Source organism: Triturus cristatus, chromosome 1_1 (genome assembly GCF_964204655.1).
Source record: "Triturus cristatus chromosome 1_1, aTriCri1.1, whole genome shotgun sequence".
Taxonomy (NCBI): domain Eukaryota; kingdom Metazoa; phylum Chordata; class Amphibia; order Caudata; family Salamandridae; genus Triturus; species Triturus cristatus.
Window position 1 is genome coordinate 1,154,451,661 of NC_140579.1, and position 72,089 is coordinate 1,154,523,749.

General features: G+C 47.2%; 1 long non-coding RNA gene across 1 annotated transcript; it reads left to right on the forward strand.

Moving 5' to 3' along the window:
* Positions 1 to 5,731: 5,731 nt before the first annotated feature.
* LOC146871771 (uncharacterized) lies at positions 5,732 to 50,934 on the forward strand. Its single transcript, XR_014959602.1, has 2 exons — positions 5,732 to 6,337; positions 49,428 to 50,934. It is a non-coding gene; the product is annotated as an uncharacterized LOC146871771 (long non-coding RNA).
* Positions 50,935 to 72,089: the final 21,155 nt, after the last annotated feature.

Sequence of the window (72,089 nt, forward strand, 5' to 3'; positions counted from 1 at the left end):
AGAAGATAGCTCATTTATCTGTAGGGCCAAAGAAAGGATGGATTTGAAGAAAAGGATTTCTGACCACCAAAGCAGGCATGGAAGAGGGCCAAGATGGGCAGGCAAAATACCGTCCGGTAGATTTTGGGGTCTATTTTTCCTTGAGAAGATAATAGTCAATGTTTTGTCAGTATTCTGTTTCAAAGGTCCTCCTCGTCCTGTCAACTACAGCAAGAATATAACCATGAAAGGCAGTATTGTCATCCTGCACCTGGTCATCAAAAGAGACAGAAATTTGTGTGTCATCAGAAGAGATCATCAATCTGGGACCAGCCGAACAGATCAGTTTAATGAGAGGATGAATAAATAGATTAAAAAGAGTTGGACTAAGGAGGGCACTTTGGGTAACACCATGAGTATGCTGACACTTTTCACCATAAAAGGGCCAATAGGATGGATCGGGCTGTGTGCCCGGGCAAGGGTCTTAATCATTTAATTTCAGGAAAAACCAAACAAGAATATCCACACTAGACAAGATTCAAGTACAAACCATGAAGGTTAATTTAGAAAGAAAATCATTACAGAAATCAATATAGTTTGTTAGTAAGTTCAAATCAAATCAAATAATTCTCAAAATGTAAATAATTGGGAATTAGCATAGGCCTAAAAGACAGGCATGCAGTCTGCACTGTATTTAAGCAAAGATATGTCCTGAAAAATCAAAATCTCTAAGTGTAGACTCAATAGGAAGACTGACATGGAGTCTGCCTTCAAGGAAAAAAGGGAAAGTCCTGGTTCATGTCTCAAAAACAGTGTGTAAAATACATTTTGACACAGAGAAATCATACTGTCAACCTGGTGTGAAACAAATTATTCATTAAACTTCCCATGCTAAAATAGAAAACACATCACATGGAAAATAAGAACACTATCATGCATGATTAACAAGCAGTGCCATTTACGACTAGAGAATAGCAAACAATGTATATTTGAAACTACATATGCAACCACTATTAGTTAGAGGAAATCGCCTTGAAGAGATACAGTCAAGCAGAGCAGAGCTCCTTCCATCAGGAACATAAAGAACACTAAAAAGAATACATTATAAAGATGCGTTCATAACAGTAGCATAAAACTGCTTGAATTCGGAAGGATATTCACAATTTGTTGAAGGAAACATTTTAACACGATCTGCACAGACAGAAACGAGAAACCATATTTTAATTGTATAGTTTATGACACATGAGAATAGTTTTGAGACATGACTAGGTCTATAAATTTTAAAAGCATTATTAAATACAATACATTTACATTATTTCTGACTTAGTCATATTATTTAACTACACTTAGTTATTTCTTGGAAATTCAGTTTTACGGTAAATAGCCTTGAAAGTAAATTGATAAGGATATAGATGACCTGCTTGAGAATGGTAGACAGGAAGGACTTAATCCATTCCGAAGCAGTACTGTCAATGTCAGCTTCTAAAAGACAGTTAATTAGAATCTCTTGGACCACCGTATCAAAAGTGACAGACAAGTCTAATAAAACAAGAGCAGAAGACTTTACCTGGTCTCCCAGCATGCACAAATCATCAAATATTGAGACCAGTGTGGATTCAGAGCTATGAGAAGGTCTGAAACCAGATTGGGCAGGTTCCAGATGGAATTACAATCTAAAAAAGAGGAAATCTGTTTGCTTATTGCTCTCTCACAATCTTGATAAGGAAAGGTAACAGCGAGATCGGATTCAAATTGCTCAAAACCATAATGTAAACATTACTGCTGCTACAGTCTTATTCCAAGCTTGAGGAACTAAACAAGTGGATTTGGATTTGTTGCAGATGGCCTGAAGCATGCTGACTGCATGAGATGTGCCTAATATTAGAATCCTAGGTAGAACAGGATAGAGGGGAGATCCCGATAAAGTAATGGCCAGAAAATCCCAACAAAGTCAACCACGCAGGCTCAAAAGCAGTCAGGGGTGGCATACTGCATGCTACAGCATGTAGGCTCCCCGAGGGAACCGGTTCGAGAGATAAAGCAGATGGCTCTAATCAATTTCAAAGAGAAGAATTTTGGGTCTGGTTTACAGTTCATACTTTGAATGTAGGTTTTGACCTACTGCCTTCTACATAGCACTTACTAATGTCAGCCATTGAACAAGTTTCTTTTTCCGACATTTGGAAATTTTTACGTGAATGGTACATAGCATACGATAGCCTTCAATAGAACCTTTGCTCTCCTTCAAGGTGTGACATCTAGGGTCGGTTCCTCCTCACACCTGGGTTTTCTCACATTGCTTCACAGGTCGCAGCTGAGCGTTTGCGCTACTCATGGGCTTTAGTAGCCACAAAAAATCCGCTCAGAAGTTTCCCCAGGATGTGGGCAGCAGGTTGGTTGCTGCTCTCTTCTCTACAAGATTTTTGTTAAGTAGGTGTTTGTCACACGGAATATTGCTTAGAGCGAGCAGCTGTTGCTGTACAAATAGTAGGATGCACATTCAGGAGTCATTCCTTTCTCTATTCAGGAGCAGACTGCACTCTTAGCACTAGGGAAAAATGCATGCAAGAACCATTGCAAATTTGAAGTCACTAAATTCATCCTATTTCAAGTACAAGGACAGCAGAAGAGCATAACAAATTACTCCATTATTCAATAACTTCACAAAACAATATCCATGGACACTTGACAATATGTGCATGAGAACAAAGTAAGTAAAATGCATTTCAGTTAATAAAAACCATCTACAGTTAAAATCCACACACATGCAAAACCCACCCCAGAGTCGACCTGCAGCTCAAAAAAGCATTCTGTTCTCATTGAGTGCATGCTCACCTGAAGTGGCGGGACTGTTTTTCCCCTGGTTCCTACAGAGTGATAAAATATATAATATACAATTCCTCAAGTTAAATTGTACCTAAAACAGAATATCAGCATAAAGTTCCCAGAGTTAGGTGTACACCGTGGAGACTGGCTAAAACTATGCCCACAAATCAGTGTTGGCTAGCTTAAATGAACAAGCATTTAAAATGCAATAGGTCTCGCCTTTTATTAAGTTAAAGCCATTTGCTTTGCTATATAATACCATTAGCAAAGCAAATGGCTTTAACTTAATCAAAGGCAAGACCTATTGCATTTTCAATGCTTGTTTTTTTTTACTTTTCAGTATGCACTCTTGGAGAGAGCATGCCTCTGCAGTCACTCTCCTTCACTTCTACCCTCTGTGGTGTTAGCCTTACCCCTCCTGCTGCCCTCCCGCTCTCCGTTGGGTCATTCTTCCCCTCTGCCCTCTGTGCTGTCAATCCTCCGCCCTCCCGATTTCAAGCTGAAGGAACCAATTGATGACGGAGTAGTTTGTTCTAGCTGCACGAAGAAATCTGGTTAGGGTGAAGGCTCTAATTAATGTTCACAGAAGCACTTCATGATTTGCTGTTTTAGTGAAATGCCTCTGCAGTGCCTCTCCTTCACCTCCACCCTCAGTGGTGTTAACCTTAAACACCCCCCCTTCCTCTTGCTTTCCATTGTGTCACTCTCCTACCCCATCCTCCGCCCACCAGCTGATCTTTTTCCTCCTCCCGCCATCCTTTTTAGGTCTCGGCTCGAAGGCTGCGCTTGCGCAGTCTCGATCCGAGATTTAATGACTTGGAGAAGAGGGGCTTGAACCCGCCCCTCTTCTCCCCTGTTCTCCATTGGCGGGCCTCTTCAATGCTGGCCAGCCATTGGAGAAGAGGTCCCGTCACTCCGATCAGGCCCCGTCCTTTTCGGATCGGGGGGCGTGTTTTTTGCAGAAAGTCTAATTATCTCCTCCAGCCAATGGCAAGAGAAGATAACAGCAAAACACGCCCCCGAATCCGAACAGGACGCTGCCTTTCTCCGAGGCATTTCTGCTTCGCCTCGGAGAAAGGCAGTGGTGTCTTGGGGGAAGCAGATTGGGAGAGAGGCAAGCAGATCGAGAAAGAAAGATGTATGAATAAAATAAATAAATTTTAAAAATGTGCATGGCTTACTGGGGTTTGGACAATGAAAAAAACGCAGCAATACACAAAGAGGGGACAAAACATGGGGGAAGAGCACCATCTCCAGAGCAATGTTGGGCAATTTTCCGACCAACAAGTATCCACACATTTTCAAAGCCCGAGTATTCTAAGTAAACTTTTACAATAATACCAGTGGGACACATTGCTTCTTTAGTTCATGCAGTTTGCTTTACTAGTGATCCGGGTTTGCCTGTCTATTAATATGTGCATTGGATGGTTTCTAAAACAGTGAGAAGTGCAATATTGCAAAATAAGAAGAACCTGCCCGTGAAAGTGCGTCCTCAGAATACAATGATTACTAAAACATCAAGGCTAGTAGCGGACACCTCCCCAGTAAACTAATCTCGGCATTGAAGCCAAACATAGCCGCGTCCCACGCTATCGAGACAGATCCCAGCATGCCCCCAATCTGCTCTGAAGTCTGCTGCGTCACACCCCCAGCTCTCAGATGAGCTGCGTGTGCTTTCTATGACTAACCCAGCGCTTCCCAGCTGAGCCAGGAAAACAGGCAGCAGTTTCGCATAACCAGCCATAGGCTTTTCAGAAGAAACATGACTAACTGCCCGCTGACAAGTACGGCATCTTAAGTAACTACATGGAGGTTCAACCGAAACCAGCAAGGAGTACAGTATTTGAGTAAGGGGGGGTGGGGGGAAGTATGCCTCCAGGAAACGGAGACCATAGGAACTTGCGCCGAGAAATCGGCTGCTGCTGTGATAACTAGATCAATGTTACGCATATTAGCTTTTCTAAGACCAGAAAAACTCCGGAATGCCCATGCTTTTTCTGTTTTCTTGCTAGTTTTCCCTCGTTTTTAAAATTTATCAACATGGGATGCGGGCTTTTTAAAGTGCTGTGTATGTCATCACTACTCACCATCCCCTCCTTTATTGGTATTTTAAAATGGCATCCTCAGTACGCTTTACAGCACCAAGATGTAAACAAAGAGGCCCGTCTGTCTCCCGGGCAACCGCCTTCCGCCTGTCACTCAGGTCCGGGGCCGTGAGCCAGCACAGTCCTCACCGGCACAGCCGAGGAAAGCACGGGGTGATTACTCATTGTCAAGTGACAACAAGGCTCTGAAAGAAAACTTTCTGGTTTTCTCTCAAATGCTTGTGGCCTGTGCGGGACCATTACATACACTGGTTACCCCATCCTGTAGCGAGATTTCTGATCCTGCCCATTGACATTAAAACACCTGTGGGCCAATGAATTGGTTTTTTTTATAATCACGCAAATGTTACTTCCGTTGCTCCGCATATCACTGAGGACACGTTGAAAACCCACTTTTGGACGATAGGCTTCCACCTGCGTTTTTTTTTTTAACAGCTGAAGCAATTGAAAACGTGCATTTGGAAGCAAACAGTGTTTATTGGCAACTGAAAATACACGTTTTTAGCTACATGTTTTAAAAACAAAAACATAAACAAAAATAATGTCATGAGCAATGCCAATAGCTCTAACTTTACCAATGCCGAGACCATTGCATTGTAAATGCTTGTTTAGGTCTCGCATAGGCAGTATTAAGCATGAAACTTCAGGGTGAAACTCCACCCGTTGCGCTTTTTTTGTTTTGTCCCTTGCCATTGGTTTAAATGTGGCATTGCTCTTTTAAACTCGTTCATTATTGGCTGATGGGCCGATGCGTCACTTCCGTTTTCGTCCGATTTCGGAGGAAGCAGCATCGACCAACTACAGTTACCTTACCCTGCAAGGCAGTATCTTTCAATGTAGGGACTACTTTGTTGTTGCCTGGTGCCTCCTCATGGACCCTTTCTCAGCATTCTGTCCACTCGTGGAGTCTGGAGGGTTTTTTGCTCCACCGGGCCGGTTTCCGTGGGAGGGGCGAGCTGGCCTCAGTCAGAGTGTCTCACTCCTCCTACAAGCAGTGCGCCGGCCCGCCTCTGCTCTTTCCTGGGTGTGTGAGCGCTTCCAGCTCAGAATCGCTCCCTTTATAAATAGTTTGATTTGTTTTCAGCTTCAGTCTTTCCGTGTGCTTGAGCCAGAAACGGCCGAGGGAGGCAGGCGGGATGGACACTGTGGGTGAGTGCCCCTGCCTCGGAGGCTGAGTCCAAGTTTAACCAGTTTTGGTGGCTCAGTGCACCCCCATCGGCGAAGGTGCAGGGCTTGGGGTACTTTCAGAGTGCACAGACGGCGAGCCTGGCTGGTAGACTCCCGCGCAGCGCCTGTTCACAGAGTAAACTGTTTTGAACCTACCCAGAGTCATCACATTGTTGACTTCGGTGGCGAGAGCGTTTTCATGTACTTCAGGGCGAACTGCACTTTACGGTCCCTGGGACACGCAGCGGAGTACTGTGGAGGTAGGAAGGACAATAGTTTACTAAAATTGAGTGTAAATTGCTTTCCGGGATGACAGTTGTTTCTCAACGCTGACACACGAGTGTCACTTTGCAGCAGTGCGCGGGAGAGGGAGTGTTAAAGGTGAAATGGGGTTTAGAATGTCTACACCCCATCGTCTCGTTAACTTTCCAGGGGGTCCGGAGCTAGCTATCAATAGTTCAGCAGGTGCAGTGGTACCGATCTAGTGACATGGAGTGCACACTCATGCCAGTTATTGCTAAATTTTTACCACCTAACCTAGTGTGACCAGATTTTCAGAACGAAAAACCGGGAGGGGCACGGACATAGAAATTGAACTAAATTGATGTCCTTTTAGGTCTCGGCATCTTGTATACAAAGATATGTAGATAGATATTTTTAAACATTCCCTTCCCCTTCTGTGAAGAGCTCCATGGTCCGGCTGTCGCAGCCCTCATTCACGCCTCATTAAGGGGCATATTAACAAGCCAGGCGATAAAATTATCGCCGCTCTAGCGGCAGAAAACTGCCGCTATAGCGGCGATAATGGGCTTGATAATATGCTCTATGGAATTCCAATTGAAGCCCATGTTAGACGTCCTTCACATTTAACATGGGCTTCAATTGGAATTCCATAGAGCATATTATCGCCGCTTTAGCGGCAGGTTTCTGCCGCTAAAGCAGCGATAATTTTATCGCCTGGCTTGTTAATATGCCCCTAAATTCTGCTGTGTCGCTTGTTTCCTTTAAAGCCAATCTCGACGCTGCATGAATGAGCTGTATGCACACCCACCTCTGAAAGTCATGACTTTTCACTGCGCTCCTCGTGTTTTTGAGAATTAACTTATAGCTGAGAAGCAGTTATTATCACCGTTTCTCGTTGCTGGAAGGAGCTTACTGACATACATACATAATCAGCGGGGCGCCTGTTTCACGAGCGCCGCGCTGGTATTGCTTTCATAGTTTTTTCCCCAGCTCCTCCACCCCACTCTCTGTTTTCCCTCCCCTCCTTTGCAATCACTCACCAAGCTCGGCTTGTTTTCTTTAAACTGTTCACTGTGAGAGAATACTTTTCAAACATTAAGGATCGTTCTTCTGTGTGAGTGGTGACAAAGGATCGACACTTATGGTACACTTCAGCTATAGATATCCGCATGGCCAGTGCAAGGGGTTTGAAAGTTACAAATGAATGATATTCATGAATAATATTTATTGATATTCATGTAATTGATTGTTATTTTGGAGCACCCTTTCACCTTGCAGAAATGCAGTGATTATGGCTATTGATGCGATCTGGCACCCTCTTTGTAAGAAAGCCATATGGCAGCTGCTGCAGCCTTAATGTAGTGAAAAACGGGTGAATATTATTTATTTATTAACTGGCTCATATACCACAGACAAGATCCAATAGACAACAGAGTACTTCACACCGGAAGTTTAGTACTAGTTGTAAAAGACAGCTAACTATAAAATATAAAGCAGTAATAATATACTAACCAGCATTTGTAATGCAATAAATCTAGTATTAGCGAGAGTTTGAGCTATTGGCACTGTAAATGACAATGTCTTTTATTTGTGTGTTTGAAAACCTGCAAGTGGTGCGTAAACACGCACTTTGTACTTCTGGTCTTTGCTTATGAGAAGCGTGGCTGGCAGTAAAAGTGGCGCAGTTACTGCCAGCTTTGCTTCTCATAAGCAACAACTATAAATACAAAGTGCGTGTTTACGCATCGCTTGTGGGTTTTCAAATCATAAATAAAAGGCATTGTAATTTACAATGCCAATAGCTCAAACTCCCGCAAATGCGAGACCTATTGCATTGCAAATGCTTGTTTGTTAAAACCTCTGCGGCAGTTCACTTTAACCCACGCCACTGCCTCCCGCTGCACATTCTTTGTTTCCTACCCTCTAGTTGCTTTCTCACCCCCCAACTCCACCATACTGTTTTAAGGCATATTGCACAGTAATGCAGGCTGCTGCGCATCACGGCTTAAAGTAAACAAAATCAAAGCACCATGGTGCGTTCAGTGCTATCTGCTCCATAGTGCTATTTTTACATTTACCTTAAGCCATGTTGCACAGCAGCCCATGTTGCTGTGCAATATCTTTAAAAAACATTTACAAAGCCAAATAACTTTCGCAGAGCTATTTGCCGTTGGCAATGTTTTTTAAAGATGTTGCACAGCAGTTCGGTCTGCTGCGCAACATGGCTAAAAGTAGATTTAAAAAGCGCTATGACACGCTCAGCGTTGGCCGCACCATAGCGCTTTGGTTTTATTTGCTATGAGCTATGTTGCACAGCAGCCTGCTCTGCTTTGCGACATCTTTAAAAAAAACATTGACAATGCCAATAGGTCTCGCATAGGTTAAACCTTTTGGCGTTGCCAGTGCTTGTTTTGCTGTGTACCTAAAGCACGTTCCTTTATGTGCTGGAGGGCTTCCATGTGTCATGAGTATAAAGCCACCATCATCTTCCGGTATTACCTTTTTAACCCTTGCCAGCTAAAATGTGCTCACTTGCCCAAATCTAACTCTTGCATATCTCTAATTCTGCATGTCTCCTTCCGGTCCTCCACACTCTGCACTGTTCCTGCACAGTACACCCCCATGTTCTTCAGCATGTGCACGTGCCCCACTACATCCCTCTGCTACCTCTTTGTTTCTTTATGGACCCTTCTATAGCCCTCCATGTCCTGCAATGCTCCCACGCAGCCCAGTAGCCCCTCTCGTGCTGCAGCGTCCCTATAAACCTGCTCAGTACACTCCATCGCGTGCTGCAGTATGCTGGGGAGTCTTCATTTTACACCCGGAGCCCCATTATATATAATTGCCTCTGCATTCATACCCATTAAGATGCTTTGCAGTGTATATGCATGCTGCGGTATAGCAATCTTCAAACCCCATTACCACTGCATGCCGTGCCGTACCCTTACATACTGCAGTGTGGTCATGACCCCAGTATAGCCTTCTTCATAAGCTATTGATTCCATATTCTCTAATGTAAACCCTAATGTGCAGCATGTGCACATGCCTCTAGTATAGCCATACTCATGCACTGTTGTCCCTCCGTACTCCAGTATAAACCCTAGTGCACAGCAGTGCATGGGCATGCCTTCAGCACAGCCATCCTCGTGCACAATGACTATCTCCCCTCCGTGCTCCAGTATACACAAACCCTAGTGTGTAGCCGTGAGCCGTGCGTGTGCATGCGTCCAGCGCACCCATCCTCGCGCACTATTGCCCCTCCGTATTCCAGTATAAACCCTTATGCACCCGTGACTGCGCATGACTCCAACACACCCATCCTCGCGCACTATCGCCCCCTCCATACTCCAGTATAAACCCTTATGCATCCGTGCCAGCCCATGACTCCAACACACCCAACCTCGCACACTATCGCCCCTCCGTACTCCAGTATAAACCCTTATGCATCCGTGCCAGCGCATGACTCCAACACATCCAACCTCGCACACTATCGCCCCTCCGTACTCCAGTATAAACCCTTATGCATCCGTGCCAGCGCATGACTCCAACACACCCATCCTCGCGCACTATCGCCCCTCTGTACTCCAGTATAAACCTTAGTGCCCAGCTGTGCGCGTGCATGCCCCCCTCCCACACAATCATCCTCGCACACTATCGTCCCTCCATACTCCAGCACTAACCCTAAAGTGCAGCAGTGCACACATGCCTCCAGCACAGCCATCCTCGCACACTGTAGTCCTTCCGTACTCCAGTTTCAACCCTAATTTGCAGTGGTGTGTGCATGGCCCTAGTATGGCCGTTTTCATGCACTATTGTCCCTGTATACATTCTGCAAAACCTCCGATAGTCCTGCGCATAATTTTTTGTCCCTCTTGCTTTACTGCGCTGTTAGACCTGGCACCGTTGGCGTGAGTCTCCCTTCCATTTTTTCGCTGTGTCTCCTCTGTTTTTGCTGGTTATAGATGCTCTGGGCGCTGTGCCACTGCCATTCAGTGCCACAGTGTGAATGCTCCCTTTGTAAAGATGACATATGAATTGGTACATCCATGATTGGCTTATTTGGTTTACCTGTTAGTCCCTAGTAGCGTGGCCTGTGTGTGCCCAGGGCTGGTAAACCGAATGCTGCTGGTGGGCCTGCAGCACTGGTTTGTGCCACCCACAGAAGCAGCTTGTAAAGTATGTCTCAGACCTGCCACTGCAGTGTCTGCGTGCAGTCCAGAACTGCCATCTTGGCTGTGAAGTGCACCCACTTCCCAGCCCCTAAACCTTCCCTTGGCATCCTGTAAGTCCCCCTTATGATAGGGCGCATTGTATGTGTAAGGTAGGACATGCCCTGATGTATGTAGCATGTCCTAGTAGTGAATTACACCCCATTTCGTTTTTCACTACTGTAAGGCTACCTGTTCTCCATAGGCCAGCAGGGGAGGTCTGGGCTATTACATTCTATAGTCCTAACTGACCCACAGAACATGGTAGAAAAACGAATCTAGTATGCCTGAGCTCAGAATATTAAAATACATCTTTTAGTAAAGGTTATTTTTATATTCTGTGTTTGAAACTACCACTTTTAGAGTATAGGTACTTTCTTGCCTAAGCCTTCCAGTTTGCTCTGCTATGATGTGTATTGGCTGTCTGGTTTTGGAGGGACAGGGCAGGCTGAGTCAGACCTGGGTTGAATAGAGCGACCTGCCTTGGTGTGAGGGGAGGGGTAGCTCCTGCACTTGAATAGGACTGTGCCTGGCAAGGTGAATGCTGGCTCCACCTCCCACTGTGCGTCTGAGGCAGACCCCCTCTTTCTGAAAGGAAGGATGCAGCCTGATCAACAAAGTGCTCCAGGGCTGGGCAGAACTGGTTCTGGCTGGGTTCAGAGACTTGGGACCCCTAAGAACAAAGACTTTGGGGGTATAAATATTTGTGCACAAACCCCTACAATTTGTATTGCTCCTGGATAACAAGAAGAACCTCTGTCCGTGTGGCTACAAGAATCTGCAGGAGAAGGACTGTCCTTGTGCTTGTGTGCTGTTTCTAGGACTGGCCTGCAGCTGTTACTACTGGACTTCAAGAAGAGGAAAAGAACTTTGATTTATCTTTGTATTTTTGTGCTACAGCAATCACCCAAGGGCTAGGAGAGAGCTAGCCTCCTGCTGGAGTCTCAGGCACATCAGACTCCACCATCAGCCTCCTGTTTCCTCCCAGCGAGGATTACTATCTGCAGGTGAGGCTCCTGTGTGTTCCAGGGCCTCTAGTTCTACTGCTGAGAAGAGAGCGCTGAAAATCGTAGCTAACCTCCGTTAGCGAGCCGCTGCAGCTGGTGAGCGTGAGAAAAATTGCCGCTCCGCTGTCGCCGAGTGCTCGCTAACCCCGAAGATCGTCGCAGCACCTGTCTGCGGGCCTGAAAACGCCCGCTATCTGGAAATCATCGCAACAGGATCATCGCAGCACGGACACCGAGCGATCGCCATTTTTCCCGCATCGAATCTGGATCGTCGCTTCCTCGCGGAGCGCCATCTTTGTCAACGCAGCAAGATCGCACACGCAACAGGCTCGGTGCATCATCCTCCCTTCGCGGCAAGGATTTCATCGCATCACCGGCTTAGCGTGAGGAAGTTTGTCGCTTTGTCCTGCCCGCAACCCAGAGCATCATCCTCCCTTGCAGTAAGGATTCAACGCATCGCTGGTTAGCGTGAGGAAATTTATCGCTACAACGCCTTAGCGACATTTTTGTTGCTTTGCTCCAGGAACCAGATACTTTGTGAGTAAAAGGGTCGCAGAGACCCCTGCCTTGAACTAAACATCATTTTGTGCATCCTGAACTATGTTTCCTTGCAGCATTTCTAAAGTAATTATATTTTTTATAGTATTGTGGATTTTTACTGTTATTGGTCTTGTGATTAAGTCTATATAAAAATACCTATTTTTCATAACTACTTGAGTGGTGTCCATTTGTAGTGTTCCTCATTATATTACTGTGTATGGTCATAAATGCTTCACACACTGCCTCTGAGATAAGCCTAGCTGCTCGTGCTACGTTACCACAGGGTTGAGCAGGGGTTGTCAAAGGGTGTAGGCTGCTTACTCTGACTTAGGAAGAAGGGTCCCTACTTGGACAGTGGCCAGCCATTGCCAACTAGAGACCCCCATTTCTAACATTGGTGGGCAGCGGTGAGGATCTGGACTTGCATTTATGATTGCATACAGTAATTATAGTGTACACTACTAGTGAGTGCAGACCATGACATAACCACGTACGTTTTTGGAGATTTTCTGATTCTATTTTTGATCGTTATTGCTACAATGGGCAAGCCCAGATCCAATGCCTCTGAGGATCTCTCCTGGGAAGAAGAGAAATTAGACACCTACAATGCCAAGCAGCTCAAATATTTTTGCAAACGCTTCACAGTCCCTATCACAGGTCTCACTAAAAGGGAAGAGTATTACAATGCATTGAAGGCCTGGCTAGAAGCCAGGGATGCCCCTAGGAAGGAGGAAGGGCCTGTGGAGGGGGGAGAGAATGCAGGAGAGCAGCAAGAAGAAATTGTAGATTTGGTAGGGGAAAAAGCAGTTTCCAGCCCGGGCACTAGTGTGTCCTCAAGGGGTCTGTCTCCAGAAGAGATGGAGGACAGGGAGAGAGATAGGCGGCATAATATGGAGATGGCTGAGCTCAAATTGGATGGTCAGAGAGACCTAGAGAATAAGAAGTTAGAAGTTGAGATAATGAAGATGAAATTTGAACATGAGAGAATTTTGAGGGAGTTGGAGATTAAGGCCAAGAGTATTGAGATCTCCCCCTCTGGTGGCAGCATACCAGTAGTGCATACTGAGAGTAGAGTGTATATACCTAAAGAGGTTATTAAGGATTTTCATAAAAGTGAGGATATTGGGCAATGGTTTGCCGCTAATGAATTAGCTATGGTGTCCCACCGGGTCCCTGAGAAGGATTGGGGAGCGGGGTTTTGGGGACGCTTTGTGAGTGAGGGGAGGGATACCTTGTTGGACCTACCCCCCCGAAAGTAGGATGATTTATGCCCACATGAAGGAAGCTTTGATTACCCGCTATGGTTTGACCCCTGAAATGCACAGGCAGAGATTTAGAACCTGCAAGAAGATAGAGGGTACCACGTGGGTTGAATATGTGTCTTTTTTTGGCAGAGCAGTGGAACGCTGGGTAAAAGGCAGCAAAGTAGAAACTTTTGAGCAACTGTATGACTTGATTGCATGGGAGCATTTTTCTAGTAACTGTTTTCCTGAGCTACGCCAGCATCTGATAGATTGCAAGCTGACTAACCCTAGGAAGCTTGCTGAGGAGGCGGACCGCTGGGTGAGCACCCGGGTTCGCAAGGGTCCAGTGGGAGACTTCGCCAAAGGTGGGCAGGGTCCCCAGCAGAGAGGTGGGGGGGACAGGGGTAAACCAAGGGAGTTCCACCGAGGGTCCCAAGATAATTCCCAAGGGAACCAGGCAGTGGTATCCCAGCCACCCCCAGATAAGAAGCCAGTGCCTCCAACAGGTAATCCTGTTCCAAGGAGGCCCCCTACTTGTTTTAAGTGTGGCCAGGTGGGCCACAGATACTTTGACCCCCAGTGTCCCCAAAAGGACACTCCTGCACCACCCCGTGCACCGCCCCACCAGCTTGCTAGTGTAGCCCTGGGGGAGGAGGAGATGGGTGCCCCAGGTGGGTGGGACCCCGTAGAGTTGACCCTTGTCTCACTAGGAGACTTTGAAATGGTTCCTAAGCCTGCACTGCCTGATAACACTAAAAAATACAGGCAGTGGGTAACCATCAATGGCCATAGAGTGCAGGCTCTGAGGGACACAGGAGCCAGTGTAACTGCTGTCAGCTCCCGGTTGGTGTCCAAAGAGCAGGTTGTGCCCCATGCATTCTACCCAGTAGTGTCTGCAGACAACACAGAGAGCCAATGTGAGGTGGCTCAGGTTCCCTTTGAGTGGGGGGGGGGGGTCTCAGGAACTCTTCAGGTGGCTGTGAGGCCCGCCATGCCTGTGGACTGTCTGTTGGGCAATGATTTAGAGAACTCACCGTGGGCTACAGTGGAGAGGAGAGCTCACTTGCAAATGTTGGGACTGCCTGAGTGGGCATGTGCTACCACTCGGTCCATGGCAGCCAGAGAGAGTGTTGAGAAAGACCTGGAGCCTGAGAATATGGCCCAGGTCCCTGCCTTAGAGGGAGGAGGCAGGGGGCGCGGGAAACCGGCCCCCTTGGTTCCCACGGCCCAGGAGGGAGCAGACCCTGAGGGGGATGCCCTGGAGCCTACCGGGGAGCAGAGTACCGACCTGGGGGACCTGCCTGAGCTGACCCAGTGGCAGCAGGAAGGGGGGCCCACCAGGGAGGAGTTTTGTGAACAGCAGAGAACTTGCCCCTCTCTTGAGGGTATGCGGCAACAGGCTGCAGCCCAGGCAGCAGGTGATATGTCCGGTTCACATCTGATTTATTGGGAGAACAGTCTCCTGTATAGCGAGCCTAAGGTTGCTGAGCCGGGGTCAGCCCGTGTGCTGGTGGTACCCGAGTGCTTCAGAACCTTCCTACTGGGGTTGGCTCATGACATTCCATTGGCAGGACATCTGGGGCAGACCAAGACCTTTGAAAGGCTGGTCACCCACTTTTATTGGCCCCAGATGCGCAAGAGTTCAGATACGTATTGTAGGACCTGTGAGACTTGCCAGGCAAGTGGGAAGAGTGGGGGGAAGATCAAAGCCCCACTCCAACCCTTCCCAGTTGTTAGCACCCCATTCGAGCGAGTGGGCATTGACATTGTGGGGCCTCTGGACCCCAAGACAGCCATGGGCAACAGGTACATCCTGGTCTTGGTGGACCATGCCACCCGGTACCCTGAAGCCATCCCGCTCAGGACAGTGACGGCCCCCGTGGTGGGACGTGCACTGATGGGGATCTTCTCCCGTGTGGGGTTCCCCAGAGAGGTGGTGAGCGACAGGGGGACCAACTTCATCTCCCAGTATATGAAGTCTCTGTGGAAGGAGTGTGGGGTGACTTACAAGTTCACCACTCCTTACCACCCCCAGGGTAACGGTCTGGTTGAGAGATTCAACCGGACCTTGAAGGGCATGATCATGGGCCTAGAGGAGCCCCTGAGGCGTAAGTGGGACGTCCTCTTGCCATGCCTGTTGTTTGCATACCGTGAAGTGCCACAGAAGTCCTTAGGGTTCAGCCCCTTTGAACTGCTCTATGGCCATCCGGTAAGAGGGCCTCTGAGTTTGGTCAAGGAAGGCTGGGAGCAATCTCCCAGGAAACCTCCCCAAGATGTGTTTAGCTACATCCTGGCCTTCAGGAACCAAACTCGGCGTTTCAGAAACATTGCTGAGGCAAATCTGGAAGCCAGCCAGGAGGAGATGAAACGTTGGCACGACCAGAATGCCACTCTGGTCGAGTTTCAACCTGGTCAAAAGGTTTGGGTACTGGCCCCAGTGGAGCCCTGTGCGCTCCAAGATAAGTGGACCGGTCCATTTGAGGTGGTGGGGCGAAAAAGTCAAGTTACCTATTTGGTGGACTTTAAATCTCCCAGGAACCCCCTGCGGGTCCTGCATGTGAATCGCCTAAAGCCCCACTTTGCGAGGTCTGAAGTGGGCATGCTTCTTGCCACAGATGCAGGGATGGAGGAGGAGAGTGAGCCTCTTCCTGACCTCCTGTGTGCCGGAGAGAAGGATGGGTCAGTGGAGGGTGTGGTCCTCTCCACCACACTGACCCCAGAACAGCAGAGAGATTGCCACCAGCTGTTGGGGCAATTCCCAGATTTATTTTCCCTGGTACCTGGTGTCACTGACGGGTGCGTCCATGAGGTAGACACCGGGGACAGTCCTCCTGTCAAGCACAAGGCTTACAGGGTGACCGACGGGGTAAGGGCCTGCATTAAGGAGGAGGTCTCCAAAATGTTTGCCCTGGGGGTGATTGAGTCCTCTAGCAGCCCTTGGTCCAGCCCCGTGGTCTTGGTACCAAAGGCTGCAGCGCCTGGTGACACTCCAGAACTTAGGTTCTGTGTGGACTACCAAGGTCTCAATTCGGTCACGAGGACCGACGCGCACCCCATCCCCAGAGCTGATGAGCTCATAGATCGGTTGGGGGCTGCTAGGTACCTCAGCACGTTTGATCTAACGTCTGGGTACTGGCAGATCGCCTTAACTGATGGGGCAAAGGAGAGGTCCGCATTCTCCACCCCAGATGGGCACTACCAGTTCCGTGTGATGCCCTTTGGGATGAAGAATGCCCCTGCCACCTTTCAGAGGTTGGTCAACCAGGTGTTGGCTGGGCTGGAGGATTTCAGTGCCGCCTACCTGGACGACATTGCCGTATTTAGTTCCTCATGGGAGGACCACTTACGCCACCTCTGGGAAGTGTTGATGGCGCTGCGCAGAGCAGGCCTCACAATCAAGGCCAGTAAGGGCCAGATTGGGCAGGGTTCGGTGGTGTACTTAGGACACCAGGTGGGGAGTGGCCAGGTGGCCCCTCTACAGCCCAAGATTGAGACCATCCTGGCTTGGGAGCCCCCAAGGACTCAGACCCAGGTGAGGGCCTTCTTAGGACTCACGGGTTATTACAGGAGGTTTGTCAAGGGGTATGGCAGCATTGTTGCCCCCTTGACTGAGCTGACTTCCAAGAAGCAGCCCAAGATTGTGAACTGGACTGACACCTGTCAGAAAGCTTTTGATGCTCTCAAGACTGCCATGTGTACAGCACCCGTACTCCAGGTGCCCAACTTTGCTAAGGAATTTATTGTCCAGACAGACGCTTCAGAGCATGGGGTGGGGGCTGTTCTGTCACAGATGAATGAGGAGGGACTAGACCAACCTGTAGCCTTCATCAGTAGGAGGTTACTTCCACTGTAACAGAGGTGGAGTGCGATCGAGCGAGAGGCATTTGCTGTGGTCTGGACGCTGAAGAAGCTGAGACCATACCTGTTTGGGACTCACTTCCGGGTTCAGACCGACCACAGGCCCCTCAGGTGGTTAATGCAGATGAGGGGTGAGAATCCCAAGTTGTTAAGGTGGTCCATTTCCCTACAGGGTATGGACTTTACGGTGGAACACCGCCCTGGTACAGAACACGCCAATGCTGATGGTCTGTCCAGATTTTTCCGCCTTAGTGATGAGAACCTCCCAGGGGATGGGTAGTTCTCCCCACATTTCAGCTGGAGGGGACGTGTGTTAGACCTGGCACCATTGGCGTGAGTCTCCCTTCCATTTTTTCGCTGTGTCTCCTCTGTTTTTGCTGGTTATAGATGCTCTGGGCGCTGTGCCACTGCCATTCAGTGCCACAGCGCGAATGCTCCCTTTGTAAAGATGACATATGAATTGGTACATCCATGATTGGCTTATTTGGTTTACCTGTTAGTCCCTAGTAGCGTGGCCTGTGTGTGCCCAGGGCTGGTAAACCGAATGCTGCTGGTGGGCCTGCAGCACTGGTTTGTGCCACCCACAGAAGCAGCTTGTAAAGTATGTCTCAGACCTGCCACTGCAGTGTCTGCGTGCAGTCCAGAACTGCCATCTTGGCTGTGAAGTGCACCCACTTCCCAGCCCCTAAACCTTCCCTTGGCATCCTGTAAGTCCCCCTTATGATAGGGCGCATTGTATGTGTAAGGTAGGACATGCCCTGATGTATGTAGCATGTCCTAGTAGCGAATTACACCCCATTTCGTTTTTCACTACTGTAAGGCTACCTGTTCTCCATAGGCCAGAATGGGAGGTCTGGGCTATTACATTCTATAGTCCTAACTGACCCACAGAACATGGTAGAAAAATTAATCTAGTATGCCTGAGCTCAGAATATTAAAATACATCTTTCAGTAAAGGTTATTTTTATATTCTGTGTTTGAAACTACCACTTTTAGAGTATAGGTACTTTCTTGCCTAAGCCTTCCAGTTTGCTCTGCTATGATGTGTATTGGCTGTCTGGTTTTGGAGGGACAGGGCAGGCTGAGTCAGACCTGGGTTGAATAGAGCGTCCTGCCTTGGTGTGAGGGGAAGGGTAGCTCCTGCACTTGAATAGGACTGTGCCTGGCAAGGTGAATGCTGGCTCCACCTCCCACTGTGCGTCTGAGGCAGACCCCCTCTTTCTGAAAGGAAGGATGCAGCCTGATCAACAAAGTGCTCCAGGGCTGGGCAGAACTGGTTCTTGCTGGGTTCAGAGACTTGGGACCCCTAAGAACAAAGACTTTGGGGGTATAAATATTTGTGCACAAACCCCTACAATTTGTATTGCTCCTGGATAACAAGAAGAACCTCTGTCCGTGTGGCTACAAGAATCTGCAGGAGAAGGACTGTCCTTGTGCTTGTGTGCTGTTTCTGGGACTGGCCTGCAGCTGTTACTACTGGACTTCAAGAAGAGGAAAAGAACTTTGATTGGACTTTGTATTTTTGTGCTACAGCAATCACCCAAGGGCTAGGAGAGAGCTAGCCTCCTGCTGGAGTCTCAGGCACATCAGACTCCACCATCAGCCTCCTGTTTCCTCCCAGCGAGTATTACTATCTGCAGGTGAGGCTCCTGTGTGTTCCAGGGCCTCTAGTTCTACTGCTGAGAAGAGAGCGCTGAAAATCGTAGCTAACCTCCGTTAGCGAGCCGCTGCAGCTGGTGAGCGTGAGAAAAATCGCCGCTCCGCTGTCGCCGAGTGCTCGCTAACCCCGAAGATCGTCGCAGCACCTGTCTGCGGGCCTGAAAACGCCCGCAATCTGGAAATCATCGCAACAGGATCATCGCAGCGCGGACGCCGAGCGTTCGCCATTTTCCCCGCATCGAATCCGGATCGTCGCTTCCTCGCAGAGCGCCATCTTTGTCAACGCAGCAAGATCGCACACGCAACAGGCTCGGTGCATCATCCTCCCTTAGCGGCAAGGATTTCATCGCATCACCGGCTTAGCGTGAGGAAGTTTGTCGCTTTGTCCTGCCCGCAACCCAGCGCATCATCCTCCCTTGCGGTAAGGATTCAACGCATCGCTGGTTAGCGTGAGGAAATTTCTCGCTACAACTCCTTAGCGACATTTTTGTTGCTTTGCTCCAGGAACCAGATACTTTGTGAGTAAAAGGGTCGCAGAGACCCCTGCCTTGAACTAAACATCATTTTGTGCATCCTGAACTATTTTTCCTTGCAGCATTTCTAAAGTAATTATATTTTTATAGTATTGTGTATTTTTACTGTTATTGGTCTTGTGATTAAGTCTATATAAAAATACCTATTTTTCATAACTACTTGAGTGGTGTCCATTTGTAGTGTTCCTCATTATATTACTGTGTATGGTCATAAATGCTTCACACACTGCCTCTGAGATAAGCCTAGCTGCTCGTGCTACGTTACCACAGGGTTGAGCAGGGGTTGTCAAAGGGTGTAGGCTGCTTACTCTGACTTAGGAAGAAGGGTCCCTACTTGGACAGTGGCCAGCCATTGCCAACTAGAGACCCCCATTTCTAACATGCGCACATCCACAGGTGCAGCCGCCATCTGCCCTGTTGTCCTTGCCTCCTGCAACCCTAATGTCATGCAGTGTGTGCGCATGGCCCGGTACTGCCATCCTCGGGCCCTATTGTCCTTGCGTGCCCAGTATAAACCGTAAGGCACTGCAGTGTAAATGTCTGCAGGGCCCCTGCATGTGCTGTAGTGAGTCCACGGCAGCCATTATAGCCCCTCGTATTCTGGGATTCTTGTGTGCCCCCACTTTAACCCCTCTGCCCTGCCAGCTCGGCTGGTGGCACGCACCAGACTTGGCTCCCAGCCTTGGGTTTTGTGGGTTTCTAGTCTGGGCTGGGGCCAAACCAGTAACTCACGATGGGGCAACTCTGTGTTTACCTTGAGTGGTCATCCCATGAGAAATACATTGCATGTGTCCGTCACGTCGACCGCACCAAGTCCCCTCTTCCCCCTCTGACGTGTGACGGACGCCATCCTTGCTGACAAAGGGTTTTGTGGGCCAGCGGGGAATGACGTTGATGAAATGTACCGAACCTCACAGCATTAAGAAAACGTTGATGCGAAGTGGCTCTTAACCATGTCCCGGGAACCCGTCCCCGAACATGGCCTCACTCACCATATCTGAAAGTTTCTCGGACAGTCTCAGACTGTTGCTGATTGCACGCTTACACAGCTGTATTACCAGTAGGCTAAGATTAGATTAACTATGGTGAAGAAAGGGGTAGAGATTATAACATATTGAATAACCGTTTCGGCTAAACCCACACAGGCCTTTTATCGCCAAAACATTCTGAACTGCGGCTCACAAGAACACGGACTGCGCATACACGCGGCCAAGACACTATTCACCTGACTCGCTGCATCACGAAACTGACGTGTTTCCGCGTATCATAAGACGATCGGGTTCCAAATGGATGGCAGAGGATATAGGATCAACACATATTAATCATAGCTGCCAAAGTTTTAGATTGCTATGTGTGACATTCTCATTATTTCCGTGTAATGGGTGATATTTCACCAGCAAGGAGCGACTCCTTTTCACGAGAATGAATGCAGTGAGTGCGGGACAGTACGCCAGCTGCCAGGCCCCTCGTGCTCCAGCCCATAATAACGCCGCGCACCCGGTCACAGGCACTGAGACCCATACGGGCCCCAGGCGGACTGAAACCAGCAGTCCAGGGGCAAGTCTGTGACGGGGCGACTCACCTCGTGATCTACCAAACGACGGCGTATCCTGACCAACGACCCTCAGGACGGCGTGTCCAGTGCGCAAAAGAGAAAGAAATGCAGAAAACGGAGACGAAAAAGACTGGAAAACAGATGAAGGTAGAAAGCAGGGATGGAAAAGAACCTGCAATAGCGAGATAAAGGCCCCGGAAGAGTAGACTGCTGAGAAAACAAGCTGTCGGCCTTGTGTGATGACTTTGCCAAAGCTGAGTGAGAAGAAAAAAGTGCGTGGGGACTAATGAAGGAGAGAGTGTCACGCCGCCGGTAAAAGATCAAATCCCGGTGGGCGGGGCCAAAAGGAGACAAGGCGGCAACAAGGAGGGACTAAGAAGCCTCCTTAACAATGAGAAGCCAGCGTTTTGCATGCAAGATGACGCGAATCAATTAAAAAGATGGGCGGGGCTTCAACTCCACCTCTGAGAGCTTTGGAATCTGTATTGGTTCCAAGAAGCTCTCGAATGACGAGAGCAGCGCATGCACGCTGCTTTCGCCAGCCGAGACCTAAAAATGGTGAGGCGTAACAGCGCACGACTCACCATAAATTTGGGAGCACGACCGGTGTGCTGGACTTTTCTTTGCTGTCCACGATTAGGAAAAGGAAGGACTTATTTCCTGCTTGTGGAACGCAACTCCAACCAATCTTTGAGTTGCTCTCATGCTGTTAAAGCAGCTCCAGGATTGGCGGGAGCAGGCTCACCCAGCGATCATTTTGAGCCTAAGGGCCTGTGCCAGCAATCCACACGCAGTTCCACAGCCTGTGGATTGCTGGGTCTAAAGTGCGTGTGTCGGGCTGGCCATCACAATATGGCTAGCCAATCCGACATGCACAATGTAGACCAGTGCTGTCATCCAACATTTGCAGGATTCAGCCCCAACCCCACCCGCTGTACACAGCCGAGCCAGCGCGGTGCCAAATAAATAAAATGGCATTGACAAGCCATTTTGTTTATTTGTGTTTCCCTGCTGCGCACGCAGCAGGCGGAGCGACGCTCCTCTGCTCCTGCGGAGGAGACGCCCCTGCCACTGATATGTTTGCGTTAAAAATACTTAAAACAATGTGCCTTAATGTCCTCTTAAACAACTGAGCTTAAAATTCATGTAATACAATCAGATGCATTATAAAACACAACCCTAGTGTGAAATGTTTCTGACTGAAGAAAACAAATTCAAACTCATGACAGAACAACTTAAAGACAGTAAAGAAGTACAATAATGACTTCACCCCATTACACTGGCACAGTGATATTAAACACAACCACTTGCACTCATCATACCTTAGACATCCTCCATATGCATGCTATCAAATATAGTTCAAAGCCTTTAAAAATGTCCTCACTAAAACACTAATATCAAAATGGAGACAGCTGTGGTAGTTCATTGACTGGGTCTGTTCCAGATTCCTTTACTCGTAGAACATGATTTCTGCTAGATAAAGAGTGTGAGAAGTTGGCCTGGTATATGATGTTCACTAGTTAAAGTGACCACCTTGTACCATGCCAAGCAACCCTTATGGTGTGGTTGTAAGTCAACCTTTTCGGACTAGCTGCCCTAGTGGTAGCGTAGGCTAAGCAGTCTTTGAGGCTAAACTCAATAAAACGTGTTAAGCAAGCTGTTTTACCATATGTAACCCCCCTTTATACCAATGAAAGGACACCACACAGATATATATTCAAAATATATATGTATTTATTACTCAAAGTATCCCCTAGACTCTTTATGAGCACAGGAGCACAAATCATTAAACAAGAAAGTATCACAATATACAGAAGTTGCACTTTATATGGATAGGCCCTGGTGGCCGCTCGAACCATATACTAAAATAGTGGTATAAGTACCACGACTAGGAAAGGGAAAAGGCCTAGGGCCTCTAGAATCGCTGGGCCTACAAGGAGCTAACGTTAGTTAGTGACCAGGAGGTCCACGGGTCGTGTGTGCAGTGAGGAAAGTTACACGCGGGCTCCCATAGGTTTTCAATGGGTGCGTAAAAGTTCAAAAGTTACTGCTAAAAGGGTCTTCTGGTTGAACTACGAAATCAAGACTTCAGATCTAGACATTAGAGATGTTACTCTAAACTTGTGCACCGGAGTGCCAGCTTTACCTCACCCACAGGAAGCGGGTGCATAGGTACCAGGCGATGTCGGGTGCAAACAGGTGAAGAGGTGTAGCTTGTCTCCGCAGCCACGTGGTCCCTGAAGGTCGACGACGTCCAGGAGTCGGTTCACGAGCTGTCCCATGCAGGTTCTCGCTGTCGGCGGTGTCGGCGACTCGAAGGAAGCAAACAAGCCTTGGCAAAAGCAGGAGTCGCAGGAATTGAAGAAAGCTGTTTACTCTGGCCTGCAAGGTCAGAGGGGCTGCTCCTTTGGAGGGAAGCAGGGGCCAGTCTGGAGCAACCAGACCAGTGTCATAGTTTTCAAAGTTAATCGCCAAAATGGCCACTAGCCAACGGGCCAGGGACCGGGCAGGCGCGTCGAGATGCAAAGTGCAGAGGGGCCCCACGCAGATCAATTAGATGCTGGAGGGCTCACCTTTGGTGCAGATGCTGCACGGATGTCGGGCTTCTCAGGACCCAAAGCACAACTTGGAGGGAGCCTCTGTTGTTGCGCTTGCAGCTTGTCGAGTGTCTTTTCAAGATGGCTGGCTCCACGTGTCTCGGTGCCTCCACGGGTTCCTTCTTTGCAGGGACTGTGGATCGGGCTGTGAGAGGTCTGGAGGTCCAGGTCTTGTTGGTCTCTGGGCTCGGACTCCGGCAGGAGGCGGCGGCAAAGCAGACGTCGAGTTGCTGGATGGTGCTTGCGTTAGCAAGATGGTCACTCCCTGACCATAGGGGAGATTTCCTTCTGTCCTCTGTGCAGCAGAGCGTCGAAGTTCCCGTCTTCTTCTAAGTTTCAAGTTGATTCCAGGATGTCTGAAGTCTTAGGACACAGCTCCTACCTTCCTACCTTTAAGCGGATTCTAGGGGCCGGACTACCTGCTAGGTCCCTCCCTAAGGGTGGGACCAGGAAGGGGGGTGGTTACACCCCCAATCCTTTGTCCAGCTCGCCCCAGGTCCGGGGCTGGTGTGCCCCAGGACCGGTTTGAACTGGCATATGCACCGAGGCTCCTTGTGAGCCTCAGGCATGTCTGATTCTATTCAAGCCCTACCTGACCAATACACAAAATCCTGTCTGGGGTGGTGCTCGCACCTCCCCTGGCAGGAAACCCTTTGTCCACGTCTCCCAAGCTGGAAGGACTCCCAGCAGCAGGAGGGCAGACTTGTGTCGGTGGTGGCAGCGTCCATTTTGTGGAGCTGAGACTATGTCTGATTTTACCCGGGTTTCAGGTACTGTACATGTCGTGTCCCTCTAGAAGGGTGGAATGCTAACCCCGTCGCCAGAATTGGCGAGGGGGTAGTATTCCAATTCGTATGACACCTTACTCGACATGTTTTGATAAAGTCAAACCAAAGATAGCATTTAAACGCGAGGTTCATAATGCACTTAAGAGTATATGGTATGGCGACATCTGGAAACGGTAGAAGGAAGTTGTTCCGACCACTGCAGACAGGCTCAGCTCATGCCAGAGCACCATCTCACATGGAACCAAGCACTCTGCCTTCAGGATTGTTAAGGCCTGCCATAGGAGTGACTTATAGGTTAACCTGTGTCCCATTTAAGGTTAGGTATATGTATACTACACCTAAGTAGGAGGTGGTTACACCAACTTACCCCAGCTGAGTGATCAGCCAGTTGTGTGAAATTGCTAGGCCAGGCCAGGGGTGGCACAATACATGCTTCAGCCCCCGGTAGGCCTTCGATGCACCAATGCCCTGGGTACCTTGTGTACACTGGTACAGGGGCTCAAAGGGTGATCCAATTCCAATTGGTTATGCACCTGTAGTGCATAGTGTCAATTTAGTAGAGAGAACAGCAGGCTGGGGGTCTGATTAGCAGGCCCACAGCCTCAATATGTCAAAAACCAGTGAAGCAAAAAGCAAACATTTGGGGTGACCATAGGATAGCAGACCCTACTCTCCTACACAACCCCCCCCCCCCAAACGCAGGGACATTAAACTAGCCTTGACCAGTCTCGTCTTCATGTCCTAAGTGGAAGTACCTGGAGAGACCATCTGCATTCCCATGGTCTGTACCTGGCCGGTGCTCCACTGTAAAGTCCATCCCCTGTAGGGAAATGGACCACCTAAGCAGTTTGGGGTTTTCACCCTTCATCTGATTTAGCCACAAGAGGGGCTTATGGTCGGTCTGAATCTTGAAGTGAGTGCCAAACAAGTATGGCCTCAGCTTCTTCAGGGCCCACACCACAGCAAAGGCCTCCCTCTCAATAGCTGACCAATTCGTCTCTCTGGGGGTCAACCTTCTGCTAATAAAAGCAATGGGTTGGTCTTGACCATCTACATTAAGTTGTGACAGCACAGCTCCCACATTCAACTCAGAAGCATCTGTTTGGACAATAAACTATTTGGAGTTGTCAGGACTTTTCAAGATAGGTGCAGAGCACATGGCCTTCTTCAGGTCATCAAATGCCTTTTGACAGCTTACTGTCCACTGAACCTTTTTGGGCATCTTCTTGGATGTCAGATCATTAAGAGGAGTCACAATGGACCCATAGTTCTTAACAAACTTCCTGTAGTACCCAGTCAAGCCCAAGAAAGCTCGAACTTGAGTCTGGGTGGTTGGAGGAGACCAGTCCTTGATGGATTGTATCTTACTCTCCAGTGGTTGAACTTGGCCTCCACCTACAAGGTGGCCCAAATACACAACCTTACTATCTGGCATTTAGAAGCCTTGATAGTGAGGCCTGCCTTTTGCAGAGCCTCAAGTACCTTCTTCAGGTGGATCAGGTGATCCTCCCAGGTGGAGCTAAAGACAGCAATGTGATCAAGATATGCTGCACAAAAGTCATCCAACCCAGTAAGGACTTGATTCACCAACCTTTGGAAGGTGGCAGGTGCATTCTTCAGACTAAAGGGCATCACCAAAAAATTGTAGTGTCCTCCTGGGGTTGAAAATGCTGTTTTGGCCTTAGACTCCTCAGATAACCTGATTTGCCAATAGCCAGCTGTCAAATCAAATGTGCTCAAAAACTTAGCAGAAGCCAGTTTATCTATGAGCTCATCTGCCCTTGGAATAGGATGTGCATCTGTCCTAGTGACAGCATTGAGTCCTCTGTAATCCACACAGAACCTCATCTCTCTCTTGCCATCTTTGGTGTGAGGTTTGGGGACCAGAACCACTGGGCTAGCCCAGGGGCTCTCTGAGGGCTCAATGACACCCAGTTCCAGCATTTTGTGTACCTCAGCCTTTATACAGTCCCTGACATGGTCAGGTTGTCTGTAAAGTTTGTTCTTTACAGGAAGACTGTCACCAGTGTCCACCACATGGGTACACCAATCAGTTTGACTAGGTATCAGTGAGAACATATGCTGAAATGATTGTAGAACCTGTCTACATTCAATCTGCTGATGCTCAGTGAGGTTGCCTCCAAGGGTCACTCCTTAAATTGAACCATCCTCAGAGTTCTGAGACAACAGGTCTGGGAGAGGGTCACTCTCTTCCTCCTGTCCCTCATCTGTAGCCATGAGCAAGCCAATGTCTGCCCTGTCAACATATGCTTTTAACCTGTTAACATGGAGTACCCCGTGGGGGCTCCTGGGAGTGCCCAGGTCCACCAAGTAGGTAACCTCTCCCTTCTTTTCCAGGATTGTATGGGGTCCAGACCATTTGTCTTGGAGTGCTGCTGGGGCCACTGGCTCCAACACCCATACCTTCTGTCCTGGCTGAAACTCAACCAAGACAGCTTTTTGGTCATGCCAAGCTTTCTGTAAGGCCTGGCTTGCCTCAAGGTTTTTGGATGCCTTCTCCATATACTCGGCCATCCTGGAGCGGAGACCAAGTACATAGTCCACTATGTCTTGTTTAGGCTTTTTGAGAGGTAACTCCCATCCTTCCCTCACTAGACATAGGGGGCCTCTTACAGGGTGCCAAAACAACAATTCAAAGGGGCTGTAGCCAACTCCTTTTTGCGGGACCTCTCTGTAAGCAAACAGAAGGCAGGGTAGAAGGATGTCCCATCTTCGCCTGAGCTTTTCAGGTAATCCTTTGATCATTCCCTTTAGGGTCTTGTTGAATCTCTCAACAAGCCCATTGCATTTTGGGTGAAAAGGGGTGGTGAATTTGTAGTTGACACCACATTCCTTCCACATAGCTGTCAAGTATCCTGACATGAAGTTGGTACCTCTGTCAGAAACCACCTCCTTAGGAAACCCCACTCTGGAGAATACTCCCAGCAGGGCCCTGGCCACAACAGGAGCTGTTGTGGTCCTAAGGGGAATTGCCTCTGGATACCTGGTGGCATGATCCACTACCACCAGTATAAATCTGTGCCCAGATGCAGTGGGGGGATCCATGGGACCCACTATATCTATTCCCACTCTTTCAAAGGGGACCCCCACCACAGGTAGTGGTATTAGGGGGGCCTTTGTTGTGCCATCTGATTTGCCACTGGCTTGGCAGGTCACACAGGAGCAACAAAACTCCTTGGTATCTTCATTCATGTGAGGCCAGTGAAAGTGAGGGACAAGCCTGTCCCAAGTCTTGTTCTGGCCTAAGTGTCCTGCTAGAGGAATATCATGGGACAAGGTAAGAAGGAACCCCTAAATTGCAGAGGTATAACCAACCTCCTGGTTGCACCAGGTTTTGGGTCTCTAGCCTCTGAATAAAGGAGCCCATCGCCCCAATACACTTTATGGGTACCTTGAGCATTCCCAGCAGCCTCAGCAGCCTCAGCAGCAGCCAGCTGTCTGAGGGGTTCAAGAGATGGACAGGATAACTGAGCCTGCCCCAAGTCAGCCCTGGAAGGTCCCCCTGTCCCCAGAAACTCAACCTGGTTAGGTTCAAGCTCTTCAGGGACAGTTCCTTCAGGGTTCTCTAGATCATCCTCCTGGGAAGACTGATCATCACTTGGAGGCAGGGGGGAAGGCACAGCCTTAACCCTCCTGTTCCTCTTCTTGGTAGGTGCTTGGTCCATTGTTCCAGGATCCAAGACCTGTGGTTCAGTAAGGCACTTTTTGGCCTGTGACCTGGTCACAGCAAGGACATGTGGTGATATACCTAACATCTCTGCATGTGTCCTGTACTCCACTTCTGACCATAGAAACCTCTCTAGGTTATTGCCCAACAAACATTCTACTGGGAGGTCTGCACTAACCACAACCCTTTTGAGGCCAGTTACCCCTCCCCATGAGAAGTTAACAATAGCCACACTATGAGAAGTAGTGGTATTGCTGGCATTGGTCACCAGGTAATTCTCACCTGGTATGTACTGTCCAGGGTCCACAAAGCCTGGTGTCACCATAGTGACACTGGCACATGTGTCCCTGTAGGCTTGAGCCACTTTTGCATTTATTAAAGGAGTCTGTCTGTACTTGCCCAGGTTACTGGGGCTCACAGTCAGGGACACATCCATGTCCCAATCACAGATCAAGACTGCCTGTGTAAGGGTTCTGTCTAAGTCAGAATCTCCTTCAGTTCCCATAGTGATTCCCACTACACCCTTTGTCTGGGGACCAACACTGCTAACAGTAGTACTGGGAGCAGGTGCCTTAGGGGCTACAGTGTTTGGGGCTCCACCCTTCTTACAATCACTAGTCCAGTGAGTTGTATTCTTGCAAGATTTGCACCAGGGTTTCTTTGGACCTTCTTTCTTCTTCCCTTTAGGTTGTTGGGACCCACCCTCATTAGTACTAGTTTGGGGCCCTGTTGAAGACTTCTGGTCTTTGGATTTCTGATCTCCACCCTTTTGGTCTGTTTTCTTCTGATCACCCCCTTGGCCCTGGTTCTGGTTCTTTTGCTTAACCCTGGTTTTGACCCATTTGTCTGCCTTCTTTCCCAATTCTTGGGGAGAGGTCAGATCTGAGTCAACCAAGTGTTGATGCAGTTGCTGGTTTTGACAGTTATTTAAAATCTGTTCTCTCATCATCAAATTGTACAATCCTGTATAATCAGATACCTTACTTCCCAGCAACCAACCCTCCAAAGCCTTAGTGGCACATTCAATGTATTCAGACCAGTCCTGAGTCTGTGTCTTCTGGGTATCTCTGAACATTAACCTGTACTGTTCAGTGGTTAAGCCTAACCCATCAACCAGGACACTCTTCAGGGCTCTGTAGTTTCTGACATCCTCCTCCCTAACAGTGAGGAGTCTATCTCTGCCTCTACCTTCAAAGGAGAGCCATAAGATTGCTGCCCACTGGTCTTCAGGAACCTGCTGCACTTTGCAGGCTCTCTCAAGAGCAGTCATCCACTTATGGATATCATCCCCACTTTTGTAGGGGGGCACAACCTTGGACAGGTTCCTATTGTCAAAGACCCTATCTTTGTCCCTAGGGACAATGCTGCCACCAGTGGGTATAGACCCACTCTCTCTAGGTTGCCTAGCCTTGCTCAGTTTCTCTTCCATCAGGGCTACTTCTAGTTCCTGTCTCCTGATCCTCAGCTGGGCTTCCTTCATTCTGGCCTCATGCTCCCTCCTCTGAGGGCTGGTCATCCGTCTTCTGGAGTGACCTTGACAGCCTCTAGAGGCATGAGAGGCATTAGAGTCACCTGAGTGATTCCTCTGTCTCCCAAACCCCTGGTTAAGTCCACTAGGGAGATCCAATGGGGTGAACCCATTGTCAGTCCCAAGTAGTCTTAAGTTAGCTGAGCCAGGTATAGCACCTGGCACTGGGCTATTTCTCCCATCAGAACTACTGCTACTATCAGACTCACCCCCTTTGTCATCCCTGCCCCTATGCTGATCCTCATCATCTGTAGTCTGATTCTCAACTAAGGTTCGACTGTTAGAAAGGGGTAATTCAGTAGCATCTTCAGAAGGAGGGCCTCCTGTTCCAGTCCCTGAGGGGTCTAACTGGGAGGCTTTCTTGAGAGCTCTCTGAGCTTCATCAGCTTGTAAGAGTTCTCTGAGTTCAGCAGAGGTAGGGTTCCTGGGCTGTTTAAGGCCCCTGATATTTGCCAACTGCCTGAGCTCATTCTGGTTTAGGGTAGCAAAGATGGTTGGTGCCCTCTGGGGGTCACTCTCGACAGAGATGGGTACATTGGACCCCTCTGCCCCAGCCATTGCTCTTAAGTGTGGGTGGATGTGTTGCAACTACCTACACTTGGGTTTTCCTACTAAACCTATCTAGTAGTTGTAGTCAGGGTGTGCTACTCCCTTTGCTCTACAACAACTAAGTTCAGTAGAACTTAAGTATATAACTAATCTTGTTTTATATGTACCTACAGGTACCTATGTGATCTTTCAATTGGTAACAAAGAGATTACAACGGTAAAACACAGCAAGCTCAAATCCAACCGCTGCTCACCATTGTGAGAAGTTGGCCTGGTATATGATGTTCACTAGTTAAAGTGACCACCTTGTACCATGCCAAGCAACCCTTATGGTGTGGTTGTAAGTCAACCTTTTCCGACTAGCTGCCCTAGTGGTAGCGTAGGCTAAGCAGTCTTTGAGGCTAAACTCGTTAAAGCGTGTTAAGCAAGCTGTTTTACCATATGTAACCCCCCTTTATACCAATGAATGGACACCACACAGATATATATTCAAAATACATATGTATTTATTACTCAAAGTATCCCCTAGACTCTTTATGAGCACAGGAGCACAAATCGTTAAACAAGAAAGTATCACAATATACAGAAGTTGCACTTTATATGGATAGGCCCTGGTGGCCGCTCGAACCATATACTAAAATAGTGGTATAAGTACCACGACTAGGAACGGGAAAAGGCCTAGGGCCTCTAGAATCGCTGGGCCTACAAGGAGCTAATGTTATTTAGTGACCAGGAGGTCCACGGGTCGTGTGTGCAGTGAGGAAAGTTACACGCGGGCTCCCATAGGTTTTCAGTGGGTACGTAAAAGTTCAAAAGTTACTGCTAAAAGGGTCTTCTGGTTGAACTACGAAATCAAGACTTCAGATCTAGACATTAGAGATGTTACTCTACACTTGTGCACCGGAGTGCCAGCTTTACCTCACGCACAGGAAGCGGGTGCATAGGTCTCGAAGTGCGTCGGGTTTCGTCTATCTGTTCAATGGAGCCTGGTGACAAAGATGCTGCAGGCGGCCGGTCCAGAAGAGATGCGGGGGATCCAAGGGTGGATCAGAGTTGTAGAGGACCTGTAAGCAGAGGGGACAGTGTTCACAGTCACTAGCCAGTGACCGGCGTGGCACCAGGTAGGTACCAGGCGATGTCGGGTGCAATCAGGTGAAAAGGTGTAGCTTGTCTCCGCAGCCACGTGGTCCCTGAAGGTCGACGACATCCAGGAGTCGGTTCACGAGCTGTCCCTCGCAGGCTCTCGCTGTCGGCGGTGTCGGCGACTCAAAGGAAGCAAACAAGCCTTGGCAAAAGCAGGAGTCGCAGGAATTGAAGAAAGCTGTTTACTCTGACCAGCAAGGTCAGAGGGGCTGCTCCTTTGGAGGGAAGCAGGGGCCAGTCTGGAGCAACCAGACCAGCATCGTAGTTTTCAAAGTTAATTGCCAAAATGGCCACTAGCCAACGGGCCAGGGACCGGGCAGGCGCATCGAGATGCAAAGTGCAGAGGGGCCCCACGCAGATCGTGGAGATGCTGGAGGGCTCACCTTTGGTGCAGATGCTGCTCGGATGTTGGGCTTCTCAGGACCCAAATCACAACTTGGAGGGAGCCTCTGTTGTTGTGCATGCAGCTTGTTGACTGTCTTTTCAAGATGGCTGGCTCCACGTGTCTCGGTGCCTCCACGGGTTCCTTCTTTGCAGGGACTGTGGATCGGGCTGTGAGAGGTCTGGAGGTCTAGGTCTTGTTGGTGTCTGGGCTCGGACTCCAGCAGGAGGCGGCGGCAAAGCAGACGTCGAGTTGCTGGATGGTGCTTGCGTTAGCAAGATGGTCACACCCTGACCATAGGGGAGATTTCCTTCTGTCCTCTGTGCAGCAGAGCGTCGAAGTTCCCGTCTTCTTCTTAGTGTTAAGTTGATTCCAGGATGTCTGAAGTCTTAGGACACAGCTCCTACCTTTAAGCGGATTCTAGGGGCCGGACTACCTGCTAGGTCCCTCCCTAAGGGTGGGACCAGGAAGGGGGGTGGTTACACCCCCAATCCTTTGTCCAGCTTGCCCCAGGTCCGGGGCTGGTGTGCCCCAGGACCGGTTTGAACTGGCATATGCACAGAGGCTCCTTGTGAGCCTCAGGCATGTCTGATTCTATTCAAGCCCTACCTGACCAATACACAAAATCCTGTCTGGGGTGGTGCACGCACCTCCCCTGGCAGGAAACCCTTTATCCACGTCTCCCAAGCTGGAAGGACTCCCAGCAGCAGGAGGGCAGACTTGTGTCGGTGGTGGCAGCGTCCATTTTGTGGAGCTGAGGCTATGTCTGATTTTACCCGGGTTTCAGGTACTGTACATGTCGTGTCCCTCTAGAAGGGTGGAATGCTAACCCCGTCGCCAGAATTGGCGAGGGGTTAGTATTCCAATTTGTATGACACCTTACTCGACATGTTTTGATAAAGCCAAACCAAAGATAGCATTTAACCGCGAGGTTCATAATGCACTTAAGAGTATATGGTATGGCGATATCTGGAAACGGTAGAAGGAAGTTGTTCCGACCACTGCAGACAGGCTCAGCTCATGCCAGAGCACCATCTCACATGGAACCAAGCACTCTGCCTTCAGGATTGTTAAGGCCTGCCATAGGAGTGACTTATAGGTTAACCTGTGTCCCATTTAAGGTTAGGTATAGGTATACTACACCTAAGTAAGAGGTGGTTCCACCAACTTACCCCAGCTGAGTGATCAGCCAGTTGTGTCAAATTGCTAGGCCAGGCCAGGGGTGGCACAATACATGCTTCAGCCCCCGGTAGGCCTTAGATGCACCAATGCCCTGGGTACCTAGTGTACACTGGTACAGGGGCTCACAGGGTGATCCAATTCCAATTGGTTATGCACCTGTAGTGCATAGTGTCAATTTAGTAGAGAGAACAGCAGGCTGGGGGTCTGATTAGCAGGCCCACAGCCTCAATATGTCAAAAACCAGTGAAGCAAAAAGCAAAAATTTGGGGTGACCATAGGATAGCAGACCCTACTCTCCTACAAAGAGAAACAGGCTACATTGGCACAGAAAACGCCCAGGATTGCCAGAACAAGACTCGGTGCATTAACAGGACAGAATCCATTGTACTATCTCAATATGGAGAAGAACACTACATCACACTACAGTAACCACTCCAACTACTTGTTGACTGCATCTGGGCCTTTGACTTTGTAGAGCACACCCCTGCTTTTATGGATAGGTTTGTGCTATACACATATCACATAAAGACCTAAATATCATACGTTACATCATATCTGCCACTCTTTACATCATATCTGTCAATACGGGGATTGAGACTTGCCCAGCCCCACCTCCATTATTTAGGTGCATTGCAATGAGCCTGAGGGTTGCCTCAGGCACACTGCCATGTACGGTGGTCATGGTACATGGTTTAGCCAAACACACCTTCTCAAAAAACACTGACCCAGGTCATGGACTCACTTCTGGATGACACCGACCAGCATAAAAAAGTAAAACTCACTTCAAAACAATACATGTGATCAGGGAGATGTTTTATACCATTGCCGGGATCCCAAATGTGATAGGTGCTGTTGACTGCACTGTTAGACCTGGCACCTTGGCATGAGTCTCCCTTCCACTTCTTGTCGCTGTGCCTCATGTGTTTTGCTGGTGTTAGCTGCTCAGAGCACTGTGCCACTGCCAACCAGTGCCACAGTGCAAGTGCTCCCTATTTAAAATGTATATGTTGGTTGGATTCCATGATTGGCTTATTTGGATTACTGTCAGACCCCAGTAAAGTGCACCAGGAGCACCCAGGGCTTGTAAAAACAAATGCTGCCGGTGGGCTTGCAGCACTGGTTGTGCCACCCACAGAAGCGGCCTAGTAAAATGTGTCTAAGGTCTGCCATTGCAGAACCTGCGTGCAGTCTGGTACTGTCATGCTGACCGGGCAAGTGCACCAACTTCCCAGTCCCTAAACCTTCCCTTAACTTCACATTAGTCACCCCTATGGTAGGCCCAAGGGCAGGGTGCATTATAAGCATAAGGTAGGACAAGCCCTGATGTGTGTGACATGTCCTAATAGTGAATTACAGCCATTTTCGTTTTTCACTATTGCAAGGCTACCTGGTCCCATAGGCCAGAATGGGCTGTTGGAATTGTTACATCCTATGATCCTAACAGACCCAGGGAACATGGTAGAAAATCGAGTTTAGTATGCCTGAACTCAGAATAATAAAATACATCTTTTAGTAAAGGTTATTTTAATATTCGGTGGTTGCAAATACCACTTTTAGAAAGTTGGTATTTGCTTGCCTAACCATTTCAGCCCGCCTCTGCTATGATGTGTATCTACTTGTCTGGTTTGTGTGAGTGACAGGGCTGGAGAAACCCAGAGGGGCAGGGCTAGGTAGCCTGGTGGTGAATAGAGAGATTGACATCCAGATGGGTGGGAGGAGTGCACCTGGACTCTGAATAGGGCTGTGCTCTGCCAACACAATGCTGGCTCCACCTCCTGTGGAGCGGCTGATGTCTCTGCCCTGCACCCTGAATAGAAAGTCAGAGTCATGTCAACAAAGTGCTCAGGAACTGGTTTGGACTGGGCAAAGGCCCCTCTACCCCAGAGGAACAAAGGAATTAGGGGTATAAGTATTGGGACCCTGCTCCCAAGAAATTAGATCCTGCTTGACAAGGAGAACCTCTGCCTGAGGAGAAGGAACTGGGAAAGCTGTAAGGAGGAGTACTGTCCCTGACCTGGGGGATTGGCCTGCAGTGGTTGCCTTGCTGCTGAAGGAGAGGAGAAAGACTACAAAAGACTTTATTTCAACTTGTGCTTAAAAAGATCTCCAAGGGCTTGGAATAGAGCTTGCCTCTTGCTGAAGTCTCAGGAACTACAGACTTTACCCCCCAGCTCCCCAGAGTTCTTTGGAAGTGCCTGCTGCTGTTGTTGGGCCTTCTGAGGGACTGCGTATCGCAAGGAGCTGGAAGCGCGACTCAAGGAGGAGAAGCGTGCCGACATCGGAGCTGCTGTCGTCGCCTCTCATGAAGTGTGTCGCCGCTGCAGCATCGCATCGAGCGGAAGCATCTCGCATCATCCAAGAAGTGTCTCGCAACGCCGAAGAAGCGTGTCGCCATCGCAGCCATCATAGCTGACGCATCGCACCGCATCAAGAGAAGAGTCTCGCATCGAGAAAGAAGCATGTCGCCATCGCAGCCCTCGTAGCTGTCGCATTGCACCGCATCAAGAAAAGCGCCTCGCATCCACGGAGAAGCGTGCCGCCGTCGGAGCTGCTGTCGTCGCATCGCGCAAAGGGGTGTCGCCGCTGCAATATTGCATCGAGCGGAAGCGCCTCGCAAACGTTGGAGAAGAGTGCCGCTGCCAAGGCCACTGTCGTCGCAACGCGTAAAGTGTGACTCCGCTGTAGCTGACGCATCGAGCCTAGCCTTCTCGCAACATCGGAGAAGCGTAACGCATCTGGAAGATCTTCACGTCTTTATTTCTTTGCACCAAAAACTTCATCGCATCAACAACGTTGCAACACTTTCGTTGCCCTGCGTGTCGCATCTAAAAGGTACATTGACTTAAAGTGTCGCATTTAAGAACTTAAGAGAACTAAGCAAAATTCTACCATCTAAAGTATATGTATTGTGTATTTTTGTCGTTTAATGGTCTTGTGGTAACTCTATATAAAGAATCCTTATTTTTAATATAAAACCTGTGTGGTGTCCATTTGTAGTGTTGTCACTGGGTTACTGTATGTGTTCACAAATGCTTAACCTATAACGCTCTGAGATAAGCCTTGTCTGCTCGCGCCAAGCTACCTAGAGGTTGAGCAGGGGTTATTTTAGGAGTGTACCCCTTACCCTGACTAGAGGAAAGGTTCCCTGCTTGACACAAGTACCTACCTGTGCCAACCAGAGAAACCGGATTCTAACATGCACCCACTTGACACTGGCCCATCAAACAGAAAGGAGCAAGAACAGAGGTAGCACACAGTGCAGCACATCATGTACATATGGAGTGTGATTGTTCAATCATTCCTGCTTCAACTCATGATGATGCTATGATCCTGTGAAATTGTTGCATGTCATTCACTAAGATGAACCAGATATCCACTTCTTAGCATGAATGGCAACACAACCCTTCCTATGATACTAATGCTTTGCTACACTACAGCCCATCCTCAGTGCCTTAACATGCCATTAAATGTAAAGTCTTCAAACGTGTATGTATCAGTGTTCCACAATGGTGTTGTCTAAGTATTGACTTGTAGAGTGATGGTGTGTAATGCACAATGTAGAGATTAGTGATGGGCATAAGTAATGGCTTCTATGTTGCTAGGTCTTTGGTTTGTCTCACTCTCCGAGCCAAAGAGGTTTCTCCATGGGTGAACTTGTGTAGAGGATAGCCTGTGCTCAGCTGGTCAACCAAGTCAGGCATTTTTGACTGATTCATACCGTTAAATGATTGGTTGCATTTGTATTCTATGTAATCCTGATCAGGATAAGTAACGTGAGTGAAACGCAAGACAAGAAGAATACAGTTCAAGAGGTACATCGCATACACAGTACAGTCCTTATTGTTGAATGTTCTGCTTCCATGGGAGCTCTGAAAACCTCAGCAGGTCGTGATTGAATGCAAGGGGCCCAGTAGAACACAGTGATTTCACGGTATGATCAGGCACTATTCAACCTCTTTCCCAGTGCAGGAACTGTCAATAGTTGACAGACAGCTTAGGTAACAAGCATTGGCAAAGCCAATAGGTCTCACCTTTATAGTGCGATACCTCAGATATATGTGTTTTTGTTAGTGTTAGTGCAACTATTAGTGGAATATGTATTTGTACGTGCTGTGTTGCCTTTTTCTGGGTGGTCAGTGTTTCTGTAATGTGTTTTGAGTGCGGGAGGTGTGTCAAGATCAGCACACATTAGGAGGTGTGTCTATGTGAGTAGGTAGTGAAACAGCTGTAGCTTATGACAGAGGTGCATTGGGGGAGCTGTGTGTGGGTATCACCATGTATTAGATGAAGAGCCACATGGCAAAACTGAGGGGGATGAAAATATGTGTTTGTGAGAGCCAAGGGTAACACAAGTTTGGACAGAGGTGCACTGGGAGAGCTAAGTGTGCCCCAATACTGTAATAGCTCACAGTGTGGCAGGTCAGGACTGGAGTACATTGGAAGAGCTGAGTGTGCCCCATTAGTGTAATAACAGAGGGTGTATAAGGTCTGAATCGAGGTACTTTGGCATAGCGGTGCATGTCGGTGTACCGTAACAACAGATAGTGTGGTAGGCCCGATTGAGATAAATTGGCAGTGTGCCCCATATTGTATAGCAGAGGGTGTGGTCCGTCCGCATTGAGACGCGTTGGCAGAGTTGTGGTGTTCCACTACTGTAGGAGCAGAGGGGGAGGCGGGTCTGGATTGAGGTTGGCCTGCATGTGGATCAGTACAAAAATAGCAGAGGGTGAAACAGTTCAAGATTGAGTTACATTGACAGAACTGTGAGCGCCCCGGAACTGAAATATGAGAGGATGGCACTGTGCTCCCCTGTACTGAAATTGCAGAGTGTATGGCATATCAGACTTGAGGTACACTTCCAGAGCTATGCTTCCCCGAGAACTGAAATAGCAGAGGATGCGACAGGTCAGAAATGAGGTACACTGACAGAGCTGTGTGCACCACGGTACTAAAATTGCAGAGGGCGTGGTTTGTTATTAATAATCAACGTTGTCTGACTCTGCTAATCGCCTCAACTGTTTCTGATTGGAAATGATAGTAGGTGAAGAATCAAGTAATATAAATTCACTATTCCAGTATGCCCCTTAACTATTATCGAATGCACCACCCTATACGTCTACATACCATTTCTCATTCAAAAACTAGTCACCAATAAATGCATTGGGACTCGATCCCCCAGCTGTCTCCGGTGCATTCTCGGCGCTGGAGGTGACATCACCCTCCCGGCGCCCTTCAATGCCTGCCAGGAAGTCCCGCACCGCGGGACCCGCACGGGCGTGCCCGGAGACCGGAGGAGGCCAGACTGAGCCATCTCTCTGACATTTACCTTCATACATGACATCAGCGTGGTGAGTAAAGCAAGGCATGCTCCAGTAGATTTTATTTGCCATGGCCAAACAGTCTGCTATGCCTAGTTCACGTGCCTCCACCTCTATAGACCGTATGCTGGAGAGAGTTGTTAGCATCGTCAGTACTGAAATAGAGTTAACTGAGAGGCGTAGGTCCCTGGGATTAACAACTCCCCAACTCACCCCCACAAATATGAACGGTGATCACACGAGCTCCCCACTGTCACTGAATTCACCAACTGAACATAACATGCACTTGCCAGCCTTGGGAAGCGGACCGGGTGATGAGGGTAACAAGGTTATCGGGGATCCCAGGGAGGCTGTGGATCTTTTGCAATCGACTTGCTGTAAGGACACTGGATCTAATGTGAATGTCTCCCCAAACCCAGAAATTGCAGGGGCAAAAAGAAAAAGGAAAACAAATAAGCCTGTTTGCCCAAAGAGGAAGCAACCATCATGTCTAAAGCCACAGCGCACCGCTTTAAGCACATGGATTCAAGACCAGCGGTTTCAGCTGACACCGCAACTGTTAGCGCCCCTGTTAGCGCCCCTGCTGTCTTAATGCCTATTGATATGCATAATCATTCAATTCATACTCAGACTGAATGTGTACCAGCACTTTTTAATAATTTGAAATTGGGAGACACTGCAATTGATATTATTGTAGATACCATGTTTGTGCGCGTTAAGGAACTTGTTGATAAGAATTTCATTACACTTTGGAAGCACTTGGACCGTCTAGAATCACAAATTAATAAGTCTAGTTTACACAGCAATGTACCTAAAACATCATCACAACAGGGGGAGTCACATAAAGTGCAGGCTCAGAGCAGACCAGTTCCCAGCATACCACAGCAAACTTTAACTGCTATGCAGCCCCCGCCAATTGGCCCTTGTGGTACCTGTCGAAAAGTCAAAGAATGTATTCTCCCCGAGATTTCTATTCACTTGGAAAAAACTTCAAACCCAGGTAACCCCAACACATTACATTTACCTAGCCAATTAGCTGACCATGCACCCAGCACAGCCCCTGTAAATAACGCTAGCCTAGCACACAGTTCCCAGAGTACTGCCCCAGCCATTAAGATCAATGTTTGCGGGCCCGTTGACACAAGAAAAGATGTTCTAAGCTTACCACCCGAGGCATGTCCCTATGTCTTGGTCTTAGCAGGGGTTCCCCCCTATAGGGAAAAACCAGTCAGAGTCATGGGACCAACTACGCAATAAGAGTACGAATTGGCTGGCCAAACATAAAGGGTTCAGGTTGTCTAACATTAATGACATCCTAATGGTGTGTAGGGTTGGCTGGGTTGGTCCCTCAGACAAGACCATAGAGGTAGATTGTGTTGCTATTAACTTTCGTCAACCGGCTCTTGTAAAATTAATATTAATGTCAAGAGTGCATAATAGCCCCTCACCCACTGACGTCTGGTCACTGCCTTTAGGCTATTTTTACAAACCTAATATCAGTCATAACATACCCGCCATCTCTCCATTCCCGTCACAAAATAGGTTTTCTTCCCTTTCTGGTTTAGATACTCTAGACTGACTGTATCCCACACCAATGCTCACCGAACCAGCCCCCATTACAACAGTATCTGTCCCCCTGGTAAAAGACGTCTCTGGGCCACTTGATTATCATCTGCAGGTGTTAAGCTGGAACATTGCCGGCTTAGCCTCTAAAGTAGATAATGAGGACTGGGTTAAGCTGGTAAACAAATTTGACATTTTAATGTTTCAGGAGACCTGGGCCACAAGGGAGTTATATCTCGAGGGTTTTCAAAGCTTTAATATCTGTGCACCCGCCCCTAAAGACGGGCGACCTTCTGGCGGCCTTTCTATTTGGATTAACATCTTGTCTGGTGGTTGTGTCAAAATTATCCCTACAAATAGTCCAAACTTCCAAGCAATGATATATACACGGGGGGCTTCTATCTGTTTTATTAAGTTCTATAATAATGAATGAAATGAATGAATGAATGAAATGAAATTTATAAAGCGTGATGGCTACCCGTAGGCCTCCCAGCGCTGCAGAAAAATAGGCAAAAAGCAGGAGACAAGGAGGGAAGCTTAAAACAACCAAGTTTTTAGTGATCTGCGGAAGGATAAGAGATTAGGTTTCTTACGTAGTTGAAGTGGGAGAGCATTCCATCCAATGAGACCATTATATGAAAAGGAACGGCCACCACATCTGGCCCTTCTTATTCTGGGTTGAAGGGCAAGAAAAGATCCAGATGACCAAAGGTCTTTCTTCAGGTGATAAGGGGTGATAAGTGACTGAAGAATGAGGGGGGGCCTTCTTCCAAAAGGCTTTGTGGGCCAGGCACATAGCCTTAAACTGGATCCTTTGTCTGATAGGCAGCCAGTGCAGGCTCTTTAATGCCTGTTTGGCGGAGTGCCGACGAGGAACCTGAAGAAGTCTGCGGGCGGCACAATTCTGTATTACTTGTACCTTGTTAATGGTCTACTGAGGTGCTTCCAGGTACAAAGCATTACCATAATCCAGGCGAGAGAGGATCAGTGCTTGGACCATAATCCTTCTAGCGTGGAAAGGGAGAAGGGGAAGAATCTTATACAGCATCCTTAATAGTCCGAAGCAGGTAGCAGAAAGTTTAGCTGCCTGGTAGCTGAATGAAAGAGAGTGATCAATCCAGATGCCTAGGCTCTTGATTTGATCTTTAGGGGTCGGAGCTGGGCCGAGGCAGTCTGGCCAAAAGGAGGCCAGATTAAAGACAGGAGAGTTGCCCAAGAGCATGAGCTCCGTCTTATTCCCATTAAGCTTAAGGCAAGATTGTTCCATCCACTTGGCAACCTCCTCTAGGCAAAGGCCTAGCGTGCTAGATGACCCTTCAGGATTGTTGAGAGCTACCACGAGCTGGGTATCATCTGCATAGGAGACGATTTTTATGCCAAATGGATGGACGATTTCTGCCAAAGGTTTCAGATAGATATTAAATAGCGTGGGGCTCAGGCCACAGCCCTGAGGGACCCCGCAATTAAGGGGATACTGATCGGAGACTACATCTCCCTCAAAGACCCTGAAAGAGCGACCACTAAGAAAGGATTGCAGCCACTACACTGCCATACCAGACACTCCCAGGTTCATAAGTCTAAGGAGCAATGTGGCATGATTGACTGTATCAAATGCAGCACTGAGGTCAAGAAGGATAATACCTGCAGTGCCCCCTTGGTCTAAAATCCTTCTTGATTCCTCAGTCACTGCAAGGAGGGCCGTCTCTGTACCCATTTGGGGACGAAATCCGGACTGAGATGGGTGTAGTAGATTATTAGTTTCTAGAAAGGCTACCATGCTGTTGTTTACATGCCTCTCGTCTTACTCATGCAAGGCAAAAGGGAAAGGGGGCGATAGTTAGCCAGATTGTCCAGATCCAAATTAGGTTTTTTTAACAGGGCTTTAACCATCGCACATTTCCATACTGACGGGACTGAACCAGAGGAAATAGAGGAGTTTACCAGATCCAGAATTATAGGGCAAATGGTATCAGCTCCCAAAATAAGAGCCTGGGTGGGGCAGGGTCGATAGGAGAGCCCGATTTTATGTGGGCCATAATAGGACCCAATGAGGCCGAATCAAGAAAGGGGAATGGTGCCAGAAGAGTATGGGGCCTTACTCAACAGGAACAATCGTGGAGCTGGTAGATTGTAAAGATGAAAATGCCTGATAGATCGTTTGAATTTTCTTTTGAAAAAACTCTTCCAAGTATTGCACTGTGCCAGGGCATCACGTAATCTGGGAGGTTTCAGGGATAGTTTGGTAAGGGTTCTGGCAATTAAAAAAAATTATTTGGAGGAATTAGCCGCTAGAACAATTTCTTGTTCATAAAAAGTACCTTGAGTGGCTTTCATTTCAGATTTATAGTCTTTAATGGATTCTCTGTATTCCGTTTTACTAGGATCAGAGTAGTCCAGCCTCTATTTCCTTTCAAGCCGTCTGCAGCGTTGTTTAAGTTCCCTTAAATTATCAGTGAACCAAGGAGCAGTTTTCGGCCTATTTAACCTGAGGACATGTTTTTTTGGGAGTATCATATCCAAGGATCCTTGGATCCAGGAGTTCAATTTCTCATTAGCTTTCCCCAGATTAGAGTTACCCTCACAAGATGGTCTATTATTTTCCAGGACCGACTTCCACTGGCCAGATGGAAGTTTAGGCCAGTTACGCTTACATACCAAGGCTATATTAGAGGATTGCTCAGGTCTGGGAATTTCCCATATTAGAGGAATCAGGAAATGATCAGTCCAAGGAAGGGGGGCCGGAAGTCCTGTCGTAAGTTCACTACAGTTACTAAAAACTGGGTCCAGAAGATGGCCTTTAGAATGAGTCGGCTTCATCACTTTCTCCCTAAGCTGGAGTGCTGACAGATTCTCAATCAGCTCCAGCGCCATTTTATCCGAGATATTCTCTAAGTGAAGGTTGAGATCGCCTAGTATAGTAAAATTCGCAGGTCCATAGCTAATTCCGCCACTGCAGTAGGTAGTGCAGTGGCGGATGGTCCATTAGGGGCGTTGGGGCAGCGCCCTACAAGCAGTTCGGCCAACAGGAATGTAAGCAGACGAATTGACAGCTTTTACAATTCGTCTGTTTACATTTCCGGGCCGGCCTGTGCTTCAGGGGTGAAAGTGCGCATGTGTCAAGGCAGTGGCACTGCGCACGCAGCCGATAGCAGGAGTCTAGAAGATGGACTGTCTGCGCATGTGAGAGAGGAGCAAAGCCCCTCACTCACATTAACAAAGCATTAGGCATGCTGCGCATGCCTAGTGTAGTGCAGGAGTCTGGAGATAGGCTCCTGCTCGGGCGGTGACGTGTTTTTCGTAAAGTCGCCCAATGCCCTATCAAATGCCAGCCGCCCAGCCCCCCGTCGTATCCAGTCTCCTGATTGGTATTTCCTGTTGAGCGGCAAAAGAAAGAGCTGGGAGAAGTTTCGTCCACGGCGGTCCACCACGTTGCAGAGGGGACGTGATGCAACTCGGGACTGGAGGAGATGCCTGGTAAGTTTTATCATTTTAAACCCCCACCCACCCCCCTCCTCTGCTATCATAATGCACTGAGGCGGGAAAGTAAACATACAGTTCTTTCTACTCTTGCATCGGTTGGGATTTGACTAGTAGTAACCATTGCGCCTTCATGATTCGAGTATGTGATTATTATCCAGACACAGTGCTATTTTCTCCAGTCATTAGCTTATCGCAATGCGGGAGAGGCGTTTCGGGGAGTGTAATGCCAGTTGGGCAGATGAGCATAAAATAGACATACCATGACTAATTTGGGTTTATACTGTATTATATATGGACTGTAAAGTAAATATTCAACATGTGAAACGATGAGTTATCCTTATACAATTTTGTATATGTGTCTGTATTTTCATTATGCACGGTGTAAGAATGCCTTAGTATGTTTTTACACTCTCGTACATAATTTTGTTTTAAGACACAGCGATTGGATGTGTAAATCATGTGATCAAGGCAAGTGATGGGCGAAACGTATCTTGCTATGGAGTAAAGCTTCTTGTTGATATCACACGTATTCCTGACTGAGTGAGCGTTGTCTCCCTTACGGAGTGAGAAGCAATTGGTGATTTTTTGATGCCGAGAAGCCGTTGATCTCATCTGGGTTGGTGCCAGATGGGCCTTGCAAGGATTCTATGAGCACTTGTATATGTTGGCATATTGTGGTGGGTGTACTATAGTATGATGATAGGTGTATAGACATAAGATTCTGGGCGTGTTCATGTACGATGTGATTTGTGTGGTACTGGATAAGACAGGGGAGATGCTGCTAGTACTTTATTTCGTTTTTCTCTTTCATTTAATTTTCGTTTTTTATGCCATAATTGTTTTGCAATTAATTTGTTCTGTTTCAGCTAAACTCCTGCCCTCTTCCTCCCTACCACCCCGGCAAAGGTACTTTGTCACCCGAAATGCATCCGGATGTAAGCTAGGAAATTCACTAAGAAAACAACAGCACCGCTAGTTTGTTTTTTACAAATAGTAAAGAAATCGTTTGAAAAACATAGTTTTGCACGTGATTATTAACTCATAAGCCGGCTTCGGCTTCATCAACAGACAGTGCACAGGGAGACTAGATTCAGGCCTCTGGCGATAGATTTAGCCACATAATAAAACAGACAAGACATGGTTTCCTCAGACCATCACAATGTTCAGATATGAGTGTATTGTACCAGAAACATATTAGTGGGAATCTAAAGAGCAATACAGTTACATTAAACTATAATGAATACCCTAATGAAATCCAAATTCGAAAGTCATTTTTGCAGATTAAAATGCACTACATGTTTATGGTTCACCTGTCCAAGAATAAACGCCGATTGTTACGAGCTTTAATCAATCTGCAACTGCTGGCACCGTAGGAACATTTTGCATTGTATACCTGCATTATTCATTATGTTTAAAGCATTTATATAGCCGCTCTGGAAGGATCGGTGTGAGTGATTTAGTTTGAGACATTTCAAAGAACAAAGGATGCATCGAGATGGGAAGTGGATTTAAAAAACAAAGAGATTTCATTTCATTCCTAGAGGTACTGCAATACCTGGTTGATGGGTGGATTGGAAAACAAAATGTGTACCGCACCTATGTGTTCATGGAAGTGGTCTTTTTAAACCATACTTCTTACGTTTTGTAAGGATATACGCAATGGACACAAACTGGTACCTTCTAGGCCCTGTAGCCATGTCCTTGACTTTTCAGGCAAAATCACTCAGTGATTTCTGAATGAGTGTAAAAGCTTTAAGGTAACCATGTTGTTTATTGTACCTGCTTGCATTTCACATACTTTACCTAATTTTGCATTCCCTTTTGAGTGTTTGCTTTTTCCAGGATGTTGTTACTTTTTTTTCCCGGTAGCATATTACTGTCGTCTAGTGCATAATTTGAATTGAGTCGCATCCAGGTGTTTATAGCGGGGCACAATTGGGTTGTAGCTGAGCTGAAGGAAGTGTAAGTTTTTCTCAGTGGGGCAGTAACGTGTTCAGTGTGGGAGAGGATGTGGCACTACTGCCAGAGCTGCTGAATTTGGAACTGGCGAACCAGTTTCAGCCTTCATGACCAGTCCACCAGACCACTCTCCTGAGGGAGCACATTCCCATGCTATAAGGCCTTGCTAGACCTTAGAAGCCCTGGTGTCTTAGCACCTGCAGGTGGATCCTAGACCCTAGCGGAGGCAAGTGTGGGTTAACCTTGAAGGCCTGTCCACCACAATCCATTCCGAAGTTCGCCTCCTGTCTTGCGGGCAGGCCTATTAAGCAGCACATCCTAGAGCGGCAGTGACTCCGTCACTGAGGTCACAGGACCATTGAGGCCAGTCCACCTCACCCTTTGGGACCTCTATTGGCCTTGTTTCAGCAGTAGTGTGCTACCTGCTTTGGGCCCTGGAATTATGCAGCAGTGGAGGAAAACATTACGCCGCAATGTTAACGAAATTATGGAGCAAAAAAAAGTCTGCAGCGTAATGAAGTATATTATCTAATACTTTATTCTTTTGACATTTTTACATACTAACAGTCTCTGCAAAGATGTTGCCTTATTGGTACCAGTTTAACATACAAATGCATTGGTTAAATAAGCTGGGTGTATTGCATTATTAACCTTCCAGCTTCCTCATATTTGCTTAAAAATGCTACATTTATTCACAATCTTTTCAAAATTTTCTATGGGGAAGGACCCCCGAACCCCCCGTAGGTTGTTTAGGCTCGCTCGCTACGCTCGCTCGCCTCGGTGCAGTACTGTGATAATTTTACGGCCTACCACTTTCAAATGTCACCAGCCGCCACTGAGGTAGTGCATTGAGAAATTGTCTAGCATTACCTGGAGGGCGGTACACCAGGATGCCCGAAAAGGTGCTGGTGGGGGAGATCTCCAAAAAAAAGGCCAGACTCTCGCAGTCAGACATGTAATGACTTTTTAAGTGTACCTAACATGATTTAGCAAATCTTTTTAATTTTGTTTTAGATATACAAACTGTAACGGGGTACCAGAATTTAGCTGGAATTTACCTGGGCGGCGACTTTAATGTCAAGATCTCTGGGGCAATTAAATTGGACACGGTCCATGAATGTATAAATCTATGTAAAAGGGGGACCGAATTAGTGGATTACTTGCCAAACCACGATCTATTAAACGTGATGGATATTGCAGCCATAAATCATCACGACAGGTACCCAATACCTACCTACAGAGGCCGTGGTTGTGCCTCAATAATGGATTATGCTTTTATATCAGCCACACTTGAAGATATTTTAGCCAGAGCTGAGGTCATACCTGTTGTGTTTGGGGACCACAACCCAACCTCGGTTATGCTCAGAACTGAGCTTAGAATTTTTTTTATTGCAGAACCAGGGGCCTGTGATCTATCATTCTCAACTGACAATTTAAGAATTATCTGGAAAGGTATCAACAATAGTAAAGTGTTCCTGAACATGTTGACATCCTATCGATCACTTATGGATATAAGTTTGTTACCCACTGGCCCTAACTCTGAGGTAGTTGCTGCTTATGCCCATCTATGCGCAGGTATTAAACAAATGATCTCAAAACCTGCGCCCAATAATATTCATAATCCCAAGTGGTTCAATAGGGCTTGCTCACGGGCCAATAAAGAGCTTTGCGCTGCTTTGTCAGCTACACCCAGGGAGGCAAACCTCATCAGATTAATGAGGAATCAATATAACAAAGTGGTTAAGCAGAGGAAAGAGGAGATCCTGAAAGAATATTGGGATAAGTTGGCCTGTGCTGCAAGATTTAACAACACAAACAGCTTTTGGGCTGCAGTTAAAAGTATGAGAACTATGGGCCAGACTCTAACCCCACTAAGCTGTAACATAACTAGTGGAGCTTGGGTAGTCCATTTCTCAAAAATATATACAGCCCGACTCAGAATGAGGTTCACATAAACCTTCAAGTTGCTACACGAATCCAGATATCGTTATCTGAAGTTGAGGAAGCTACTGACCAATGTCTAGGTAACAAGGCCCCTGGCCCTGATGGGCTTCCTATCGACCTCATCAAGCATAAACCGGAGTTTTGGGCACCGCTTTTACTCAATGTTTTTAACAACCTAACAAACTCCCAAATCCCCAATACATGGTCGACCAGTATCATATCCCGATTTTCAAAAAGGGGGACAGGTCCAATTCCAGCTGTTATAGACCGATCTCTTTGATCGATAACACACTTAAGATACTTGGGCGGGTGTTATTCAATAAAATCAGGAATTGGGCAGAGGATGAAAGTATTTTAAACAAATGTCAGTTAGGCTTCAGAAGTAAATTGGGAACGGTAGAGCAATGCCTCAATCTAAATTTGATAGTTGGCAAGTACACGATAGCTCGGAAGTCTCCCATCTACCTAGCTTTCATGGACCTCACCTCCGCATTTGATTTTGTAAACCGATCACGCCTATGGTTATGTCTTTTAAAATATGGGCTGGATGGGGCCCTGGTGCACTTTTTTGTCTTATTTACATAGGGACCTGGGGGCAAAGGTGAGGATCAGTAGGGATGGGGCAGTCTCAGGTAACATAATTATTGGCAGAGGGGTCAGACAGGGTTGCGTGCTGGCCCCTCTGCTTTTTATTTTATATATTAATGAGCTGCATAATGAGTTGTCTAAATTGACCATGGACGTCCCGATGATCAACGGCAACAAATGACCCGTCTTATTATATGCGGACAATGCGGTCCTATATGGCCGCACACACCTTGCGCATTTTAGTTGGGGGCTTTGTTGATTTTATGAATAAGCTGGACCTTTGAACACATTTTTAAAAATCATTTTTAATGAGTTGTAGCCCCAATAAAACACCATGTTAATGTAATTACCTCTGGTTCTGAAAAACTGTTATGCACACGCACTTTACCAAATTTGGGTTTGGTTTTCGCAGATAATGGCTCTTGGGCTGCTCATTTGGCATATAGCCGGAGCAAGTTTTTAGAGGCTGTCAATTTGATCTTGTGCCTCCCTCAACCAAGAAGAACTGAGGTAGTGGTATCCCTATTGAAAATATTCAAAACTCAGTGCATACCTACCGCAACATATGAAGCTGAAGTTTGGGGCCACGTGAATTGCAACAATATTCAGGTAGAAGAAAATAGATTCTGTAGGAGAGTTTTGGGGGCACCGATCTGTTCCTCATCCTTTGTCTGCCACCATGAGTTAAAACTGTCCTATATAGAGGACTACATCAGGACCCGCCTAGCCTTTTCTTGGATAAAGGTATGACAAAATCCAGCAGCCACATTAACTAGAGAAATCATGGTTGACTGCCTTAAATGTGATAAGGGCTGTGACATACCATGGTTGGCAACCGTCAAGGCTAGCCTGTCTACTGTAAATTAGTTGCATATTTTCACAAACCCAAGCACTATGGCAGGCATTAACAAAAAGATTATTCAGAAGGCTCTGTATGAGTATTATGGCGAATTGAGACATAAGCAAGAAATCCTCAGTCGCCTAGTATATATCTATGGTGGATGATAACGGCCCCCCTACAAAACTCCCAGCTAGCTATCTCTTAAAAGTGACCAACTGCTGGGAACGAAGCTTGCTCTTTCGCCTTAGGGCTGGCACCTTAAAATACCTACTGTGCTTCCCCTTGGGCTTTAATATCAATCTTGAGCAAACACCTTGTCCCTGTGGAAATCGCGGTAGTCAATCTATGTTACACTTTTTGTTTTTCTGTAACTTCTACCAAATATATAGCAAACAGCTGCTGATTCCCTTTTTTAAGGCCTCAGCTATCACTGATTTCAAGGTGGCCTACAGGGATATTGTTACACTTAATGGGGAAAATCTAAATCTAGCCCTTCGTGTTAGCACTTTTCTGAGATTGGCTGTTCGATCCCGTGCCTCCATGAGCACTGTATAAGTAGATTTGCACTCTTCGACATTCTTTTCACCCCTACGTTGGTCGGATAACGTACCTCTATGCACTTTATTTGTACTGTTAACTGTCAAATTGTCTGCACTTTATTACATCATGCTGCTACATTTTATGATTTACACTGATTTAGGAATATCATTGCTATTGGTTTTAACTAAATTACAAGTCTATGATGAATTTGCCGCATTGATTTTTGCACTATATAAATGTTTTTGTGTGCCTGCTGCTTTTAGCCATGCGTCCATTGTTTTTATGCATGTTGATTGTCATTGTTTTTAATGTATAATCGTGCTGGTATCTTATTTTGCACTTTTAAGGATATCTTTTTATCCGAATAAAGAATTGAATTGAATTAAATGCATTTAAATATATATGTTCACACAGGACAAACCGGGGGTACTGACAACACGGTTAACAGAATGACAAAAGAAATCTCCAACCATCAGCTTTAAAGTGCTAACAGAAGAAGAAGCAAAGCTCTCAAGTCATGGACAGTGAAATAAAAATATCAACAAACTTCATGTTCACGTTCCAGAGCAGCAACTGCAGGGGCTCCGCTCTTCTGCTCCACAGGCCAGATTAACCGGCCAAATAACCACAGCAGCGCTATCCTCGGGGGAGAGCTGGATGCGGTAAACTACACCTGAGTGCAGCACCCGGATCAGAGACTGTAAAACGCTTTCATTACACAATGCTGGCGCAAGGTCAGACTGTAAATACTGGGGCAGATTTATGAGCCCCTTGCGCCACTTTTGCGTCACTTTTCCCATGTTAAAAGTGACGCAAAAGTGGCGCAAGGGGCTCATAAATCTGCCCCACTGTTTTTAAAGCTAGTGCCTGTTTTTTGCCCTTTAGAAAGCATCGGCCAAGCCAGCAGACATCACTTGATTGTGCTATGGTATGGTATGGAAACACATGCGTGCGTGCATGTTTGAAGTGGTGGCAACAGTTTATTTCTAGAATAAGCTACAGCACGTGCTCCTAGTGGACTCCTACGCGGATTGTCGAGCAACAGCAAGCAAAGTGTGCCCTGGTGGGAGGCGCAAGTCCATTTACTTCCCTGTGCTTACCTCACCAGCAGAAGCAGAGCCATTGGCAGCCGGAATCCAAGACCTTTGATCATTTGATGCTTTCAATCGATTTTATTCTTCTTAAGACATGCCTTCAATTTACAGACAAAAGGGACGCACTGAAAGCCAGACTGGATGGGCACTGGAAATAGGTTTATGCAGCCCACACCATGTCCCTTGCTCCCAAAGAGCAGAACCTACAGTGGGGCCACTGGAATTATGCTGCAGGGTTCGATCAAATTATGCGGCGAGAAAGGGCAGGTTATATGGACAAACACTGCATGTGTTGTGGTAGTATTACTTCATTATTTCATAATTTTAGCACATTTTAACACTATCGGCAAAGGTTTCAACTCGCTAATACTAGTTCAACACCTAGATACAGTAATAGGCAACTAAGATGTGAACGGTCAACCTTTGCAAAGGGTCTCCCATTGCGCAGGTAACACCAGTGGCAGTGAGTTTAGTAACTTTTTATCCGTTTGTGCTAGAAATATTTTTGAGATAATTTCTTCAGATTCTGCAAAAAAGTATGGATTACGCGGTAAATGCTGCAAATCCTTACTTATGCAGAAAACACTGCGGCTGCAGTCACATAATTCCAATGCACCTGCCTACAGAATGCAATATACGCACACCGGTATGTATGGGTGCATAACTCAGCAGAGAGGGGTAAAGGAGGTAAGCATCTATTCTCAGACCTAAAGGTACCTGAGGGCATACTTATCTTGTGGAATGTCTGCACGTACCCACGCCCTACTATAGGTTATTTGTGTCCTCCATGACACATAACAGCATGAGCCATTAAAAAATATAAAACATATTGGTGTGTCTTTTGAGTGCAAAACTGCACAGAGAATCTGTTTTGTGGTCAGTTAACACAGAAATGTATCACATTGGGTGGACGCATGCAGACAACCATAATCTCTCCACAGCAACTTTTATGCAAAACCACGAACGTCACCCTACGGAGACATTTCTGCACTACACCATTGCACCTAGAAAGCAATCAAGTTGTCCCAGGCAGGTGTAACGTGGTCAGCCAGTACTGGCTTATTAGGTATCACCATTTGCATTCTGATGCATGTAGTTTTACTCCTCTGGTAGTTAATGCACGTCTACAAGCACCAGAATGTAAAGCGGGGGAAAGAGGGCACCTGGCAAAAAAATTATTCTATTAATTTGAATTACACACACACAAAAAAACAGCGATCTCGGAGGGGTGGTGGGGGTGGGCTAGCAGTGTTGTGGGAGGGGTCAGAGGGTGGGGAGAGTTGGTACGGTACAGGGGAGTGAAGCATAATATAAATTAATCAAAAGACAGACAACAAGCACCGTGTGCGTCGAAGTGGGCTGGCATTGTTATGGGTGAGGTCAGAGGGTGAGGAGGGACGGTACAGGGAAGTGAAACATAATATAAACAAGCATTTGCAAAAAAAAGCACGGCACGTTTTGTTTCATTAGTAACCTGATCCACGACGAGGAATGCAGCTGTCACCCTACGCGCCGCTGCTCGCTCCCGTGAGCAAAACGCCGTGGGAGTGAACCTTTGCAAAAGAGGTGGGACATGTACCCACCTTTAGCCATTTGCAGGCTACGATAACAAAATGACACAGGCAATAACCAACCCAATGCGTGGGGGGAGTCAGACCCACAGAGAGTAGTTTAGAGTGCTTACAAGAAGCCTCGCAGAGCAGCGTATGTGTGCTGGTTCAGGCTCGACCTAAAAATGAGAACCAGAAAATCTAAAGTTGCAATGACTCTGCAAAAGGGGACTTCTGCTTTCTTTATAAACCACCATTTTCGTAAAAGTACCAGTGGGTATTTGAACAATTGGGATAAGTTTTCTAAGTAATATGAGAGCAAGTGTTTTTTCTTTAAAAGGCACATTGACATAGCAAAAATCACATATGTTTAAGATTAATTAAAAAGAAAATCAAAAAATTAATTTTCAGCCAGGCCTTAAAGATACCCAGGAAAAGCTAAATTACTAGATTAGACACTTGATGAATTCAATCAGAGCCTGATCTCAACCGCACCACTTTCCCTATACTTAGTTTACAGAGGAGCAGATCAAGCAAGAAGGTGGCAAAGATCTCTTAGATATTTTACCCCTTACATTCCCTGGTGAGTGAAAATATGCAATAAGGGGTGGAAAAGCACGTGTGTTGGAATGTAGCCTAGTGCAGCGAGTGGCAGGACAAGTGGATGGCACATGCAGGTTCTCCATGTGTGAGCACAGGGAGTGGTAGCACAATGAGAGTGAAGGCGCAACAAGACGCTGACACTGCACCTCATCTACCACCTCTTCGTGTGGAACTGGTACTTCCCCACTCTGAAACTAGACATCAGAGCAAATAGGTATCTCGCTTTATTGGTAAACATGACAGTCTCAGAACAACTGCTGATCGAAGCGCTAAGTGTTAGCGAGAGCAAGAGAGAGAATGGACCAGTAGGGGAGAACCCGCCACACCTACAAGCGAGAAGGGGGATAGGGAAAATGCCCAGGATGAAGTCCCAGCCCTGTTAGCCTAATGTCAGTATCCTGGAGGAGGGGTTGAAGGAAGGACATTGCTCATGTTCCCTAGTCAGAGACGAACCTTCCCACCATAATCAAACAGTTTCACAAGATTAGAGGTGATCCCCAAAAATGTAAGAAAGAACTCCAGCTCCAATGTAACAATCATAACAGGGCTGATGTTAACCAGTTATTGAGGGGCAGATTGCCCACAGACTTTAGGGATCGACAGATCAATTGCTAACTAATAGAAACAGACCCCTATGGATGACACTGGTTCTCAGCTAGAGATGCTCTGGTCACTGAAGCAACAGATATTTGTCTGAACAAACGAGTGAATCAAAATCAATAACTTTAAATAAAGAGGGAATCATCCCCTGACTACTCAGACGGATTGGAAGACATATTTGACCAACATTCCAGTATTAAACATGCTTCAGAGATTACTACAGAGGTTATAGGAATGTTTTTGTTCAGGGATTGCTCCGTAAAATACTGGAGCAGTTGCACATACATTTTAGCGGTTGGCAAAATAAAGGTTCTTTCAGAGTTAATTTCCATAGATAGTCAATGGCCTGACCCTCAGGAGAGGAAGAAACACTCAAATTAAACTAAATTAATGCCTCTCCAGATGCAGTAATCCCAGCAAGAAGCAGGAAGGGACTGGGGAGGTGGCAGTGGACGTGGAAGAGAGATGGGTCATCGAAGAGAAGTGGTTGGGTTACTTTACTACAGAATTGCTTCTGTTTCAGCTGGAGGTGGGACTGCTCGAACCACCTCCAGGTGACATGAGAACAAGACTAACAGAGCCTCACAACACAGTGATTCCCTACCTACTAGTCCAGCTCCCAAAAAACTGACTGCTCATTGCACACCACAATACCAACAGATCTAAAGGGGCCATACAATGTGGTATTATAGGTAGGTCCACTTCCTGCTTTACCGATACTGGTGCAATGCAATCTGCCTTGAAGGTTTCTGATTTCCTTCCCTTCTCTTCCCCACTCAAGCAGTTGACATTTCTAAACTAAGGGTACTCAAAAACGTTATACGGCCTCTTCCTGTATTCCTAGGTCCTATATCTTATTGGCCACTTTTCAACTCATTCCCTACTCTCCTGGTCGTGTTTCGGGCTGAGATCTTTTATATAAACTAAATTGTACTATGTATTGTGTTCCAGGTGGGGTTTATTTGGACATACGTCAGGGAAATGAAAACACTATCTATACTTTGCTAAATGAATCCCCTCCCAGTGTCGTAACTACAACTTTGAACCTCTCAGAGGAGTCTTACACTATATTTGAGCAGGTTTCTGCTTCCATGCTATCCTGCATGTTAGCAAAGTAGGATGCATTCTCACTTCTGACCAGTTAAGATTCACCTGAAAAAGCTTTTCTGAATATCTCAAAATCCTACAGTTAATGGTTGCGAGTGACGCACTACACAAAACAAACAAGTGGAGTCAACACTAACTACATGTTCCAGGGCTTCCTGGGACTCTCACAAGACTGACAATGGTGGGAGACATCTTGGATGTATTGAGTATAAGTTCCTATTGTCTCAGAAAGTTCCTTACTAGAGTCAAGATACTTAGTAGCTGCAGTGAAACCTATTGCTAAGAGTTTGGACCTCATAACAATTTGATCTGGAGTTATCAAAGACTAACTGGATATAAAGAAACATTCAGGGGTAAAATTAGAGACCAAGGGTTTAGACTTTGTTTACACGTTAGTACTAGTGTAATTTTCCCAAGGATTGAAGACTCTATGGCACTGCTTATTTCACAAGAAGAGTAAGAGATATCTTCAACGTCTACTGACTGTGTTTGTGCTACATTTGACTTATATATGGTGTTAGAACATTGGAATGTTGGGAGCTCCATTGAAGACAACGGAGCAGCAGTGGACTATATGAACCAGTATGGATGGGCCTGCTGTTCTCAACATTGCAATATCCTAACGAACAGCCTCTGCCTCTCTCTTTCCTGTGCCTCTCCAAAATACATGTATTGGAAAGGGGAAATTGAAAGGCAGAGGATGTGCATAAGGGCACACAAGCCTTCTCCCTTCTTGTCACTAGAGTTTTAGAAGGATGGAGGGGTGAATGCTGCTTAGCTCCTGGGTCTCCCTGGCTTGGCTGAAGTATGAAAAAACAGTTTATCCGAGCCAGGGAGAAACAGGGGCTGATCTGATTTCTGACAGCCTGCTTTTACAGCTCTTGCTGTGAATGCTCAACAGCTGTCAGCCGTGGCCCTGTGCATGGTTACCAACAGTAGAACATTCATAGCAAGAGCTGTGAAAGAAAGGCTTCAGAGGTGTGGGGAATTTAACCCCTTCGGTCCACTATGCCTTTGTTTTCTTGATTAGGGCATTACGCCCTCAAGGGGCAGTGTAGGTTCACACCAGCAGTCAGAGCAAGCAGAGAGAAGATACCCAGTGTCTCTTTTTCTCTTTCTTTTCTCATTTCCATTTCCCTGGGTCTATTGCTGGCTGGTATACATATTCTTTGCAGTGTCACAAGTGGATTTATAGAAGTGTGGAAATTAGCAACTCTCTTATTGGATCCGATTAACATTTTAGTCTGGGGCGGCTGGCACAACTCATGGCTGGGTGGACAGGGGTCGGGGGGGGGGGGGTTCGACTACGGGTGCGTCAAAAAAAGAAAAAAATTAATAAAACTTACCTTGCCGTCGCCAGGTGCCGTGTCTTCTCTCCTGCTCTCCTGTGTCTGACTCCAGGTCGGAACAGGAAGCTGGCAGCCAGGCTCTCACCCCTAAGCCAATCACAACGCTCCAATGGAGCGTTGTGATTGGTCTGAGTGCCATGACACCGCACTCAGCCAGGGGGTGGAGGGGTGGGCATGTTCTTCATGCATGGAGAACAGGGGAGTGAACATGACTGGTTTTGGTGGCCCGATAGGGCCGACCAAACAGTCATTGCGCACCCAGGAGTGGGCAAACCACTACTTTCCTGCCCTGCTCCGTAAGCAGAGCAGCCCCGCCCACCCACCCTACGTCAAAAAAACATAAAATGGTAATAACTAAAAGTTATTACCATTTTATGTTTTTGCTTCTCGCACTGCGAGAAAGCAGTGGCGCGTCTCTCCTCCCCCACAGCAGAGGAGCCGCCACTGATTTTAGTGCTTCTCTAGCATACTCTTCCCCTAAAGAAGGAAATCAAATTGGAGAAGAGACTTGTGAATGGGCGTCAATTTCCTCCAGTTTGAAGAATGGTCCAACTCTTGTCGACCCTAACTCCTCATGGACTTCTTGATTTACCCCCCCATTCCACAGGACTAGCATTTGTCATCCGAATAATTGATGATCTAGAGTCAAGGGCTCCTCTTTAATTACAGGTTCTAGCTGTAACCACCATGCTAAGGCATGTACAATACCTGGGCTGTTGGGGTTCAAAAATTCATACTCCCTTGATGCTAGGGAGAAATATTCCTTTGAGTTATAAAAAAAAACAGGTCTCAGATTTCCTCTGGCTCGCAGAGCTACCATTATTGGGGAACCTAAATGGCCCTGAAAATAGGACCATTGACTAGTCAGCACCAGTGAAGAGTTTAGTACAGTTCTCACAATCACCTGCAACCTGGGAGCTCTTTCCACCAGTAGAAACATGCATCCAAAATCAGGTCTCAAGTGGGTCCTGATGTATTGAAGAGTCTGTATTGCTAAATGGGATGTCTTGCCTTGATTTAGTAGGAAACAATCATGTTCCAGTTATGCACAGACCAGTTTGACATCTGTCTTTGAATTACAAAAAGCAGAAGCAGATATCAATCAGTCACCTACTTATGGAAAACTCCTTGTATTAAGATTCTGAAGCAATGGAACCAATAGTGCTGGTACCTTATTAAAAAGCCTTAGAGCCGATGCCAGGCCAAAGGGAAGTACTATAAACTGGTAAAGTGTGTCTTGTATTGAAAATAAGTGTATTTTCTATCGAATGCAGTTAGAATGAGAGGCAAAAGAGAGTGCAGTTTCAGCACTGAATGGTAGAACAAACTTGTTCACCTACTATAGGCTCAGTACCAGTCTTTAGTCTCCTAATGTTTCCTGCACCACAAAAACAGAACAGTAACCTTTGAACTCTTCTCTACAAGGAACTGACTCCACCAGCCCTGTGGATAGCAGAGTCTCAATGTCTGTTAATCTTTCTTTCCTTTTCAAAGAGTATGAGGAGAAATTACAGTTTGCAGGAACACATCTTCTGGTATCATTGCAAGGACCACGGAATTATTTGTGATGAAGAATTGGATTGAATTCAAGCAATTGAATGATAATCTCTTCCACGCCAATCTCTTCCACTCCTTGGACGAAAAGGAAGCAATGCTGTGAGTTTCTCAGATATTCTTTTGACTGTATCATCCAGATGCTGAACAAACAGCTGCTTTCCAAAAAATGAAAGATAGAGTAGCTGATTATTTCGATCAAAGTCCATTTTACACAGGCAAAGTCAAATATGAAACTGTACAGCTGTTGAAGCGCCGACCAGAGGAATGAATAAGCAGAAAATATCCAAGGTCAAATCAGACATAAAATCAACTTGCTGCTTTATCTCACTGAATAAGTCAGTACCATTTCTACTTTGTTGATATATATATTCAATGAAAAAAGAAAAGGTGAAAGCATATTTATAGTTAGGAAAACTTACTTTAACAAACATAACAGGTGTATTTGTAAAGCGCACGATTACCCGTAGGTGTCCTGGCGCTGAATAACAGATGTTTATTGTAGTATAACTTTCTGTATATATACTAAGTTTAAACTTAAAAACTTTAAAAATTATAAAGTTATACATTTCATTTACAATTGATCCACCACCTTCAAATTATTATAAGGACCTCGTTACACACTATTTTCACCTCGCTAACCAGACATCACTAACTATAACTCGCCATAGGATATAATGAGATTTATATTTCGTCGGACAGGATATCCATCACTGTTCTGACGGAGTAAGCTGTACGCCGAGATCTAAACCAGACCCATAGACTGCAGCAGCAAGTTATACAGTGGAATGGAGTGTTGAACGGTAGAGTAGGGTGTCATAGACTGTCATAGAGTGGAGTAGAGTATTTTAAAGTGCTGTAGGTTGAAGTAGAGTGTCATAGAGTAAAATCATTGTGAGAAGTTGGCCTGGTATATGATGTTCACTAGTTAAAGTGACCACCTTGTACCATGCCAAGCAACCCTTATGGTGTGGTTGTAAGTCAACCTTTTCGGACTAGCTGCCCTAGTGGTAGCGTAGGCTAAGCAGTCTTTGAGGCTAAACTCGTTAAAGCGTGTTAAGCAGGCTGTTTTACCATATGTAACCCCCCTTTATACCAATGAAAGGACACCACACAGATATATATTCAAAATATATATGTATTTATTTCTCAAAGTATCCCCTAGACTCTTTATGAGCACAGGAGCACAAATCGTTAAACAAGAAAGTATTACAATATACAGAAGTTGCACTTTATATGGATGGGCCCTGGTGGCCGCTCAAACCATATACTAAAATAGTGGTATAAGTACCACGACTAAGAAAGGGAAAAGGCCTAGGGCCTCTAGAATCGCTGGGCCTACAAGGAGCTAACGTTAGTTAGTGACCAGGAGGTCCACGGGTCGCGTGTGCAGTGAGGAAATTTACACGCGGGCTCCCATAGGTTTCCAAAGGGTGCGTAAAAGTTCAAAAGTTACTGCTAAAACGGTCTTCTGGTTGAACTACGAAATCAAGACTTCAGATCTAAACATTAGAGATGTCACTCTACACTTGTGCACCGGAGTGCCAGCTTTACCTCACCCACAGGAAGCGGGTGCATAGGTCTCGTAGTGCGTCGGGTTTCGTCTATCTGTTCAATGGAGCCTGATGACAAAGATGCTGCAGGCGGCCGGTCCAGAAGAGATGCGGTGGATCCAAGGGTGGATCGGAGTTGTAAAAGACCTGTAAGCAGAGGGGACAGTTTTCACAGTCACTAGCCAGTGAACGGCGTGGCACCAGGTAGGTACCAGGCGATGTCGGGTGCAAACAGGTGAAGAGGTATAGCTTGTCTCCGCAGCCACGTGGTCCCTGAAGGTTGACGACGTCCAGGAGTCGGTTCACGAGCTGTCCCACGCAGGCTCTCGCTGTCGGGGGTGTCGGCGACTCAAAGGAAGCAAACAAGCCTTGGCAAAAGCAGGAGTCATAGGAAATTAAGAAAGCTGATGGTTCTGACCAGCAAGGTCAGAGAGGCTGCTCCTTTGGAGGGCAGCAGGGGCCAGTCTGGGGCACCCAGACCAGCATTGTAGTTTTCAAGATAGTTCGCCAAAATGGCCGCTAGCCAACATGCCAGGGACCGGGCAGGCGCATCGAGTTGCAAAGTGCAGAGGGGCCCCACGCAGATCGTGGAGATGCTGGAGGGCTCACCTTTGGTGCAGATGCTGCTCGGGTGTTGGGTTTCTCAGGACCCAAAGCACAACTTGGAGGGAGCCTCTGTTGTTGCGCATGCAGCTTGTTGAGTGTCTTTTCAAGATGGCTGGCTCCACGTGTCTCGGTGCCTCTACGGGTTCCTTCTTTGCAGGGACCGTGGATCGGGTGGTGTGAGGTCTGGAGGTCCAGTCCTTGTTGGTCTCTGGGCTTGGGCTCCGGCAGGAGGCGGCGGCAAAGCAGACGTCGATTCGCTGGTTGGTGCTTGCGTTAGCAAGATGGTCACTCCCTGACCATAGGGGAGAATTCCTTCTGTCATCTGTGCAGCAGAGCGTCGAAGTTCCCGTCTTCTTCTTAGTGTTAAGTTGATTCCAGGATGTCTGAAGTCTTAGGACACAGCTCCTACCTTTAAGCGGATTCTAGGGGCCGGACTACCTGCTAGGTCCCTCCCTAAGGGTGGGACCAGGAAGGGGGGTGGTTACACCCCCAATCCTTTGTCCAGCTCGCCCCAGGTCTGGGGCTGGTGTGCCCCAGGACTGGTTTGAACTGGCATATGCACCGAGGCTCCTTGAATAGAATCAGAGATGTCTGATTCTATTCAAGCCCTACCTGACCAATACACAAAATCCTGTCTGGGGTGGTGCACGCACCTCCCCTGGCAGGAAACCCTTTGTCCACGTCTCCCAAGCTGGAAGGACTCCCAGCAGCAGGAGGGCAGACTTGTGTCTGTGGTGGCAGCGTCCATTTTGTGGAGCTGAGACTATGTCTGATTTTACCCGGGTTTCAGGTACTGTACATGTCGTGTCCCTCTAGAAGGGTGGAATGCTAACCCCGTCCCCAGAATTGGCGAGGGGTTAGTATTCCAATTCGTATGACACCTTACTCGACATGTTTTGATAAAGCCAAACCAAAGATAGCATTTAACCGCGAGGTTCATAATGCACTTAAGAGTATATGGTATGGCGATATCTGGAAACGGTAGAAGGAAGTTGTTCCGACCACTGCAGACAGGCTCAGCTCATGCCAGAGCACCATCTCACATGGAACCAAGCACTCTGTCTTCAGGATTGTTAAGGCCTGCCATAGGAGTGACTTATAGGTTAACATGTGTCCCATTTAAGGTTAGGTATAGGTATACTACACCTAAGTAAGAGGTGGTTACACCAACTTACCCCAGCTGAGTGATCAGCCAGTTGTGTCAAATTGTTAGGCCAGGCCAGGGGTGGCACAATACATGCTTCAGCCCCTGGTAGGCCTTAGATACACCAATGCCCTGGGTACCTAGTGTACACTGGTACAGGGGCTCACAGGGTGATCCAATTCCAATTGGTTATGCACCTGGAGTGCATAGTGTCAATTTAGTAGAGAGAACAGCAGGCTGGGGGTCTGATTAGCAGGCCCACAGCCTAAATATGTCAAAAACCAGTGAAGCAAAAAGCAAAAATTTGGGGTGACCATAGGATAGCAGACCCTACTCTCCTACACAACCCCCCCCCCCCCAAACGCAGGGACATTAAACTAGCCTTGACCAGTCTCGTCTTCATGTCCTAAGTGGAAGTACCTGGAGAGACCATCTGCATTCCCATGGTCTGTACCTGGTCGGTGCTCCACTGTAAAGTCCATCCCCTGTAGGGAAATGGACACCCTAAGCAATTTGGGGTTTTCACCCTTCATCTGATTTAGCCACAAGAGGGGCTTATGGTCGGTCTGAATCTTGAAGTGAGTGCCAAACAAGTATGGCCTCAGCTTCTTCAGGGCCCACACCACAGCAAAGGCCTCCCTCTCAATAGCTGACCAATTCTTCTCTCTGGGGGTCAACCTTCTGCTAATAAAAGCAATGGGTTGGTCTTGACCATCTACATTAAGTTGTGACAGCACAGCTCCCACACCCAACTCAGAAGCATCTGTTTGGACAATAAACTCTTTGGAGTCGTCAGGACTTTTCAGGATAGGTGCAGAGCACATGGCCTTCTTCAGGTCATCAAATGCCTTTTGACAGCTTACTGTCCACTGAACCTTTTTGGGCATCTTCTTGGATGTCAGATCATTAAGAGGAGTCACAATGGACCCATAGTTCTTAACAAACTTCCTGTAGTACCCAGTCAAGCCCAAGAAAGCTCGAACTGGAGTCTGGGTGGTTGGAGGAGACCAGTCCTTGATAGATTGTATCTTACTCTCCAGTGGTTGAACTTGGCCTCCACCTACAAGGTGGCCCAAATACACAACCTTACTCTGCCCTATCTGGCACTTGGTAGCCTTGATAGTGAGGCCTGCCTTTTGCAGAGCCTCAAGTACCTTCTTCAGGTGGATCAGGTGATCCTCCCAGGTGGAGCTAAAGACAGCAATGTCATCAAGATATGCTGCACAAAAGTCATCCAACCCAGTAAGGACTTGATTCACCAACCTTTGGAAGGTGGCAGGTGCATTCTTCAGACCAAAGGGCATCACCAAAAATTGGTAGTGTCCTCCTGGGGTTGAAAATGCTGTTTTGGCCTTCGACTCCTCAGCTAACCTGATTTGCCAATAGCCAGCTGTCAAATCAAATGTGCTCAAAAACTTAGCAGAAGCCAGTTTATCTATGAGCTTATCTGCCCTTGGAATAGGATGTGCATCTGTCCTAGTGACAGCATTGAGTCCTCTGTAATCCACACAGAACCTCATCTCTCTCTTGCCATCTTTGGTGTGAGGTTTGGGGACCAGAACCACTGGGCTAGCCCAGGGGCTCTCTGAGGGTTCAATGACACCCAGTTCCAGCATTTTGTGTACCTCAGCCTTTATACAGTCCCTGACATGGTCAGGTTGCCTGTAAAGTTTGTTCTTTACAGGAAGACTGTCACCAGTGTTCACCACATGGGTACACCAGTCAGTTTGACTAGGTATTAGTGAGAACATATGCTGAAATGATTGTAGAACCTGTCTACATTCAATCTGCTGATGCTCAGTGAGGTTGCCTCCAAGGGTCACTCCTTCAACTGAACCATCTTCAGGGTTCTGAGACAACAGGTTTGGGAGAGGGTCACTCTCTTCCTCCTGTCCCTCATCTGTAGCCATGAGCAAGCCCATGTCTGCCCTGTCAACATATGCTTTTAACCTGTTAACATGGAGTACCCTGTGGGGACTCCTGGGAGTGCCTAGGTCCACCAAGTAGGTAACCTCTCCCTTCTTTTCCAGGATTGTATGGGGTCCAGACCATTTGTCTTGGAGTGCTGCTTGGGCCACTGGCTCCAACACCCATACCTTCTGTCCTGGCTGAAACTCAACCAAGACAGCCTTTTGGTCATGCCAAGCTTTCTGTAAGGCCTGGCTTGCCTCAAGGTTTTTGGATGCCTTCTCCATATACTCAGCCATCCTGGAGCGGAGACCAAGTACATAGTCCACTATATCTTGCTTAGGCTTTTTGAGAGGTAACTCCCATCCTTCCCTCACCAGACATAGGGGGCCTCTTACAGGGTGCCCAAACAACAATTCAAAGGGGCTGTATCCAACTCCTTTTTGTGGGACCTCTCTGTAAGCAAACAGAAGGCAGGGTAGAAGGATGCCCCATCTTCGCCTGAGCTTTTCAGGTAATCCTTTGATCATACCCTTTAGGGTCTTGTTGAATCTCTCAACACACCCATTGCATTGTGGGTGATAAGGGGTGGTGAACTTGTAGTTGACACCACATTCCTTCCACATAGCTGTCAAGTATCCTGACATGAAGTTGGTACCTCTGTCAGAAACCACCTCCTTAGGAAACCCCGCTCTGGAGAATACTCCCAGCAGGGCCCTGGCCACAACAGGAGCTGTAGTGGTCCTAAGGGGAATTGCCTCTGGATACCCGGTGGCATGATCCACTACCACCAGTATAAATCTGTGCCCAGATGCAGTGGGAGGATCCATGGGACCCACTATATGTATTCCCACTCTTTCAAAGGGAACCCCCACCACAGGTAGTGCTATTAGGGGGGCCTTTGTTGTGCCACCTGATTTGCCACTGGCTTGGCAGGTCATACAGGAGCGACAAAACTCCTTGGTATCTTCATTCATGTGAGGCCAGTGAAAGTGAGGGACAAGCCTGTCCCAAGTCTTGTTCTGGCCTAAGTGTCCTGCTAGAGGAATATCATGGGACAAGGTAAGAAGGAACCCCTAAATTGCAGAGGTATAACCAACCTCCTGGTTGCACCAGGTTTTGGGTCTCTAGCCTCTGAATAAAGGAGCCCTTCATCCCAATACACTTTATGGGTACCTTGAGCATTCCCAGCAGCCTCAGCAGCAGCCAGCTCTCTGAGGAGCTCAAGAGATGGACAGGATAACTGAGCCTGCCCCAAGTCAGCCCTGGAAGGTCCCCCTGTCCCCAGAAACTCAACCTGGTCAGGTTCAAGCTCTTCAGGGACAGTTCCTTCAGGGTTCTCTAGATCATCCTCCTGGGAAGACTGATCATCACTTGGAGGCAGGGGGGAAGGCACAGCCTTAACCCTCCTGTTCTTCTTCTTGGTAGGTGCTTGGTCCATTGTTCCAGGATCCAAGACCTGTGGTTCAGTAAGGCACTTTTTGGCCTGTGACCTGGTCACAGCAAGGACATGTGGTGATATACCTAACATCTCTGCATGTGTCCTGTACTCCACTTCTGACCATAGAGAACTCTCTAGGTCATTGCCCAACAAACATTCTACTGGGAGGTCTGCACTAACCACAACCCTTTTGAGGCCAGTTACCCCTCCCCATGAGAAGTTAACAATAGCCACACTATGAGAAGTAGTGGCATTGCAGGCATTGGTCACCAGGTAGTTCTCACCTGGTATGTACTGTCCAGGGTCCACAAAGCCTGGTGTCACCATAGTGACACTGGCACGTGTGTCCCTGTAGGCTTGAGCCACTTTTTCATTTATTAAAGGAGTCTGTCTGTACTTGCCCAGGTTACTGGGGCTCACAGTCAGGGACAAATCCATGTCCCCATCACAGATCAAGACTGCCTGTGTAAGGGTTCTGTCTAAGTCAGAATCTCCTTCAGTTCCCATAGTGATTCCCACTACACCCTTTGTCTGGGGACCAACACTGCTAACAGTAGTACTGGGAGCAGGTGCCTTAGGGGCAACAGTGTTGGGGGCTCCACCCTTCTTACAATCACTAGTCCAGTGAGTTGTATTCTTGCAAGATTTGCACCAGGGTTTCTTTGGACCTTCTTTCTTCTTCCCTTTAGGTTGTTGGGACCCACCCTCATTACTACTAGGTTGGGGACCTGTTGAAGACTTCTGGTCTTTGGATTTCTGATCTCCACCCTTTTGGTCTGTTTTCTTCTGATCACCCCCTTGGCCCTGGTTCTGGTTCTTTTGCTTAACCCTGGTTCTGACCCATTTGTCTGCCTTCTTTCCCAATTCTTGGGGAGAGGTCAGATCTGAGTCAACCAAGTGTTGATGCAGTTGCTGTTTTTGACAGTTATTTAAAATCTGTTCTCTCATCATCAAATTGTACAATCCTGTATAATCAGATACCTTACTTCCCAGCAACCAACCCTCCAAAGCCTTAGTGGCACATTCAATGTATTCAGACCAGTCCTGAGTCTGTGTCTTCTGGGTATCTCTGAACATTAACCTGTACGGTTCAGTGGTTAAGCCTAACCCATCAACCAGGACACTCTTCAGGGCTCTGTAGTTTCTGACATCCTCCTCCCTAACAGTGAGGAGTCTATCTCTGCCTCTACCTTCAAAGGAGAGCCATAAGATTGCTGCCCACTGGTCTTCAGGAACCTGCTGCACTTTGCAGGCTCTCTCAAGAGCAGTCATCCACTTGTGGATATCATCCCCACTTTTGTAGGGGGCACAACCTTGGACAGGTTCCTATTGTCAAAGACCCTAGTTTTGTCCCTAGGGACAATGCTGCCACCAGTGGGTATAGCCCCACTCTCTCTAGGTTGCCTAGCCTTGCTCAGTTTCTCCTCCATCAGGGCTACTTCTAGCTCCTGTCTCCTGATCCTCAGCTGGGCTTCCTTCATTCTGGCCTCATGCTCCCTCCTCTGAGGGCTGGTCATCCTTCTTCTGGAGTGACCTTGAGAGCCTCTAGAGGCATGAGAGGCATTAGAGTCACCTGAGTGTTTCCTCTCTCTCCCAAACCCCTGGTTAAGTCCACTAGGGAGATCCAATGGGGTGAACCCATTGTCAGTCCCAAGTAGTCTTAAGTTAGCTGAGCCAGGTATAGCACCTGGCACTGGGCTATTTCTCCCATCAGAACTACTACTACTATCAGACTCACCCCCTTTGTCATCCCTGTCCCTATGCTGATCCTCATCATCTGTAGTCTGATTCTCAACTAAGGGGCGACTGTTAGAAAGGGGTACTTCAGTAGCATCTTCAGAAGGAGGGCCTCCTGTTCCAGTCCCTGAGGGGTCTAACTGGGAGGCTTTCTTGAGAGCTCTCTGAGCTTCATCAGCTTGTAAGAGTTCTCTGACTTCAGCAGAGGTAGGGTTCCTGGGCTGTTTAAGGCCCCTGATATTTGCCAACTGCCTGAGCTCATTCTGGTTTAGGGTAGCAAAGATGGTTGGTGCCCTCTGGGGGTCACTCTCGACAGCGATGGGTACATTGGACCCCTCTGCCCCAGCCATTGCTCTTAAGTGTGGGTGGATGTGTTGCAACTACCTACTAAACCTATCTAGTAGTTGTAGTCAGGGTGTGTTACTCCCTTTGCTCTACAACAACTAAGTTCAGTAGAACTTAAGTATATCTAGTCCTGTTTTATATGTACCTACAGGTACCTATGTGATCTTTCAATTGGTAACAAAGAGATTACAATGGTAGAACACAGCAAGCTCAAATCCAACCGCTGCTCACCAATGTGAGAAGTTGGCCTGGTATATGATGTTCACTAGTTAAAGTGACCACCTTGTACCATGCCAAGCAACCCTTATGGTGTGGTTGTAAGTCAACCTTTTCGGACTAGCTGCCCTAGTGGTAGCGTAGGCTAAGCAGTCTTTGAGGCTAAACTCGTTAAAGCGTGTTAAGCAGGCTGTTTTACCATATGTAACCCCCCTTTATACCAATGAAAGGACACCACACAGATATATATTCAAAATATATATGTATTTATTACTCAAAGTATCCCCTAGACTCTTTATGAGCACAGGAGCACAAATCGTTAAACAAGAAAGTATTACAATATACAGAAGTTGCACTTTATATGGATAGGCCCTGGTGGCCGCTCAAACCATATACTAAAATTGTGGTATAAGTACCACGACTAAGAAAGGGAAAAGGCCTAGGGTCTCTAGAATCACTGGGCCTACAAGGAGCTAACGTTAGTTAGTGACCAGGAGGTCCACGGGTCGCGTGTGCAGTGAGGAAAGTTACACGCGGGCTCCCATAGGTTTCCAATGGTTGCGTAAAAGTTCAAAAGTTACTGCTAAAAGGGTCTTCTGGTTGAACTACGAAATCAAGACTTCAGATCTAAACATTAGAGATGTCACTCTACACTTGTGCACCGGAGTGCCAGCTTTACCTCACCCACAGGAAGCGGGTGCATAGGTCTCGAAGTGCGTCGGGTTTCGTCTATCTGTTCAATGGAGCCTGATGACAAAGATGCTGCAGGCGGCCGGTCCAGAAGAGATGCGGTGGATCCAAGGGTGGATCGGAGTTGTAGAAGACCTGTAAGCAGAGGGGACAGTGTTCACAGTCACTAGCCAGTGACCGGCGTGGCACCAGGTAGGTACCAGGCGATGTCGGGTGCAAACAGGTGAAGAGGTGTGGCTTGTCTCCGCAGCCACGTGGTCCCTGAAGGTCGACGATGTCCAGGAGTCGGTTCACGAGCTGTCCCACGCAGGCTCTTGCTGTCGGCGGTGTCGGCGACTCAAAGGAAGCAAACAAGCCTTGGCAAAAGCAGGAGTCATAGGAAATGAAGAAAGCTGATGGTTCTGACCAGCAAGGTCAGAGGGGCTGCTCCTTTGGAGGGCTGCAGGGGCCAGTCTGGGGCACCCAGACCACAATCGTAGTTTTCAAGATAGTTCACCAAAATGGCCACTAGCCAACGGGCCAGGGACCGGGCAGGCGCGTCGAGGTGCAAAGGGGCCCCACGCAGATCATGGAGATGCTGGAGGGCTCACCTTTGGTGCAGATGCTGCTTGGGTGTTGGGTTTCTCAGGACCCAAAGCACAACTTGGAGGGAGCCTCTGTTGTCGCGCTTGCAGCTTGTCGAGTGTCTTTTCAAGATGGCTGGCTCCACGTGTCTCGGTGCCTCCACGGGTTCCTTCTTTGCAGGGACTGTGGATCGGGCGGTAGGAGGTCTGGAGGTCCAGTCCTTGTCAGTCTCTAGGCTCGGGCTCCGGCTCCGGCAGGAGGCGGCGGCAAAGCAGACGTCGATTCGCTGGTTGGTGCTTGCGTTAGCAAGATGGTCACTCCCTGACCATAGGGGAGAATTCCTTCTGTCCTCTGTGCAGCAGAGCGTCGAAGTTCCCGTCTTCTTCTTAGTGTTAAGTTGATTCCAGGATGTCTGAAGTCTTAGGACACAGCTCCTACCTTTAAGCGGATTCTAGGGGCCGGACTACCTGCTAGGTCCCTCCCTAAGGGTGGGACCAGGAAGGGGGGTGGTTACACCCCCAATCCTTTGTCCAGCTCGCCCCAGGTTCGGGGCTGGTGTGCCCCAGGACCGGTTTGAACTGGCATATGCACCGAGGCTCCTTGTGAGCCTCAGGCATGTCTGATTCTATTCAAGCCCTACCTGACCAATACACAAAATCCTGTCTGGGGTGGTGCACGCACCTCCCCTGGCAGGAAACCCTTTGTCCACGTCTCCCAAGCTGGAAGTGCTCCCAGCAGCAGGAGGGCAGACTTGTGTCTGTGGTGGCAGCGTCCATTTTGTGGAGCTGAGGCTATGTCTGATTTTACCCGGGTTTCAGGTACCGTACATGTCGTGTCCCTCTAGAAGGGTGGAATGCTAACCCCGTCGCCAGAATTGGCCAGGGGTTAGTATTCCAATTCGTATGACACCTTACTCGACATGTTTTGATAAAGCCAAACCAAAGATAGCATTTAACCGCGAGGTTCATAATGCACTTAAGAGTATATGGTATGGCGATATCTGGAAACGGTAGAAGGAAGTTGTTCCGTCCACTGCAGACAGGCTCAGCTCATGCCAGAGCACCATCTCACATGGAACCAAGCACTCTGCCTTCAGGATTGTTAAGGCCTGCCATAGGAGTGACTTATAGGTTAACATGTGTCCCATTTAAGGTTAGGTATAGGTATACTACACCTAAGTAAGAGGTGGTTACACCAACTTACCCCAGCTGAGTGATCAGCCAGTTGTGTCAAATTGTTAGGCCAGGCCAGGGGTGGCACAATACATGCTTCAGCCCCTGGTAGGCCTTAGATACACCAATGCCCTGGGTACCTAGTGTACACTGGTACAGGGGCTCACAGGGTGATCCAATTCCAATTGGTTATGCACCTGGAGTGCATAGTGTCTGATTAGCAGGCCCACAGCCTCAATATGTCAAAAACCAGTGAAGCAAAAAGCAAAAATTTGGGGTGACCATAGGATAGCAGACCCTACTCTCCTACAATCATCAAGTGGACTGTCATACAGTACAGTGGAGGACAGTGTTGTAGAGTGAAGTGCCCTGTCATATAGAAGAGTGGCGTATCATGGAGAGAAGTTGAGAGGGGTATCCTTGAGTGGCATACAGTGTAGTACAGTGGCCCAGAGTGGATGGGCATAGAGTGGAGTAGAGTGTCACAGAGTGCAGTACAGTGTTGTAGAGTGGAGTAAAATACAGTGGAGTAGAGTGTCAGACAGTGGAGCGGCATAGAGCAAAGTATAGTACAGTGGTGTAGAGTAGGATAAAGTGCAATAGGGTGGAGTATAGTGGAGTGTGTACACTGTATTGGGGTAGTGTAGAGTGGAGTCAAGTGCCATAGAGTGGAGTGGCGTTTCGTAGACTGTAGTGACATGAAGTGCAGTCCATTGGAGTGGCTTAGCAGACAGGTGAGTAAAGTGTCATAAATTGGAGTATGGAGTTGTACAGTAGAGTGAGGGGTGATGCCCCGAAACCGGTCCCAGGATGCTTGCTTTTGGTCCAGGGAGGACCTGGCCTGGCATTTCGAGCTGGACTGTTCCCATGAGCAATAGGGTCAAGAATGATTTGCATATGGCTGGGTCCAAACTGGGGTGGTGTGGTAAACAAAAGAACAATGGGATAAACCAGATCTTTGTGACTGGGCGTGAATGTTTGCATTGTTCAGCATTCCGTCCACCATTTGTTCCTTTTGGTAAAGTAACTTATGTCATAGGTTTGATAATGAGAACTTAAATTTGTTTGATTCTCCCTTTTACTTCATTGCTCATCCTTTTGCAACGTCATGTTGCTTAAACTTTGTTTCGTAATTACTTCAATATTTTTTGTCATATTTTCAATTAAAATTTTAAAAATAAAATTGTTTGCACAAATACGTTATGCCCAGTAAATTTGATTCATTATGTAAAATTATTTTGTGCCTTGAATACGCTACATGCTATTGTTCAAGTCACAGAACATGTGTTGGCAAATCTGGCTATTCTCCAAGGCAATTGTATTTTAAAAATTGATTTTAAAAGTAAAACATGAATGGAATTCTTGTCGAAGAACAAAGAATGATTGATCTCACCCAGTCTGTCTTCCTATTTATCATTCTCAAAGTTACGAGATGGGACACTGCTGTTTTGAGGTGTGCTTGCCGGTCAGTTGTGTAGAGCTATCCCCCCCTTTTTTAAGTGATAGTTAATATTTGCTCTTTGTCCCACTTGAGGATTCACTAATCACATTTTGGCACATTGAGCCTCTGCTCAGCCAAACATAAGTCCTTTCTTCATCACAGAGATATTTGTGCACAGCTCTCACATTTGTATTTACTTTTTTAGAAAGCTATGTTTGAACACACTCCCATTTAATTTAACTTAATGGTGGTGTATTGATTAAGTAACCCATCTGTCTGTAAGATTTACACCACAAACATTTAAATTCCATTGACCTAGTCTGCCTTAAAATAGCCTTTCATGGTACAGTAAGGCCCTAATTACAAGTTAAGCAAAAAGTTCAAATCACTGTGCATACAATAGTTTGCACAGGGATCCAAATTAAGAGGTCTGCAATAATTATCACACCCTCTAAGTTTTCCCCTGATCCCCTTATAAATTCCAGCAGGTCAAACCTACCAAACCTTGTCAGGGAAAAAGGCCTAAAAAAGGCAAATCATACAGAAGTTGATGTAATAAATACAGATTCTGAATGGTAGCCCTTATTTTGAAGCTAAAAACTCTGAATAGGAGGCATTTACAACTCATGGTAATTACCACTCCCTGGGGTAATGGTATTTAACATGTGTGTAAATACTCCTCCATATTCAGCCTAACGTGTAACAAGGGCCTTGTAAGTGATTCAGTGGCAAGGTCCCAATGAGAATTAGGTCTAGCAGCGTAGACAAATATCAGATGTTCAGAGATACCTTAAAGTGGTCAGTTCTCTCAGTATTGCATACTGCCCTTTTCCCACAGCATGTGTGTCAACCAGAAGTCTTGAACAGCTGCTGCCTATAACATTTATGTAGACATAGTCAAAGGCCAAAGCACTATGTAGACCCATTACTTGTGTGTCAACTGTAAACTATTAGAATTACACGATACCTATGCTGGAATGAATACCACTGAGTTTGGATATAGTAAGGATGTTAAGAATCTTTCAAACAGCAGACTAGTCTAAGCATATTTTCAACACTTTACTAGAAATACTCAGTATCATTCAAAAATATATAATAATCCACTGATCATTATATTCACATAAATTTAAATTTGCTCACATGATTCTTGCACGAAAATAAGTACAATACAGTTTTTAACACTATGGGGCTCATTACGATGTTGGGTGGAAAGGCTCTGTCCAACAATCAGAATCTTCATGAACGCGTCAGAGCTCTTACGACCGTCTCAGTCGGTTTACAGTCCGACCGCCCGATTACAATGTTCGTGGTCGGAACGTAAACCAGACGGTCATTCTGAAACGGTTCCAACCGACTCGCAGAATATTCCTGCCGGTTGGAATGGCACCGTAACCGACTATGGACGGCGTTTCCGCCATCAGGATTACAATACCGGTTCCCAACAGCCTTTCCACGTCAGCCTTTCCGAAACGGAATGGCTGTCAAAAAGTGACTTTGGGGGCCCCTGGCAGGGGCTCCTGCCCCCGCGGACTACAGTTGGAGGCAGAGGGGGTACCTAAGGTACCCCCCTGTAAAGCCCTGCACTGTGTGGTGGCACCATGGGGTGCCTGCGACAGGGTGCAGGGTTTTACACACACCCCATTTCCCTATAGGAGCCTGTGTTACGGCTGGTTCTCTGGAGTAACAAGGGCTCACATAGGAGACAATGGGAATCCAACCCAACAGTGTTTGGTTGCGTCATAATCTGGCAGTCAGAACCGCAGACCGCAAGTCGGTCGGTCCGGGATCCAAGACTGTGTCAGGCGAGGCCCCTAAGTAAACTGCCCTATCTTTAACTAGTCTTTTGAGCGCAAACATGTGGGCTACTTTCTTTTCTACCTGTGTTGGTCCTTTTTCAGGTCTGTCTTGACAGTTTAGCATCTACACAACATATTGTTATCAATGCATGACCTATTGCTATCAATACATAGAGTTGGCATTGGCTCCTCCCCAGATGAGTATTACTCTGACCTCATGCTATTGGCTGCTTGGTGACTCATTCTGCCTCCCTTGGAGTGCTTGCATTTTATTGCATGAGGGACTATTTCACATTTGAAAACTACACTGAATCATCACGCAATCATTTCTTTATGTGATAACCTGCATTATATTTAGAAAGAAATCCATTTAAATAATGTTTTTCACCACTGCAGGGCTTTTAATGCTTTTGTCAGGATTTAGTACTTTTGAGATGATCTGTACTTTAGGACAGGGAAAAGAACAGGAAGTAAAGACACTAATTCCGCACAGTGTGTGGGCTGTAACAGAGCAGGCCTACTTTAGCGTTGGCGGCTCCAGGTACATCAGTATTTTTTGGTGCCTCCATGACCTCCTTTTGCAGGGGTACTCTCACTATCACCCTT